At 38.1% G+C, this 51,889-nt stretch overlaps 4 protein-coding genes across 4 annotated transcripts; 2 read left to right on the forward strand and 2 right to left on the reverse strand.

The window, feature by feature from the left end:
- The first annotated feature begins 2,838 nt into the window (after positions 1-2,838).
- Positions 2,839-3,453, forward strand: LOC149821753 (uncharacterized protein At1g08160-like). The gene has a single exon (XM_089981428.1). The coding sequence runs from the start codon at positions 2,839-2,841 to the stop codon at positions 3,451-3,453; it is 615 nt and encodes a 204-aa protein (XP_089837554.1).
- A 6,053-nt stretch (positions 3,454-9,506) lies between these two features.
- On the reverse strand, positions 9,507-14,176 carry LOC149821754 (cyclin-dependent kinases regulatory subunit 2-like). Its single transcript, XM_089980686.1, has 4 exons — positions 14,096-14,176; positions 10,161-10,231; positions 10,017-10,077; positions 9,507-9,946 (listed from the first exon to the last, which is right to left on the reverse strand). Exons 2-4 carry the CDS (start codon positions 10,211-10,213, stop codon positions 9,797-9,799), a joined length of 264 nt encoding a protein of 87 aa, XP_089836812.1. The 5' UTR covers positions 10,214-10,231; positions 14,096-14,176; the 3' UTR covers positions 9,507-9,796.
- Positions 14,177-16,926: 2,750 nt separating this feature from the next.
- LOC149821755 (elongation factor 2-like) lies at positions 16,927-19,519 on the reverse strand. Its single transcript, XM_089980995.1, has 2 exons — positions 19,492-19,519; positions 16,927-19,367 (listed from the first exon to the last, which is right to left on the reverse strand). The coding sequence occupies exons 1-2, from the start codon at positions 19,517-19,519 to the stop codon at positions 16,927-16,929; spliced, it is 2,469 nt and encodes an 822-aa protein (XP_089837121.1).
- A 13,676-nt stretch (positions 19,520-33,195) lies between these two features.
- LOC149821756 (uncharacterized) lies at positions 33,196-42,688 on the forward strand. The gene is made up of 18 exons (XM_089980875.1): positions 33,196-34,535; positions 34,642-34,710; positions 34,806-35,007; positions 35,144-35,240; positions 36,933-37,028; positions 37,143-37,224; positions 37,316-37,375; positions 37,482-37,534; positions 37,632-37,798; positions 38,571-38,781; positions 39,024-39,081; positions 39,192-39,248; positions 39,357-39,602; positions 40,069-40,133; positions 40,267-40,323; positions 40,416-40,509; positions 42,036-42,176; positions 42,286-42,688. The coding sequence occupies exons 1-18, from the start codon at positions 33,480-33,482 to the stop codon at positions 42,409-42,411; spliced, it is 2,937 nt and encodes a 978-aa protein (XP_089837001.1). The 5' UTR covers positions 33,196-33,479; the 3' UTR covers positions 42,412-42,688.
- The last annotated feature ends 9,201 nt before the right edge of the window (positions 42,689-51,889 follow it).

Consider the following 51,889-nt stretch of genomic DNA (forward strand, 5'->3'; position numbering starts at 1 on the left):
TGAACAAGTTCCTGTCGTTTGCCACATGAACAGTGCTTCCAGTATCCAGGTACCAGTCCTTATTTACAGCCACCATAAAGGTTTCAGAGATTACAGCAACAAGCCTCTCCTCTGACTCATTTGGCTTAGGACCAGTCCTCTTCCGTTCTCTGCATTCTCTAGCAAAATGGCCAAACTTGCCACAAACATAGCAACTAATTTTCTTTTTATCAGTTGACTTTTTTCCTTTCACAAAATTCTTTTTGATTTTCTGGGTTTTCATGATTTTGCCACCCTTGTTACTAACAAAATTCACTTTAGGATAACCTTCTTTAGGACTCGAATTCTTATTGTCACGAAGACGAGTCTCTTCCTCAATTCGGATGTCCTTAAGAAGGCCATCTAAAGTGATTTTCTCATTTTTATGTTTTAGGTGATTCCTATATTCTTTCCAGGAATCCGGCAGCTTTCCAATGATGACAGCAACTTGGAAGTCATCATCAAGATACATACCTTCTCCTTTGATCTTATAGGCCAGTATTTGCATCTCATGAATTTGAGCAAGTATAGGCTTATCATCAACAATAGAAAAATTAACATACTGATCTACTATAAACCTTTTGTTACCAGCATCTTCTGCATTGTACTTGATCTCGAGAGCATTCCACAACTCTCCAGCCGACTCCAATGGTGAATACAGGTCAAAGAGTGAATCGGCTAAAGTGTTCAGGATATGCCCTTTGCATCTGTAGTTGTCAGTATGCCACTTCTCTCGCTCTTTCTTCTGTTCTTCTGTCTCAACTTCTCCAGCAACGACAGTGGGACAGGGCTTTTTGAGGACATAGTCGATATGCAGCTCAGACAGCAAGAACGATACCTTTGCTTGCCACCGCTTGAAGTTTGACCCATCAAATCGATCGAGTTTTTCAAGGTCACGGCTAAGCAGATTGATGGAGTTGGATGTCGAACCAGAGGCCATAATGAAGTTCTAAAATTATTATTCCAACCTTGTGAAAATGGATTTCAGAAAAGAGAATTCAAGCCTAGAGGCACGTTCTTAAGATCGCTATCTTTAGAACTTCAATCGCCCCACTCCGAAAATTCCGAAGATGCGAAAAAGGGTTTTGTTACGACTGAGTTCCCAGGATACAACTAGGCTTGAACCTCAAGAGAGTCACTGTTTCGCAAGAACAGATGACCTCTCCCACACATGAACTCAGCAAGCCAAACCGAGAAGAAAGAAAGGAGAAAACTGGAGAGTCAGAAATTCTGATGATATTCAAAAAGACGAAAATAGAAGAATTTATAGACTTTTAGAGAGGCCAAAACGTTTTGCGATAAATGAGATTAAAGGCCATAAATCTGACAGTTTGAAAATAGGACAAAAGGTACCTGAACGGTCACCCACCTTTGACTGTCAATCAAAGGCCTCCAAAACCGTCCAACAGTCACAAAGCGCCTTAAACTCAATATAAATGCTATTAAACCTTTCAAACGGCCAGATGTCTCAAAACCGAAAAATCAAAATGGATATTTGCGCCTCATATGCACCTCGCACCGCTGCGAGCGTGCGAAGTGCAAAGTGCGCCATCAAAACGCCACATTGCGCCTCAAGCGCCCTTGCGCACGCACGAGTGTGCGCGAACGGTGCATCCGTTGCTGCACGACAACGTCCGCAATCCACCTAAATACTCAAGGCTTACCAAATTAAAGAATAGATTACAAACTCTCTATTTAAACCTCTTGAAAAACTTTTCTCTCTTAGATATGGGACTAAACTTTTTTCCAAAACACTTTTGGTAGTAACCATTAATAATTTAAAACTTTCCTAACATCCTTTTGTATCCAAAGAAAGCAATGGCAGATGGTATGGAGATGGTGGATCACGTCTGTTTGGTGGTGCCTTTGGAAGGGGCACAACTCAAGGATCTTTAGAGATACATCAACTACATTGTTGGCAATCCATTTCAAAGCCATGAATGACATTCGGGCCTTTGCTTCCATCAAGTTGCCTAACGACGACCTTGTTGGATCAACAATGCCATTTCTAGCTCAACAAAATTAACCAGGTCGATTGAATGAATCTCTGTTTCTCTTTGAATTGATGTCTTATCATCCTCATTTCACTCAATGAAATTTTACGTTTTCCTTCAAACAAAAAAACACCACTCCGGTGGTTACTCATGTGTCAAGCTGAAGGCCCAGGATTGAATCCCAGTGGGACATGGGGGCTGCCTTAGTTTTATCACGGATGGGGGCAAAAGGTTGGATGGTTGTGTCCTCAACTCGGAGTTTTACCTCTCAGCAAGGCGGGCCCCATTAAGTGACCCAGTTCCCGATGAATGTTCCTTCGGCATAAAAAAAGTCACATACAACACTTTGAAGTCTCAAACTATATTGGGGAGCTACAAGGCTGCTACGATTACGCACTGCACTATACCTTTTAGTTGCAGAACTATGCCAAGAGGATACATTAGTGGGCCTTACACAACATGTGATCTGTCTACCTTTTAAATCCCCAGCGTCACATTCCCAAAAAATTGCCTCGAACATGAAGCAAAGAATAAAAAAAAGGCAAGCCAGCAGGTGAAAAGCAGGGCAAGGCCTTTTTTGGTCATGAGCAAAACTAGATGGGATTGCTTAGACTGCAATTAATTCTAGACAAAAGAGCAAAGAAAAGACACAAACATCTTCAAAAGCCACCCCTTCACATTATTGTTTGCTTCACATACCAAGCCAAGTCTTGTGGGCAAAGAATATTTTTACAAAAGCAGAAGCAATAAGGCCATCTCTAAGACCCTTGTGCATATTACTACCATTGAGACAGGCAATTGGCGACAACACTGGACTAGCACTGAGATGGCAGGTGGAGTAGCAGACAATAAGGGCGCACCCACCCCGCATCGACATGGCCGAGTTGTGAGGTGCATTGCTCTCTCTGTCTTGGCCATCATAGTGCTAGCAGGACTAGTTGTGTTGATCATATGGCTGGTTCTGCAACCCTCCAAGGTAACATACACACTGGAGAATGTGTACGTATCAAATTTCAGCTTGTCAAGCCAAAAGATGAATGCCACATTTGTTTTAGACATAAAAGCGAGGAATACTAACAAGAGAATTGCGATCGAATACAACTCGATCGATGTATCGGTGTGGTATGATGATCAGAGTATTGCTTTTGGTAGCATATCCGCGTTTACTCAGCCGCGCCGTAACATTACAAAGCTGGATGCAGTTGCAGTGGCTCATACAATGCCACTTCAATCCAAGTCATGGAATGATATGAGACAACAGACCAGCTCCAAGCATGAACTCAATGATGTACAAGTGAGACTAATGTCTGAAATCCATTTCAAAGTCAAGCACTGGAAGTCAAAGAGGTATTCCTTGAAAGTGTTATGTTGGATCAATGCACTACCACTAGGCTCTTCATCAAGAGGCATTGATAGCACTGACTGTGATGTTGAGGTCTAGAGTTATGGATCAATGGTTGTGGAATGTTTGATCTGGGTTTTCTTTCTTTGTTTGTTAGGATAATGAGGGGAGTGGTTGTGTGGTAAATCATAAGAGGGTGTTCTTTTGTTTTTTTTTTATTATAATTGGTTATTGTACGTATGCATTTGAATGGTATTTGAGATCGTGGTTCTGTTTGGCTGGAACTTGTAAAACAGCATGTTTGTGGGTTTTCTCTTGTACTTTCACCATGTGGGAAAACAAAGAAACGGTTTGTTTCCATCATGAAGAAAATCTAGATCGGCATACTGTCTTCAACTAAATTATAAGGTTTGATTGTCCCAAACTAATTGACTATTCATACCATGATATCATGATTTATGATCAGCATTGAAATGGCACTATTAGCATTAGCCCTTTCCAGGTTGGAGGTTTTCTTAACTGGTGCAATTCTACTTTTCAGAAAATGACCATACGATCCTTGTAAAATGGTGCAATTTTTTAAATGCCTCATAATTTTCCAAAATCACTCTCATGCTCAAAATTTTGATTCTTGACTTTTTAAAGACATTTTTACCCTTTTGCTTTAGTGAATTTGCGGATGTTCGCACGATATATACGTACGTCATGTGAAGCACACATCTCAATAACAAGGAGATTCACATGAACATTTTGCAGACCTGACAAAATCCACATAAAGTATTTGCGAGCCTTTGTAACTTTAATCCCAACACAAGAGATTCGCATTTGAAATACGTGGATCTTCTGAGATTCACAACCATGGTGCAAACCTTCTAGAATTTAAAAGTTTGAGTTTGGCAAGTTCCTCCCTACATTTGTGTTTGTCTTGACATTCGTAGAGTCATTATGCGACCTTCTATAACTAAAACACATATAAAGTCAAGATGTAGGTCCCCAAATGTGTATCCTAACTTTCACAAACATGTGTTGCAAACTTTCTTAACTTTATTTTTTTCTGATTTGTATATAGTCATTGGTTGTTCTTTTTTTTTTCCTTAGAACCCTGACCCCTTTTTCTTTAGAACCATAGCTCTTTTCCCTTTCTAATTGCGGTGATTCATATATAATTCATCTTGCAACATTTCGGCAAGGTTATGACATTTTTTGTTAACTTTCTCATCTTTTTGTTCTTAAAAACTTTGGATGAAAAAAAGTTACATATCTTTTCTTGCATTCTTAATGTTTTTTTTTAGATATATAATATATTTCTTGGCTTTTAGTATTTGTGTTTGGTTATTGCCATTGGTGAATTATGTTTATTTGCTTGTATTTTATTTAATGTTTAGCACCATATTGTACATTTAGGGTTATCTAAGTTTAGGTATATATATATATATATATATATAGTCTTGTAATAATTATGTTTGGTTATTGTCGTGAATGATTTATGTTTGTCTGTTTATCTTTTATTTAATATTTGATAATTTTGTTTTGAAGTAATGGAATTAGAGTTGACTATGCACAAACATTTAATTGGGGTAATGAGGTTAAGGATGAAGTGACTGCATGTCAGTGTGTGAAACAACAATTGTGATTGGTGAAGGCTATATCGATGACCTTTTCTTACATGTTATTTTTATTTGATACATGATATGTTGTGTGGTTGGTGTAGGCAGTTAATGCTAGTCTCAGAAAGGGTTAAAGTACACTACTATCTCAATCTCAATAGTAATTTTTATTAGAGATCTATAAAAAAATTATAATTTTAAAAAATTTATAACTTTGATGTATCATAAAACCAATATGTCGAAGAGTATCTAAGCTTCTAGTGTGGATATTTTGTAGACATATGAAGTCAATAAAGATTGATAATCATTTTGGATGTTGATGCTATTATGTAGTAGTGATGTTTACTTAATTGTTTTGATCGTATAACATGACAAAGTTAAACAAAAAAGAGTCAGTTGATTTATCTCAAGAAATATCTGTTGGGGGCAATCATGAGGTGAACATCAGCTCTCCTAAACAATTGACAATACTAATGTTTGTAACATGCACACAGAGAGCATGTAGTTTCTCCAATCAATTAGTGATATAAATGTTGCTCATGCAGGCAATAAACAACTTACACTAACAATTAATGTTGTACATGGTCATAAGATGTGTGCAAAGAATATGCAGCTACGTCAGCAAACCATTGCTATTGACGTTCACTGCAATAATGCGGATAACATTCAACATTCCAAGGAAATGACATAATTGTGTTAGTTGTTGGGTTGTATAATATATGCTTAAGATGTAGGTGCTATTTGTATGGTTAATCATGAAATTTGAAATGGATTACTGCTGCATAATGCAAACAAATGAAAAGTTAAATATGATGTTTTGTGGTTTAGTTTATGCATCCGAGCAATCAATTAATTGTAACAACGATCATATAATCAATGGATACTTGGATGATGACGATGATTATACTATGTTGGATGAGGGTGACTCTGAAAGTATAAGAGAAGACCAAGGCACAAATGACATGGGACAATCAATGACGTATGCAAATGATGCATAAATAATAATTAAAAAGTTGAACTCTTGGTATGTTGTATAAGTTATATAAACATTTATTGGGTAGTGTATTTTTTTACTAATAATCTATGGTTGAATAAGTTCTCGTTCAATGAAAAATAATTGAAAATCATTGAATTAGTGACATCTTAATTGAGTGATGAGTTGCCTAATGAAAAACTCAATGATTAAGAATCTTTTCATTGACTAACAACATACTCAAATGACAGAAACATTTAGTGAATTAATAGAGTATTATCTTTAAAACAACAAAAAAATTAATTTAGTCCCCCATGGTGGACCATATAATAAGACTGGTTATAACAGGCAATATATACTGCAATAGTTAAGCTCTAATAGATGATTGTGAAAAGCCCGTGCTTGCTCTTTGGCAGTGTTTGTGACTTCACAAGGTTGGAGGTTCAAACCCTTCTTTTAACCTACATGTCTCATGATCGGGTAACCCAATCAAATTCAAGTTGTAGAAACCCAAAAGTTTCAACAATTAAACTTTTTTTTTTTTGGTAAAACCATTTCTCGGTTTCAGACAGGAGTCAAGATATGCCAACCGGGTCATTAGTTAGCAGTGACATGGGGTCTGTGTCAACCCATGTGACCCATGAGGGTGATGTCATGCACATGTTTCTTTAAGAGGGAATGAATCCTCCTTACAACACTATTACTTTATTAGCAAAAGTCTTGAACTTTATCATTGTAATTTGATCGGTAGTCCTCTTGCAAAAAAAAAAAAAACACCCTCCTTCTATTTAATATGCTTGTTACTTCCCAGCAACAGTAAGAAATGCTACAATGACCTACTACATGCTCTAGTGCCAAGCAGCTTTACACGTTTGAAGGCTTTAGTGCGTTGATTTAACCCTTCAACCTTTGCACCCACTCACATTCTGTTAAAGCTTTTCCTCTCCCTAACCAGAGAGCTTTTCTTTCATTTATAACTCGAAAAAACCGCACCCGGTACCAAGACCTAACTGTGCTGGCTCAGCTGTCATACCTACGGTCATCATGCTGGTGGTGTAAAACTTTGAGGCTAGAACTTCTGTCCCTGGATTCTATACTAGGTGTTAGCTTGCTAAGAAAAAAGATGCTAATGAGAATCGAACTTTGACCACCCGTCTAACAGCCAAGGCCTCACCGCATTACACCAACCCCTTTGGAGCAGCCTACTAGAAAATTGGTGCTTCAGTCATGATTCATGAAGCAAGAGACGTGCACCTCAAGTATCGAATTCTCAACGTTCATTAGCTTAAACGCCTTAAGCTGACCCATCTAGCCAGGTGTGCAGAACTCATTTTCCCCCTTAATACTTGCGAAAGAGAAATATTGATTTCAAATTTGTGGAATGATAGCCATTAGAAAAACTAGAATAATTTGTTGTCATAATGGATGTGTTCGATATATACCATGTGGGTAGGTATATTCGATGATGCGAGAAATCATGAAAGTAGAAAAAGAGTTGGTGGCGCAAGCATATACTTTAGTAGATCCTCTCATAAATCACTTTTAGTTAGGGGTGTCAAAGGTTCGGGTTTACCCAGACTCGACCCCAACTAAACCCTATAAGATCCAGGTATAGTGATAAATAATAATACCGATTTAGACCCAGGTCCGGACCCGAAGGTCCTATTATATACATGGACCCAGGTATAGTTTGTGAAATTTAATACCAAACCCGGTTAAGACCTGCAATTTTTCAATGTAAAAATGATAAAAAGATATGGTTTTATTGGGTCTGGCTCATGTAGCTTTTATCAGGTCCGGGTATGGTTTTTATTATAGTGGACCCGATTAGACCCAGATCTGAACCCGATATCATACCCAAAAACTGGGTCCAAGTCTGGTACCACCTGGGTCCAAACCAAACCTGACCCTTTGACACCCTTACTTTTGGTACTCAAAAAGCACCACCCTTACCTAGCTAGTCTTCTTTGCCTTTAGTTACACCTCCCACGTTCACTATATATATATATATATATATATATATATATATATATATATATATATATATATATATATATATATATATATATATATATATATATATATATATCCTATGTCACTACCTATAAACACCTGGCCGGACTCTGCCTCAGCCCACCTTGGCTGTGGGCCAACACCATGTGACCATATAAGGCTCCTCAGCCAGTCCGGTTCAGCGTGCCCGGACTGGCTTCGGGTGGCTCCATGCGGTTCCACGTGATCTTCGTCGCCATCTTTATGTGATAATGTCTTGCATTTTACCACCAATCGGGAGTTTCTTGGCGAATCCGGCGATCAAGTGGGCAATGGAGTAGCCTCACTATAAGGTTGGTGGTTCATTCCACAGGGCAACTTAGATCCTTTGGCATCCTTTGTTTAGTGTTGTGTCCTGGGAGCCATAGCTCTGTCTCCCTTGGGTCTTCGATCTTGTTAACTACTGGGATTATTCTTGCCATACTTGCATTATCCAAAATTGTTTGTGAACCCAAATGAAGAGAGCAATTAGCTGTGTATCTGAAAATGTTTTCAGATCTTGATTCTAACTGAACCATGAGAGTTACGTTGGTGGTTGCCAATTTTGATGCCTATGATACCATTATTGGACCTGAGTAGGATTTCTTTGTCATCCTCTTGGTGGGGAAGGGGGGAATTGAAGAACGAGAATTAAAGAGATGGCAACTAATTTAACATACAAGGTATAAATAAAGGAGGGGCAGCGTCCTAGCCTAGGAATTTTATGCAGCTGAGCTGACACGGTGACTGTAGGTATGGCAGGCTGAGCCAGTGCGACCAGGTCTTTTTTGTGCTGAGTGCAGTTTATTCAGGTTTTAAATCCGAAAAAGATATGAATAATGGTTGTTAGTCTGTAATTATCACATTGGTTACTGAGATTACAGATTTTAGAGTGACGTAATGAATGATGTAAGCTACATGTGCTTGGGTATAAAGTCTAGACTGAAGCTGTCCTAGACTGATGACTGATAACCCCAGCTTTCTTCGTCAAAAAAACAAACTCATATTCTGTGGGGTGGGTAACAATAATCTAATGGCCAGCCAGAAGGCTTCTGGGTGTACACAGTATTCAAGTGAGATCCATGAACGGCTCTGGGTCAGACTTGGTCCAGTTAAATCCAAACCAAGTTTGGGTGTAGGCAAGGCATATACCATTTTTACTTAAAAAACCAAAGATATCAAAATTACACATCTAGTCAGACTTGACTGTAATGATATCAGGTTTTTCAACGGGACAAAATGATCTCATGTCTCATAGAACGGCTCCTTATGACACATTAACATGGCGCCATTGTAAGTTGAATGTAGGCCGCACCAAGTGATCCCATTGGCAAGGTTGCACTCTGAAATTCCAAAGATGGAACACTGGTTGGGCTACTACTTTGTAATCAGTTTATTTTAAATTCATACTACTTTGTAATCAGTTAATCAGCTATGAATGACAAGGATTGATGCATATTAACCCAGCACATCTTACTAAAGGACTTGAATTTAACTCCATGGAGAGAGAGAGAGAGAGAGAGAGAGAGAGAGCAAACTTGTGGCAATTCAAGGCAAGGCCGGCAGCCTTCATAGCAATACATTGCAGAATCAAACCACATTGAAATGGAGCTAATCTCAGAGACATACTTGTAATGAAAGTAGAAAACAAACATTGTTTCAATGTCTCTGGCCAACGAAAACAACAAACACAGTCACAATTGTCTTCAATATAACAAGTCTATCCTACTCACAACCATTGAAATCCCACATCGCTTCACAATCTCCATCCAGAAAGATAGAGAAGGGGGACAGCAAAAGAACAGCATATTCAAAAGAAAAGCCAGAGCAGTCACTGTTTACCAGCTGGTTGTACTAGCTGTTGGTTTTCCTGTTGATAATTCAAAGGCCTCCTGAAGAGCATGATGTGTGGTTCAGGACGATGGATTGCATAGTGCACCCACCCACGTGACTGCTGCACTCCAATTGCTCTCCATTCATTCTACAAGAACACCACATTCAACAAAACTGATCCAGGCAATTGTGATTTTTTTTCACTACACGCAACTTACCTCTGAGAGAAGCCTGTTCTTTGGAAGCAATTTGGCAACTTCTGAAGGAAGAACGACATGCCTACAAACACCCAAGCAAGAATCTAAGGCAAAGCAAGAAATACAAACTGATGTGAAAAGGTGAAAAATGGAAGGAAGCAAGACCTGTACTCATAAGTGTCATCAAAGTATTTCTCAGAATACTGAATCTGGCCCATCCTGTTTTTGTTCTTTACCTGCCATGTGTAGCTCTTAAGATCATTACTACCACGATAGATTTTTTAGAGAAAGGACAAATAACATAAAAGGGGATTTCGAGAATGGAAAAATATAGCAGTCCGCAAAGGATGGTCTTCAGATAAGGTAATCCCTCTCAGTCTCAGATATCTTGGCATGCCAAAGAATGGTAACATACAAGTATTGAGTGGTTAACCCATGCAATTTGACAGTCTTTTACCTCCCAATAAATTGGATTTATCATGCTTTTTAACTCAAGTTGCAACATGTTAAATGTTCAGGCAGAAAAAATGAGCTGATCCTAACTCTAATTTTATCTCATTTATTTGCAAATGTCAGGGACAAGAAACTAGACAATTTCAGATAAGATGCATGGGAGGTACCATGCCAACTTTTGTCCAACTAAATTCTAAATAGACAAAGAATCAAAACCAACCCTGAACCTCAGGAAGAGACATTCATTGTATGGTTCTCTCCTTCCAAATATCTACCTAATTAAAAAAAATCACAAATTTCAGCATTGTTAATCCCATTGTCTGAGGCAAATATATCATTTCTGTTGGTATGCTGTCCTGCTAATAAGCTAATTGCAAGAAGTCTGAAAAGGGTAAACAGCAAAGAAACTTGGATATTTCAAGAACCTAATGTACAGGTTTTACCTTTTAGTACACCACTTGAACTAACTAATGAACTGATAACCACATTGAAAAATATAATAACTTCCAGTTGGAAAGAAGAAGTATTACAAAACATGGCTTATCATCAAGGTGAAGGATATAGATCGTCTTGAAGAACCTTCCTACTGAGTCAAATTCATGTTGACTCAACTGAATGATATATGAATCACATTTTAGGCTAGGTGAAGTTCAATGTCAAACATGTTAATGCATGCACTGATGCATAATTATACTATGATATTTCATTCAGGGGTGTTAAACAAGTAAATAGGGAAAAAACATAACAGTTCAAAAAACAGACAGGAAATAAAAAAATCAGTGAAAATTACCACAAAAATATATAATTCCCCATGGAAAAGAGCGTTCTCATGCCCAAAGATGATGGTTGACATTTCATTACATGAAACGTAAGTAACTAACCAACAACATTATAGAGATTACTACTAGAAAATTAAGAGTTCTCCATGAGAGGATCATGGACAGATAGGGTACTAACAAAATAAAATGGAAAGCCTTCCATTTCATTTTGAGTGAAACTGAAGAGGTTAATAAAATGTCCAATATGATTTAACCTATGTCACATGGGTGCGGTGCGGGTGCGACACGGGTGCGGCGCAATTTCAAAAATTTCGGACATGGGCACTCTGCTATATATAATTATATATATTTTTAAAAAAAATGCACAGTGTGCACACAGCACAGTCTGTGACTGTGCACTGTGGCACAGTTATATATATATATATATATATATATATATATAATCAAAAATTTTTAGTTTTTTACCCTAAAAATGGATGAATATAGATAGACTCGGTCAACATTGACCGAGTCCAAAACGTGGACGGACTCAGCCCCGGTGCATTGACCGAGTCCGACTCTTCGTTGACCTTGTCTGCCCCGTGTCCGAAGCCGCACCCGTGTCAGGGCGTGTCAACGCAGGTGCGTCGACCCCCTAGCCGAGTCCGTGTGACATAGGATTTAACTGTCTCTGTACAAATCATCATTATTATTAAGCCTTATTCCAACAACCTGAAGCCATCAAACTGCCTCTGTAAATGATCGCCTCAAATATCAATTTGGGAACCTATTTTGGAGTTAACATATAAACAGTAGCACTGCAACAAACTTTAAGCTTTGTTCAACATAAGGAGTATCTTTTGGGATCCCAACAGGGTCATGTACCATCGTAAGATTTCCCAAAAAGTGTCATCTCTGAAATCAAAGATGCAAAATCTTCAAACCACCATTACTAAACAACCCTATAACTCTTGTTAATAGTGAAAACACTCACTGGACTGTGTAGGATTGACAATCATCCGAAAATATTCACATACATTTCTTAACATCACCAAGACAGATACTTTTCATCATTTGCACCAAAATTCTGCCAAATTTTCACATTGATTTGTCTCTTTCCATATTCATGCAGTAGAACTTCATCTGAAATACTCTTAAGGCAAAGCGAAGTGACACTCCATGAAACCCATGACGCAAGGTATAGGGATCGAAGCAGCGTGGCTAAGCCTCACAGATAACTAAACAAATGTTACTAAAATAGCAAAAATATTCTAGAAAGCAAGCACTATGCAGGCAAAATGGTAACGTCTAATCACTCTGAAAATAATTGAAATAGGAAATTTACAATTTGATATCTACAAAGAGTTGAAACATAGACAGTAAGGTTGTGTTTGGAACTTTGTATAACAAGGTGAAAGCCCACTAATGATTATTTTCACCAAGGAATTATTTTTTTGTTTGGTGAAATGAAAAAGGAGAATGTAGAAATGTCAACTTGCTTACTTCTCCAGAAAAGGAGGCAACCATAACCTTTTATAACTCCCCAGGTGGTAACAAGAATTCCAAGGATTCCAAAGAACCATGGTCTCATGTTTTCTCTTTCCAATCCTCACTAAAGATGATATCATGATACCTATTCACAATATAAACTCTCTAGTCAACCCCACATACACACGAATGATAAAATGAAATGGTCATATATATAAGGAGTCCAGGAACATTTGTGTAGAATTGCAAAATTCATGCATATGCAAGAAATCTAGATTATTCATCTCAGTTATTTGGTTGTTTTTTCCAAGAAAATACCACATAACCATTCAATGGCACCATGTTGCCTCAAATAGGGAGTTTTCGCTGAACATTTGGATGGTGCCTGCTTCCCACAATGTAAACAAAATCAGGGAAGTGGGGTATCACATCAATAGATATCCAAATGAAGTACATGCAAGTTTCCAGAAGCAACATCTGTTAAAAACAAAGAAGGCCATATTCTTGTTTCTGAATCAGCGTTGAAACTTTTGACAAATGACACAAACTTCATTCAAAATGAATAAAGGTGACAATGAATGCAGGCAAAAATACCAAAAAATTCAGTGGTTCCAAGTAAACATCAGTTCCATAGAAAGTCGAAACCCTCAATTTTCACGTTCTATAAGCAAATTTTCAGGGGAAAACATTGACTCCTCTACTAGAAGAAAAATACCCAATGGGTTTTCATCATTCATATATAATGAGCGAGAACACTAACCATGAACTCATTTCAACTGTACCCAAGTTTCACAGGAATGAGATTTTAAGCCTCAGGATTCATAAACACCATGGAAGAGGGTTTCAAGGAGAAGCAAGGAATAAGGGTGTTAGTATTCTATTTCATATGTGAAATTGGTCAATCAAGGCTGTTCCGTAGAATATCAACCCACAATAAGCCATAGAGGAAGCAAAACCACACTCTGCAATTGGAAAACCCGAACCCAAAGCATCAATCACTACCAACTACAAACATCCAGATTCCATCAATGCACCTATGCACTTCATCTACAATACCCGCACCAAACAAAGCTAATCAAAAAATGAGGAAAACCACCACTCCATTTATTAAAGAAAAAAAAGAAGGAACTAAACTCAAATCTATCTTCGATCTTTCCTTTAGCCTAACCGACTATGCCAATAAATCGCCCGCCAGTAGGAGAGAGAGAGAGAGAGAGAGAGAGAGAGACTCAAAGAAGGCAAATAAAAAAAAACCCAAATTATCGAAATCTTCATCACAATACGCACGAAACCGCCCAAAGAGGAATAGAAAATTGCAGGAAACAAATCAAAAGAAAAAGAAATCCAGATCATTAATCAATGAAAAAATCAAACAGAAATGGAAACGGGACCAGATCTTACCTCGAGAGAGAGAGAGAGAGAGACCGAAACTTGAAACCCTAGAATGGAGGGACGGGGCAAAGAGGGAGAGAGCCTTTTTCCTCCTCTTTTTCCTTCTACCGATTTTCCGTCGGAGCGGCTGGTTTTTTATTACTGTTGGTTTATTACTTCGCCCTTGTAACTTTCATAAATTACAAGAATTTAAATTTTGGAACCGTTTAAAGATTTGTGCAAATTGGACATTGAATCTTTTCAAAATTTGAACTTAGCGGACAGCCTCCGGTGTTCGGTCCATATTGGGTTTTGACTTATTTGACTGATCCGCATCCCTGCGGGTTTGTCCCACTCTGAATGTGGATTCTGATCACTTTCAGATCCGGGTAGGATTCAGATCAGCATTTTAAGTCGGATCTAGAGTTGATCCGAATCAAAATCCGACCAGAATGCATTTTTTGCGTGCAAATAGCTTGTTTTGTTTTGTTTTTTTGGATCCAGTACTACCACATATGTTTCGGATTCAATATAATCTCCTCGGATCTGGGTCCAGATCTACTATTTGGATTTTGGATTCAGATTAGGATCTAGCAGTATCCAGCCCAAATCTGACACGTTTGCACCCTTACCAGAACCGCTTACATTAGGAAATTCTGCTTTCCGTGGAAATCATGCTCTCAGAATCTCTTTTTACTACCTGTTTGCGTGAAAGTGTGCTAATGAAAGGGTCCTTTTCCTTGGAAAAGGGTGAAATGTATAAGGGGCCCACATTGCACAGTGCCTCGTAACGAAACAGTGTAGGAGCTTTCTATGCTGAAAATGCCCAAGGCCAACCCATTAGGGGGCGTTTGCATGCCGTAGAAAGCTGAGGCTTTCCATGGAAATGTTCAAAGCAAGAGATGTTCTCACAAGTCCCCGCTGTGACAATGCAAACATGGGGCTTTCTTTCCTCACAGAAAGAGAGATGATCTATGGTGAGTATGTTGCCATGGAGCCTCCTTCTGCCAGATGCAAACGGACCCTTCAAACTCCCTGCTCAGCCACCCTTCACAGCAGGGATTGTCAGAGTTTTCATCTCCATGGTAACATTCCACGGAAACGTCACAAGGAGAGCTCACCTTCCAATCCAAAGGGCCCTCAATTCCCTGGGAAGGCAACTTTTCTGTCAAACAGGATTTTGAATCTCATGCAAATGAGAGAATAAATCTCATTTGGGCAGCTAACTAAACATGTGGTTTGCAATATCATGCAAATAAGAAAAGAAATAAGTGAATCTCAAGGTGGAATATGTGACTTGAAATCATAGGACTTCAAATCACATTTGATTGATTGATTTCAGTTCACATGAGATGCAATCTAACATACCCTTTAATGTAGTTGGTGGATTCCCAATACTGGATGGGATCTTTGTCTAGAATCTCTAGATAGTAGATACTAATCTGCGTCCATATACGGATCCTAATTCCTAAATAAGATTGGTCTAGCCTAGAACCAGACCAAGGAGGAAGTAGAAAAGTTTAGAATAAAGGTCGGGCCACACTTGATCTAATAATGGATTCAAATAGAGATGACAGTGGACCGGGGTGGGGGACAAAGTCTCCACCCCCGCCCCGTCTCAAAATCCAGACCTCCATCCCTGCTTCCATCCCTGTTTTTTGTCCTCCATCCCCGGTCAAAACGGGGCGGGACTCCGTTTCCCCTCGGTCCATTGCCATCGCTTAGAAGGATTGGGGACGGGACGGGACGGGGCGGGGTGGGACAAGGCAGGGTGGGAGAAAGCGCAAGTCCATCCCCGCATGTGTTTTGATTTTAACCTTAATCTCTACCTCCATCCCTGATCCAAACGGTGCGAGGCGGGGCAGGGCCCCGGGTTTTGCCCCCTGTCCACTGTCATCCCTAGATTCAAATTTTGAATACAACATAATTCCTCCTGGGGGAGTCGTGGGTCATATTATGATATTGGATCCGTTCAAAATGGTCAAGTCATTCTTCATATGAAATATGTGACCCGACCATATTCATTCAAAATTCAGTCCATCTTCCAATATATACTACTCAGATCCAACAGTACCTGGGCTGGAACTCCAATTGATTTTCGCCTCCTTATGATCAAGGCTTGGTCGGGTAGAGCTCAGATCTGAAACAAGGCCAGGATTATTTCCTAGATATGGAGGGTCCAAGATCTAGATATAAGCTACAATCGTAGAACAATTAAACACAGGTTTTCACCATAATATTATGTTTCATTGCAATACAAGAAGCAACTGCTGCATTTTGTGTCAACAACCGTTAGTGTATCAACTAACATATGCATATCAAGTCCACACTTTGAAGTGGGTCAAAGAAGAAGCAACTGCTACAATCTTCTTTGATGCCTTTGATTCTTGTTGCAGCGCACTTGTACCATTCTGAAAGCAAGAAACAAACTTGTAATGTTCCCTTGGTACAAGCTCTCTGCAACTAGTTGGCATCACAACAATATAACCTTACAATTATAAGGAGTTGGCATCACAAAAATGTCTAAGCATACAAGCAAGCAAAACCAACAGGCCAAAACTTGCTGAACCATTCTGTAACTCCACCAATTGGATAGGATTTCCCTCCTATGAAGATGCACAAGCACCAACAGAACCAGAGAGTGCCAAACAATTAAGATGAATCAGTCAAAAAATTAAATACTAATAGTAACTTGAGCATATAATCCAGGGAAAATTTCTAGAAGTGGGGAACAAAAATCCACCTCATACGCTCTTAAAGCAGAAAAATAGAAAAAACTATAGGCCTTGAAAAGGAGATGCACCTGGTAGGCATCTCACACTGGCCGCTTCTTCAGGTAAAAAATGACCAGTTTAAAGCATTTATAGCTTGTCCTCATACTCGGACAAAGGAGTCATCTGCTCCTTGAGACCTTTCCTCTTGCGAATGTCGATGACCAGCTGCCCAGCCTGTGACCCAGACTCCAGTGGGTCCGAGTTCATCATATCCCAGTGGTCGAACACGCACTGTGGGAAAGCCTGACCAGAGGTTGCAGCACGCAAAGTGCTCGAGAATCCAAACGATTCAATGACAGGTAAGTAAGCCTTGATATTGTATAGTGGTGTACCAGGCCTCTGCATTTCCTCAAAGACATGTCCACGCTTCTGATTCAGAACACCATAAATACCACCAAGAGCTTGCTCAGGTGCTTGGATTTCAACAAGGTAGACAGGCTCCAAAAGCCTTGGTTTAGCAGTCAGCTGTGCGGCATATATGACCCTTCTAGCAGTTGGAATAACCTGGCCACCACCTCTATGAATTGCATCAGCATGAAGAACAACATCACACACCTCAAAGCATATCGCACGCATGTTTTCATCAGCCAAGGCACCTTCCTTTGATGCCCATTGAAATCCAGCCACAACAGAGTCCTTGATTTCATTCAAGTACTGAACACCTTTACACATATCCACCACCATATTGGGACCAGTAGTCTCCGGCCCAAAACACCAAATCTTCTTAGCAAGATCCTTGTCCCATCCAAATTCCTCTGACAGTATTTTTCCCCGCACCTTGGGATCATCCCTGGGACCTATACGACCCTCGTCAATAGCCTCAGCCAATCCATCCTCCATCGGCCTTGCTTCCATGTACAGCCGGTTGTGCTTGTTTGGAGACTTGCTCATGACTGTACGGCAAGATTTCTCCAACACCGTCTCCCTGAATGAAACAACAGGATCGGAAACCACAATCTCAGCTCCACCCATGAAATCCTCCTGCAAATCCTTGAGGCAGATTTCCAGGTGCAATTCTCCAGCACCAGCAATGATATGCTCACCAGATTCTTCAATCATACAGAGAACCATAGGGTCTGACTTGGCTAGCCGCTTCAGACCTTCAACAAGCTTGGGAAGATCAGAGGCAACTTTGCATTGAACAGCAACACGAACGACAGGTGAAACAGAAAACTTCATGGCCCTGATCGGATGTGCATCCACTTCCTTCTCATTCGTCAGGGTTGCATTTTTGGTGATGAACTGATCCAAACCAACCATAGCAACTGTATTACCACATGGAACATCCTCAACTGACTCTTGCTTTTTCCCCATCCAAATAACAGTCCTCTGGACACTCTTCACGTAGAGGTCCTTCTTCTGCCCTGGAACATAATTTGGTCCCATAATTCTGACCTTCAAGCCAGTAGACACTTTACCAGAGAATACACGCCCAAATGCGAAAAAACGACCCTTGTCAGATGCTGGAATCATCTTTGAGACATAAAGCATCAGTGGTCCTTCAGAGTCACAATTCCTGATGGCATTAGCATACGGATCATCAAGAGGACCTTCGTATAAGTTCTCCACACGGTATTTTTGTGCCTTAGCTGGTGATGGGAGATGGAATACCATCATTTCCAAAAGGGCATCGCTAGCAGGAAGCCATGTCTGCATGACACGCTTCATCAGAGCCTTGCCCACCAGATCTTTTTCCTCAGCTTTCATGGTGACACCAAGCTTCTGCAACATTGGCCACAACTTGTCCTTTTGATCATTCATACAAGTGTTTATGATTTGTTTGATAGGTTCATAACAGAACTGAACAAATCCTCTCTTGCACGTGGGAGAACCAGTAGTCTTAGTGGTCCATTTCTTTGTAGCAGGATCAAAGTAATTTTCACCCCATAGCCTTTCCATCATCTTTGCTTCATCTACTCCAAACTTGGCTGCATACATTTTCGCAAAGTTTGTCAGAGTGAATGCCCAACCATGCAGCCCAGCAGAGAATGCTACAGTTCCTTTCTCTGGGTAGACCTGGACGTCACCAAGCAGCGCATCTTCATATGTAGCCATAATCACATTGGCATTCTCAATCACACGCTGAAATGTCTGATAAGCTTCCTCCCCTTCAACCTGCAGCTCAAGGAAACACCGGTCCATCTTGTTGACAGTAAGCACAGGCCTGATCCTCTCTCCCAGAGCTTGACGAAGAACAGTTTCTGTTTGGACACAGACACCTTCAACGCAATCTACCACAACCAGTGCACCATCTGTAATACGTAGAGCTGCAGTAACCTCCGAAGAAAAATCAACATGCCCAGGGGAATCAATCAGGTTGATTAGATACTCGTTTCCAGACCTCTCCCCCTTGAAGTTCTTTAACGACTCATCAGTCATCTCATAGTAAAGTGAAATCCCAGTTGACTTGATGGTAATACCACGCTCTGCCTCATCCTGGCGAGTGTCAGTCATACGAACATCTCCAGCAACTTCTTGAGCAATAATTCCTGCTGCTGCTACAAGAGAATCTGTCAGAGTGGACTTTCCTGCAAGTGTTTTGAAAAACAAAATACAAAGTGATCAGGTGAAAAACAAAATACAAAGTGATCAGGAACTAAATTTTTATTTCACAATTGGGCGGGGAGAGAATCATTAAGTTTTATTACATACCATGATCAACATGTGCAATAACAGACATGTTACGGATATTATGTTTAAGATCCATGATCCTACGGAGCTCCTCTACTGTAAACTTCACCTGCAAAGATCAAACACAGTTTTAACCTGTCACATTGGTGCGGGTGCGGGTGCGGGTGCGGGTGTGGGGTGCGGGGGTGCGGCAAAATATATATATAAGGGGGGTCGGGGTGCGCCGCAGCCCATTTCATAGGGCAATTTTTTTTAATTTAAAAATAGACCAAAATGACCCTGGGTGCATTGACCGCACCCGGGGTTGGGTTGACCGCACCGGGGCCGCACCCACACCTATGTCGCATCTCGTCGACGCGGGTGCGGCACCTGTCTGGCCCAAACCATGTGACATATAGGGCAAAAAAAAATTCTTGGCAATTTTTTTTAAGTCCAAAAATTGAACCAAAATGACCTTGGGTGCATTGACCGCACCCGAGTAGCGTCGACGCAGGTGCGGCACCCTGCTAGCAGAATCCCTGTGACATAGGTTTTAACCATAGATGTGTGTTGAATGAAGCCAATAAATGCTGCAAATGATGGCTCTACAAGCTCATACCATTTTGGCTACTGTAGAAGAGGTCGCAAGACCGACAGATCTATTCCTGCAGCAAAGGAAAATATCAATTTGGGCTAAGAAAAACGGAAATTAGGTCAAATGCTTGTAAATAATTTCTCGTGTGCATCAACAAACATCACATGTCACTAAATCCTTAGAAAGTGTTACCAGAGGGGTCAGCAAGAAACAGTCAAATAGCAGACATTCAACATAAGACCCAAAGAATAATTATAAAAAAAGGAATAAAAAGATCAAATATTCACATGGCAGAAAAGACTAATCTTAAGGAATTTTGCAGCTCTTTCCTGCTCAATAGAATGACACCTTCATTCAGGATCATGAAGAAAAATATGATCCACGCTGATTGATAGTGAGATGACTTTTTGAGAAAATTATTGGTTCCATATGAAGTCTGTCAGGTCAGCGTAACATTCGTTCCAACAATGAACACTTGCTAGATTCACTTGGATATCAGTAAGTATCCTAATCTGCACCAGCACATAACTTACAAAAAAAATTCCCAGGTATCACTAATTTGATGGATTTGCACTGAGCAGGTAATCTAGTGTTGCCACTTGGTCTCAGCTCAGTGACCAGCTCTTTTAGCACTGGACACAGGCAAACCAAGATCAAGCCTGTCATTAAGTTCAGGTTCATAACCAGGCACAAGCAATTCACTATGTATTATAATATAATGTGCTTTCAAAAGTTTTTCTCTTAGGAGTTTGGTTTTCAACTTTATCTCACAGAAGCCTTGCAAAATTTTGAAAGTTATAGTTTTTTCTCAAGAAAATATCGGCATATGTAAAGAATATATAAAAACTAAATAAATATATCGAAGTACTACAGCTGTTGCTTTTATCACGTTAATATCATGATAAAACAGGACATCTTATGAAATGGAAGATATTTTGAAAATATCACTTTTTTGGGGTATCATATTTGCCTTTGAAAATATCACAATACGTCATTATTTGTGACCAGTGTCTTTAAATCCTCAAGGCATGGGCCTCTTTATTGGAAATGAGGCCCATGCCTCTTACAAAAGAGTTTCACGTGTTGTTTTTTTGAAATATGGGTTGCCCCGGCTTCAGTTGGCACTTAAATCCATTTGAATGGGAAATTTTCTATTTATTGTAGCGTTAAAAAGTGAATGATATAAATGATAAATGCAATGTAATTTTGGGCATTACTTGCTTAAGAGATATAAAAGGTAGAAAACTAAAAGCATGGCTCCTATTTGCTAGGGAAGAATACAAAAAGAAAAAAAATCAATGTTTTCATCATTAATCTGTTCCATTTTAATATTAGATGTAGTTTTTAATTTAAGTTTTTCATTTTCAATCTAATATTCTTTATATCACAAAGCCATAAACTAGAAGCTTACTATTGAAGTACCTTTTAGTATATATATGAGAAGCTTGTATCATCAAACACCTAAAAAGTCCGAAGCAAATTGAACGCTTTTTGTGCTGAAGGCGATTTAGTAGCCGTCCAGAACTGCCACTAAATCATTTTTTTTTTTGGATTTTTTTTACACAACCTCGTTCTACCCTTCACCCGTTTGATGATACAGGTTTTCAATATTTATATTTATATCAATATTGTTAAAGTGCGTCTCGCCACAAGGCGAGGGCCTTTTGGCCTTGAGGCGCACATATAAAGCCTAAGCTTACTAAGGTGCACACCTCAAGCTGAGGTGTGCGCCTCATTTTTTATGAGTCAAATGGGGTCAAATCCCTCATTTAACCCAAAAAAAGGGGAGGACCGACTAATTAGGGCCTCCCCCTCTCGTCTCTCACTCTCATCTCTTGCTCTCTCTCTCTCTTCTCTCGTTGTCTCCCTCTCTCTCTACCGAAAGGAGGAGGAGGAAGAAGAAAAAGGTGGTGTCGCCCTCCTTCACTCGGTAAGTGTCCCTCTCGCTCTCCTTCTCTCTTTGTCTCTCCCCCTCTCATTGTCTCCCTCTCTCTCATTGTCTCTCTCTCTCTCTCTTTGTCTCCGTCTCACCCTCTCGCTCTCGCTCTCCCTCTCTCTATCTATCTCACCCTCTCTTGATCTCCCTCTCTCTGTCTTCGATCACGGATCTTCTTGGGAGCGACAAGGTTCATGTACCAATGTAGTCATTACATTTTCTCTTTGGTGCATATTGTTTGAGTATGTTGATTATGATAATTACTAGTGATTGAAGCCACTTCTATGATCAAATGATCTCTTGTATGATATTTGTTGACTAAATCTTATATTGCATTTCTTTTATTTATTAATTTTATTTGTATTTTAAGATAATTTTTAAAGGATTTTTTTAAGTGTTTTTTTAATTTGAGGCTCACGCTTTATGCCGCGCTTCAGTTTTTGGTGGAGTGCTAGGCTATGCCTCTATGCTTTTCACAGCACACACACACACACACACATATATATATATATATATAAATATATATGTGTGTGTGTGTGTGTGTGTGTGTGTGTGTGCTTAACTTATGCCTTGATATATATTGAGGCTTATGCCTCACTCAAAATTTTCAAAATCGCCTCAATGCCCCTCTCGCCTTTAAAAACCTTGTTTGTGACGTAGCTAAAAACCACTCTCTACAAATAAATAAACTATAACAAGCTAAGGCAAGTCGAGCTTGACCATGACATTCTTAGCAGAATCAGAGCATCCTAATGTGTTGTTCAGTTCAACTACAACATAGCTTCCTAAATCGATAACTGACCAACTGTCTTAAATTTTGAGTGCATGAAAAGAAATATGACCAAGTAAATATAGAAGGCGAACCACATCATGGAAAGAAACAAGATGTGAGCACATTGATCGTCAATTTTACATTGCAAAACAACTAGTCAAACTTCAAATCTCATGTGTAATAAGCCATCAATCAAGAACCTTTCATCCCTACCAACAGATCTTTTGGATACGACAGGCAATCGACTAACAATCAATTTCATGTCTACCAAATTTAACAAAACAAAGACACGATCGGTCCCCGAATCCTTTTCATGTTAGAATCAAATAACCAGTTTGATTTCTAACAAACATAAATAAGAGAAAGCCAATCGCAACACCTAATGGAAAATTCCGAGCACGGCGAAAGCGATCAGATTTACATCTCTACGAATCAAAATATGCAGGAGGAAGATATATTAAGCCTCATTCAACTGAAAAAAAAACACAACAAATCTACAGATTCATTACGTTCCTGTGAAACCAAAATAAGCACCAAAACTAGAAATTGAGAGAAAGGAAGAAGAAGGTTCATGGAATATAAAAGAGCTACGTCGGCTTTATGTATCGAACTACGAATCTGTAGCAGGAAAACGAGTGAATCGAATCCGGAAACGAGAGGAGGAGTAGAGAAATCGTACCTCGAGAGTCAAGAGAGAGCTTAAAAGAAACAAGAAGACGAGAGGCACTTCTCCAAAACCCTATAATCCTTGGATGAGGAAGACACCGTCTGCCTGTCTTATAGGCTCGGATTTTCGATCGCTCGGTGCTTTCCGAATTTTAGGTCACAAAGATACGTAGATACGAGGATACGTGACACGGTTTCGATTTTTTGAAATAGGGCATTTTTATGTAGCTACGCTGCACGATGCAGCACCGCTGTGCTGCCACTGATAGTGTGTCGGCGATGCATGATGCAGCGTCGCTGCATATTATGTGAAAACTTTTTGAAAACTTGGGGACGTGGACACAGTTTTTTTATTAGTAAAAATTAATTTTGTTACTATTAAATTAATTAAAATAATATCTGTACGTATCAGTGCCTCTGACGTAGCACGAGCCTGATACGTTTGTGACCCTGGAAAGACTAAACGGATTTGGGTCAGATATCCGATAGAATCTGTCCATTTAGTTGGATTTGGTAAGACCTACTGATCACGTTTGTTTGATTAATTTGGGCTCTGATTTTATTGTTTACATCTTAATCCTTATCCAATTCTGATTCTGAATCCAAATTCAAATTACATACGGATCCAATACATGTAAAATATCTGATTAGATTATATATCTTATCAGTTTCAGGTTAGCCCTACACTTAAGTACATTGGATCTAGTTTGGATTCAAATTTGAATAAGAACTTATTACCAATATTTGAATATAAATTTGGATATGTAATCCTTTCTGAAATTGATGAGCTTGTGCCCTTAGCCCCTTACGTAAAGTTTGTTGATGTTGAATACTAACCACACATATCTTAAGTGGGGGTGACTCCCCGGGGGTGAGGGGAAGCCCTCTGAGTTTTATGCTGTCAGGGCGGCGACCGGAAGTACGGCAGGCAAAGCCAGCGCGACTAGGTCTATGATCTTGGGGTGGTTTTTATGAGAAAAAAAATACACATATCTTCCTTAATGGATTAGTGATACTTGTGAAATAATGAAGCTAAGGATAGGCAGGTTCCCACTAAGGGTGGACATCATATGGGGTACCTGATTCCTGAGACAGCTTGACTTTGGGCAGCTGCAGCATCTCAAAGCCTGATAATTGTGAGGCCTAACTACACCCACCTGGGTCGCCCATGTGGCAGCGGGCCTTGGGAGAAGGTGCTGATTCTTTCGTCTCCGGTTCGACTCACATCACGAGTGTGGGTGCCTTTAACCGGTGGGTTTTGTAAGGGCTTGAGTGTCGATTTACTTAGCAGGGGACGAGCCCGTTAAGTGACTCGGTGCTTGTCTTGTCGTCGAAAAAGAAAAAAAAATTGCGACACCTAACTCAGCCTGATTAATAAAGGGGTTTGGTTGAGGTAGAAGTAAGAAACGCTTCAATGGAGCTTGACCCCATCTGGCTTGGTAACATTTGGTTTTCAAAGGATCCAACTCGAGTGGATCCAAACCCAGCTATTGTTTCTAAATGGGAAAAAATACACTTAAATAGGGTATTATGCTAAAAAAAATCCACTCAATTGTGATGCCTTTCTAGTAAATTTGTTCAATAACTCAGTACCAAGCTTACACATTAAAAACATCTACATTCAACTCCACTAAGGTTGTGTTTGGGAGGAGGTATTTGGAGGGTTATGAATGGAGTCTAAGAAAATTAAATTATAGGAATTCATGAGAATTGATTTTGAGGAAAATCGTGAATTCTTTTTCGTTTGGAAGCACGAGAAAATTAAGGAAGTTGTGGCATTTTGTGTTTATGTGGACACGTTAGAGTGCCTCAAGGCGCCAGCCTAAGGCGTGATATTAATAATAATAATAATAAGAAGAAGAAGAAGAATAAAATAATGATAATAATAAGTATTTTTTATTTATTTATAATTTTAGATTTTTTTTAAGTTTTCAAAAAAAAAATAGGCTTATGCTTTACTCCTTGAGGCTTACATCTCGTCTCAGATTTTGGTAGAGCTAGCGCCTCGCTTCGCCTCAACGCTTTTCACAACATTGCATGACACCTTTTTCATAAAGGCACATCCATGCTACAATCGTTTTTGAATGAAGAGTTGTAAATACCTCGTCATTCAGAAAAAAAGTTGAAACTAATGAAATTAAGGATTTAGGAGCTCCTGATTCCTAACGATTATTACGAACTCCCTCAAATTCATTCTCCCAAACAGCAAGCAAACACGTTGTGAATGCCTAACTGCCTGTGACTGCTTTGGACGTCCTGTCATTCTCTCCGATGCCATCTTCCCAAACACAACCCAAGTGACGTTGAATTCCCAATGACATAATTTGATATTGTGGATATGTTCAACATGGATGATTTATTACGAGACATTCCTTGAATCTTTCTTTTTGATAAAAAGTAGTGTTTAGTAGGCAAATTCCAAACATTTATGGTCAGTGATCCAAATGTCGATCCTCACTGACCAGAAAATGTCTGGTTGGCCGCTGGCTGGTGGCTACTTAATCCCGGCTATTCTCAGGCCATCCTTTTTTATTATTATTATTAATTTTATTTAAAAAACAATAATTCTTGAAGGTTTTGTCATTCAAAAATATATTGTCAAAACTAAGTTTTTGGCAAACCAAGTTGGTCAAAAACTTGGTTGTAATGCAAAACCAGGTTCTTATAAAACCGCTTTGTCTCTTGTCGTAAGTTTTTTTTTTATTTGTACATGACTAAGTTTTTTTTTTTTTTTATTTATAACCTGAAGAAACTGCACCTGACAGAAAGACCTGATTGTGTTGGCTCAGCCTGCCATACCTAAGGTCATCATGCCAACAACGTAAAACTTCATGGCTAGCTAGGACTCCTTCTCTTGATTTTTTTATTATTATTAATTTTATTAAAAAAAAAACAAATTCTTGAAGGTTTTGTCATTCAAACTTATATTGTCAAAACTAAGTTTTTGGCAAACCAAGTTTGTCAAAAACTTGGTTTTAATGCAAAACCAGGTTCTTATAAAACCTGGTTTTGTCCCTTGTCGTCCATACCTAAGTCATTTGTACATGCAAATGACTGTAAGTTTTTTTTTTTTAATTTATAACCTGAATAAACCGCACCCGACACGAAGACCTGATAGCGTTGGCTCAGCCTGCTATACCTACGCTCGTCATGCCAGCAGTGTAAAACTCCGAGGCTAGGACCCCTGCCCCTGTGACTTATGCCAGCATTGGCTTGCGCAGAGGAGCGAAACACATGAGAATCGAATCTTGACCGTCCGTCTAGCAGTCAAGGCCCCACCCCACTATGCCAACCCCCTCTTGGGGCTATCTGTAAGTTTCAAACAATCTTGTCCCATTCTTTATTCATTAAAAAGCTTTGGTGTGATTAACAGGTCACCTTGCTTGACTTAAGTCAATTGCATCTTGTACTTTTGAATTATGAAGTTCATAGAGAAAAGTTTTGTTGTATTATCTATCTATCGTTGAATTGATATATATTCCTATATGAGGATAACAATCGTATAGCTAAAAAGTGTATGACTATTGGGGCTTAACATGTGACATTTTTATGAAACAAATTAGCATGGAATAATAAATTATCAAAATAATTGCAAGAATAATGGATATATGTGACAAAAAATGAAGTTCATGCTAATGCCTAGAATGGAAGAACATATGATACCAAGAACAATAGGTACAGTAATGGATCATATATTGAGTCCAATGACTCTTACCTTAGTTCCAACCTTGAAAACTTGGCAATTACTTCACCTCTCTAAATATGGATATGCAAACTATCAAGGGTCGGTTTTGAAACTAAATCGCTAACCCTAAATAATATGCAATGTTTTCCCTTCTCTAAACAAAAAAGTTCATGAACTCACCCAATAATATCTTTTAGATAAATATATTTGAGCAAAGCCAAACAAGTTAATGTGCAAAGACCTCTCTTAAATTATTCCAATAATCTTATTTGAAAGCCATGAAGGGTGATTATCACTTCGCAAATTAGGTATATCACTTGCAGGGTTTTAGGTAGTTGTATCTATGACATTGTCTCGTGCCATGCTAGCCTTGTTATGTCATTTGGATATGGTTATTGCTAACATCTACTGGATACGAGTTGTCATTAGATCTGGTAAATGAGCTGAGCTTGTAGGGTTCGAGCTGAGCTCATTCTTGTGGAGAGCGGAGCTCACAATGTGCTTGAGGTAAACGAGTTGAGCTTGAGTTGGATTGTTTATAGAAAAAATACATTGTTTCAAAACTATAATTAATAGAATTACAAAAAAATGCATTGTTTGATAGCTAGAAGTAATAAGATGTCTCTAAGCATATGGCTTGCAAACCAAATATGTCAATCATGTGTTTGTGCTATATTATATGATGAAAAATATATGTAAGGTATGTTCACGTTACCTAATGAGTTTATACCAGCTAAGCCAAGCCGAACATCTATTATTCTTGTTCAGCTTAGCCAGCCTAATTACAAGTTTGAATGAGCTCTCTGCAAGCTGAGCCATGAGTGACTAAGTTTGTTTCCCAGCTCTAGTCATCTCATCACCACTCATGAGGAACTTCTCCAATGAAGTATGTAAAAATTTGCACACACACACACACACACACACACACACACACACACATATATATATATAGGAAACATATTTTGCTGGTTTGATATTCAGATAAAAAAGGTTACATTAATTGAAAGGAAACACTTTTTTCAAATAAATAACTTTATGAAGCTATCAAAGTTACCTTTTTTGACCTAAAAAAAGAAACATTGTCATTATTTTAAAGGTGTTTTAGTTATTTTTATAAGGTTTAATCCATCTAATGTTAAAATCAACTAGTTTAGTGTTAGATTAACCCATATATATATATATATATATATATATATATATATATATATAGAGAGAGAGAGAGAGAGAGGGGGAGGGAGAACTAATTAAAAGAAACCAATCTATATTCATTATAAGTTTCTATTTCAGGTAGTTGGTTTTATAAAACAATCATTTTTATGCTTCAGTTACTGATCCATGGAACTAATTAAACGAAAACCAATCTATTATTCATTATAATTTTGCATTTTAGGCTGTTGGTTTATAAAACAATAATTTCTACACCACTTTCCACTTTGCTTGCACCATTAACTCAATGAAGCTAACCAGTAACCTCTCCATTAAACCTGTGCTTTGGGAACTTTAACTATGCTTGTGCTACTCCTTTGGTAGGAGATTTATCAGACCAGGTCCTCAGGATTTTGGTTAGTGGTTTGCCCTGAAGAAGGTTTGGTGAAATAAATGTCACATATGCTTGTTATATGATATTCAAATAAATTATTATGTTTTTTTTTTATGACAAGGAACCCTCATAGAGAATCAGGTCACTTAATGGGCCCGATCTCCTGTGAGGTAAATCTCAGGTGAGGTCACCTACACCCAATTCCTTTACATTGCCCACCAGTGAAGGGCACCTATGCACCTAGTAGGAGTCGAACCTAGGATGAAGGGGTCATCATCTTCTCCCGGCCTACTGCGACTCAACGGTCCGGGTGGGTGTACACAAACGATTGTCCAAGGTCCGCTTGGACAACTAGATCCAAGTCCAATAAGCACCTTGGCAACCACCGGTGGGTCATCATGGGTCAATAAAGCTTCCCTAGGTCAGGTGCACTTTTTTAGGTGGGTTTGGGTTGGGCCTGATGCGTACCCCTAACCCATCAATGGAAACCCCTATCACCTCTATGGATACTTTCATTTATGCCCGTGTCATGTTCCCTCATATGTTGTTCCTAATAGCTTGTTTTGATGGCTGGTTTAAGATTGGACAAAACAACAGAACACAAGTTATGTTTGTTATATAATAATTGTACTACCTCCATCATTTGTTTCAACTGAACAAAAAGTTGTGTTCCTTATGTATAGAATTTGATTTTTAGGTGCGGACAATTTGAACCCATATATATGGATATGGGTTAGATAACTTTGTTTTGGATCGTACAACTCATTTCGTATGGGATGTAAAAACAAAAAAATATTTAAAATTTGAGTAATTTAAGAAAAAGTAAGAAATGATACTTTTTATATATAAACGCTTTAATCAATGTCATATTGGATCTAAAAGCAAAAAAAATATTTAAAAATTTGAGTAATTTAAGAAAAATTAAGAATTGATACCTTTTATATAAATGCTTTAATCAATGTCATATTGGATCTAATTATGAAAGTTTATTAAAAAATTGTAGATTTTAGCCCAAAGTATGGATTTCAAACTGGATCTAAGTATGAAAAAATATTTAGTTTTTTAATAATTTGAAAAAATAAGAATTTATATTTTTTATATACAAATGTAAAAATCATAAATAAATCATAAATCCCTAAAATACAAGAAAATAAATAATAAATAACCCATAAATAAACCAAAAAGCTGTAAACTGCAAGAAAATAAACAATAAATCAAAGAAACCATAAAATTAAATATAAAAAGCTTTAATTCAAACTCTAGTCAAAGAAGATTAGTGAAAACAACCCTAATCAAATACAAGAAGAACCTTATTAACGACATTTGATTCAAAACTCTAATTGAAGAAAAAAAAACTAATCAAGTCAATGGAAAGCCTTAATAAAATTAAATAATAAAAAACTTAATTAAAGATATTTTATTCAAATCCCTAATCAATGAAAATAAAAAGAAAACCCCTAATAAATGAAAATAAATTAATTAATAAAAAACAAAAGTCCTAATTAACCATATTTGATTCAAAGCCCTAATCAATAGAAATAAAAGAAAAGCCTCTAATCAATAAAAAAACTAATAAAAATTCAAAGAGAAAACAAAAACCCCAATTAAAGATATTTGATTCAAAGGCCTAATCAATGAAAAAACTAATAAAATTTAAAAAAAAATCAGAAAAGAAGAACAAAGAAGAGAGAGAGAGAGAGAGGAGCAAAGAAGGTGAAGAGAGTGAAACTAACAAGAAGGGGTATATATATATATATATATATATATATATATATATATATATATATATATATATATATATATATATATATATATATATATATATAGAGAGAGAGAGAGAGAGAGAGAGAGAGAGAGAGGGGGTCTTGCTGCACACACACAAGGAGGTTCGGGATTAGACCCCCTCCGCCCAAGTTTTTTCTTTCTTTTATAATCAGTGTCCCCTCTTTCCCGTTCTCATCATAACAGGGGCCAGAAGGGAAAACGGTATTTCATTGTTCCATATACACGGTGGGCACGCATTGCACGCCTCCGCTAGATATGTCCAGCGTTTGATCGCCGCGGCATTTCGCACGTCCGCAATGTCCCCCAGGATGCACAATCTAACACCCCCTAAAAGAACAATACACAAAATGATGTTTCTTGTGCAGGGCTGATAAACAAGCTGAGCATGAGCTGTTCGGGCTCTGGTCGTTAAAGGTACACCTTTTCTCAGGCTCGGCTCATGAGCTCAACACGATTTGAGCTGAGCTTGAGCTGGCTTGTTTTATCAAAAAATTGTTTTATGTGTTTTTTTAAAGCTTGGTAATATATAAAATCTATACAATAATACATATAATATATGTATAAAACATATATAATATGCATATTATGTACACAATATATAGATTATGTGTATAATATATAATATGTAACTATACGATCCGAGTTTGCCATTTTCGTGCTCAGCTCATTTACCTAAACCAGCTGGTTCGTCTCACCAAGCTCAATCTGCGTTGAGCCGAGCTCACGAGCCAAGCGAGCTGCTCGTCTCTTTTCCCAACCCTAATACTATGTCCTTTTGGGTGTATCATAGCCCAAGGTAGCTCAACTAAGACCAAGACTTGTGCTCCTAGATTACTGGAAGACCAATTGGTATGGGAATTGGACTCCGGGGAAAAAATCTCTGAATTTGGATTGGAGACCAACATCACCCGATTATAGTTTTTTAATGTGAGAAATATTGTACCTTACAAGATACAATATTTGGTTCATTGGGTATGGATCAAGATTCTTATGCCAGTCATAGTTAGGGTTACCCAGTAAAAGAGCTCTTGGGTTCACTTGGATCCGACTAGTTGGCTGTCCGCTTGCACGATACCTAACCGGGCACAAGCGAATCGGATCAAAGGATCCCTAGACACTAATTCATCGAACACACCTCGACATCAACCGATGAACCCATAAACGGATCACGGTCCATGACCTACAAGGCACGAGACAACCATCCCAAATCCCAAGTCATGTCCAATTAGACTAATTTCAAAGACAGTTTACAGACCAGACATCGCCGCGCCCGACAAGGATAGGCCTCAGCTTTTCGATCCTGAATTCAGGTCCAACTCCACCTAGATCCGATCCACACCCATTAAACCCTAAAAGTTGGACTCATATCCACTAAACCCTTAGTAACCATAAAACCCTAATGGGCATGGTAACAACCCTAAAACCCTAGTGCCCTAATAAATGAATGCCAAAGCCACGTCATCCACATGACCATATATATATATATATATATATATATATATGACCAATGATTATCCCCAACCAAATCCGGACCCGTATTGGTTGGAAGTTGGGTCCAGGTCGGTAATCACGGATCACGTCAGCCCAGGGGAGATTGCCCAACCCTCAAACTTTCGGAAAAGGGAAGCCCTCACCCTCCTTCCCCACGTCGGCAAAACCCCTAACGCCCTATAAATAATATTTTCGATAAGCGCACAAATATTTTAGACAATTTCATAATGCCCCTCAAATTTTCAGTTATGCACATTTTACACGGAGAAACTGCCCCCCCCCCTATAGTTACAAATCTTGTAAGATTTATGAAAATCGAAAATCAAAAGTTAAAAGTTAAAAGTCACAAATTATCATGATATTTGTGTCAAAAATATAAATATCATGTTTTAAATGCAATATTTATGTTTTTTATCGGCTATTTATAGTAGAAAACAATATTTTTTACATATATTTATTTATTTATTTATTTATCAAAAATTATTTTTTTTATTGCCAAGATTTTGCCAAAATGCAAGATTTACAAAAAAAAAAATTTATTTTTTTTGCAAGTTTTTAGCTACCAAGATTTTGTCATTTCTTTTACTTTTGTCACTATGTTGCCCCTAGGATCCACATGAGGTGACACTCATGAGATTTGAACCTAGACGAGTTATGGTATTTAGGTTTGCTTGTTTGTCGGAGCAGGCAAGTTGTGTAAATCAAAATCGCAGAGTGCCCAAATGAGAAATCGATTCTCATTTGTCGTCAAAAATACTGTCAGGATATTTTTCAAAGGAAGAAAGTTTGACATTTACAAAATATCACCTATTTTGAAAATACAATGCTTTTATTGTACTATTAGTGTGGTAATAACACGTGATAAAAAAAAAATTTGCTTTTATGTTTTAAAATTTTACACCTTTGTATTTTATATAGTTTGGATTTTTATATATTGATAATTCCCTTGATTTCCTCATAAAACAAAAAAAAAATTGAAAAACTAGTTTTTTAATTGGGGAAGGAGATTTATGATGTTCTTTTATTAAACAAATTAATAATGAGGGCATTTGATTCATTTTCTTTGACTAAATAAAGTGTCAACTCTACAGTTTTACGATCAAATTTCTTTATTCTTTATGTTTTGAAGACTGTCTTTATAAAACATAAAATAAGAAAAGTGGTTGAAAGTAATAACCGAAACATTGGGCGTCTCTTCGTAAACATCTTATACTTAAGTCCGGTTTTACGTAAATTATTCTAAATATTTATTCCTACCCTTCTCTCCCCCTTCTTTTTCCCCTTATCGCTCTCTCTCACACACACGGAAACGAAACATCCTCTACGCCTCTTGGTCTCCTTCCCGAACCATCCGACGAATCTCGGTCGTCGCCGGTGAATCTGACGCTGAAATACCCCGCGGTTTGGCAGTTTTCCGGCAGATCGAGGCGGTTTCGGTGAGCCCTCGCGTCGATTGGAGCCCGTCGCTTCGCTTATCCTTCAATGAATTGATGGATTATGGTCGACGCTTCCGCTGATTCGGACTCGTCGGATTGGAGGTTTTAGGGTTTCCGGCATAGAATGCCGGAGGGGGTTCTCTGCGGAGAGTCGGGGTCCGGAGATCTGCCCAAGACGTATATCTTGGGGCTCATGAGCCCCAGGATCGGGCACAAGCGCGAGTTCGAGTTCGCGGCGAAGGTTCAGTTGGAGCTCAACGGGTCGTTGGGGGAGCGGAGGTCCCGGGCGAAAGAGGCCGGCCCTCCTCCTGCGGCGGCCGGCGAGGAGAATCCGGGCGCTGAGCAAGCCAAGCGCGATCCTTCTCCTGCTCCAGATGCAGCGCCCAAGATTGATCCTTCTCCTGCTTCAGATGCAGCTTCCAAGATTGATCCTTCTCCTGCTCCAGATGTGGCACCCGTTCCGGTGGAGCCTGTGGAGAAGGCACCTGAGATAATGAAGGTTGTCCATGTCGACAATGAGGCTGGCACGGAGAAGCACGAGAAGACGCCACTTTCTAGGCCATGGGTGTCGCTTAGGAGGATTACCAGATCGGAATTAAAGAGGTTGAATGTCATTCAAGAGGCCCCTGGATCAAACAACGGCGAGCATCCTTTGACCCAGCAACTCATGGCTTCCGAACCCATCCGTGTTTTCAAGAGGAGGCGTCTGAATGGCGACGCCAATGCCCTAAACCGGCGGTCCAGTGGTGATGGGGTTGCCAAGCAGGGATGGACGGATGATGATGAGAATGCCAAGAAAGGAAAGACGGGTGTGGAGGAAGATCCTTCTTCTGTCCTGGTAGCGAGTGTGGACCAGGGGAATTCGGCTTCGGTTGAATCAGTCGAAGGCTTGGATTCGAAAGAATCAACACGCCACAAAGTGGAAGAGGAATCAGGATTAATAATTGCAGCGAGGTCATCTCCAGAGGTCGTTTGTGCTAGGGATCAGGAGGAGTCTGGTTCATCTACCGGCAATGCGGGGATCAATCATGCCAATCTACCTGATGATTCAAAGAAGCTGGAATCAAAGATGTCAAAGAAGATTGCCTTGACCAAGTTCCCAACAACAATCAAGGAGTTGCTTGCAACTGGTGTACTTGAGGGATGCAAAGTACGCTATCTAAGCCGTTCTTTAGGGAAGGTATTAATTCTGAATTCAATGGCTTAATTTCTATATATTGTCAGCTTCGATCACGTTTTTGATGTAGTCCTGCATGCTTTTGACATATGCTGTTGTAAATTGTTAGGATGGACTTAGTGGCGTAATAAAAGATGGAATGATTCTATGTTTCTGTTCATCCTGCAAAGGCAAAAAAGTGAGCGTATGATTGCTGTTATGTATGTTATGTGCTAAGATTATTTGAAGAAAACTCTGGTTTGATGTGAAATGGATAAATTTTTCAATTTGCAGTCTGTTACGCCTGTTCAATTTGAGCAGCATGCTGGTAGTCATAATAAACGTGCAATTGACTATATTTACTTGGAGAATGGGAGGTCAATACGTGATGTATTGAGATCATGTGTCGGAAGTCCACTAGAAATGTTCAAGGAGAGGATGCAAACTGAAATATGTTTGTCAACAAAAAAAGGAGTCACTCGTGAGCCCTGCAAAGGTAATAAGCTATTCAACAATCTCTGTTTTGTGCGTGGCTTTTGACATATGGAGAATTTTGTGAATATGTTGTTATGCCTGATGTCATTGTATAACCTGTAATTTTGCTCGATTTAATTATTCTGATTGTCATTTAGGATTAGTTGATGCCACAAGCCATGGAAGATTACGCCAGTTTTGCAAGAAGCCCTCGGCACCTCAGCAAACCCCTGCAAAGCAAACCCATAGTGCAAGGTGAAGAAATATTAATTCATCCATCTACTTGAACTATTTTATGTACATATGACAAACTTTTAGCCGTGTATGCAAATATATTTAGTTAGTGTTTGGTGTTTCTTTTCTCGGTTGATGAGTTATGGATATCCTTATGAACAAGTTGTTTAAGTTCATTTACCCATATGTTATCTGGACGCTGGTACAGTGTGTTGGTGTTGAACACGAATACGAGTGTTGGACACATTGAACACAAGTGAGCAAGAGGGAAACAACATGGGACAAGAGTGAGTAAGAGAAGGAAGGTCACCAATTCTCAAATAGAAGATAGAACAACCCCCTTGTCATGACATGAAACAATATATGAGAGCAAGAGATTTGGAGGATGGGGGAAAAGCTATACCGAAGCCCAAAAACAAAAGAAAAAGAATTGAGTGATAATAAATAAAAAGGGGTAATTGGTAAAATTTTCTTGAAGTTCAGATGGAAATTTTCTAGACTCTTCTGAAAAATGAAACTCAAAAGACTATTTGGTGCTAGAGGGCATCACGGTTCACTATACAGTTGATACTTGAAGAAACAAAAGGTAGTTTGTAAAATATAAAAAATGCTTCTTTGTTGTTTACTGTCTAAACACCACACTTGAATTGTCCAGTACTTGACACACCATGTCCAGCATGTCAAATAGTAGTGGACAGTCTAAAGCTTGAGATAGTCATCTATAAGGCTATAAGCTGTGTGAACAAGTGTTGGTGTTGGACAAGGTTGGACACAGACACACTGAACCTCTAGATGTGTCCAGGTAATATGATTTTTTCATACAGGAAAATTCAAAATAACAATGTGGAACCAAAAGTACTATCTACAAACAGTTTTCTCTCAAGCTCAAGTTCTATAAATCTGAGCTTCCAGTTTTTTTTTTGTTCCTTTCATTATGTAAGAATACTCTGTATACTTCCTTTTTCATTTGGGTTCTGAACTTGTGTACTATTTCCTTGTAAATGAGTTGATCTCATTGTGATAGATGCACAACATTTTCTTTGACTGAGACAGTATGCCACTTTGTCAATTTACCTTTTTCACATTGGTTGGACCATTCAAATGCCCAGGCCTTTGTTGTTTCTTTTTTTATCTTAGGCAGTCTGCAACACTGCCACTTGTATTAGATCTTGGAACATGAATCTGGTATATCCTGGATTTCACAAAATACTGAGAGACGTCCTCTCTATGCTAAACTCTGGCTTCTTTTTTTATGGAAGAAAAGGGATTTTTTGCATATGAAATGAGACACATTTTAATGCTTTTGAGAGTTGGGTGGCCTGGAGTAAGAAACTAATTTGGTAGAAGCCTAAAGATGTTGGAGGTACCATCATTGTCAATTTGACCATAAATCAATATCACAAGTACAATGTTATGAGTTTGCATATGGATAGACGGTTCTTCTTTGCTCTTTTTTCCTTTATGCTATTTTATCTGGACACTGACATGAGTGTTGGTATCATAAGTACAATCCTCTGTCTATGTTGTGTCTGAGCTATAAAATTTCATAGGGCAACTGTTTTCTGAATTCTGTTAGATGCTTCAGGTTTGAAATCTAGATGGCGAAACATGCTAATTTTTGTTATTATCTCTTCATTTGTGCTTCTACTGCAATGGATCCATTTGCATAACATGTGGAAGCTGTCTTTTGATTATGTCCTTATGCACATGCAGATTGCCAAAATCAGCTGTTACTTCCAAATCCTCCAGTACCATCTCCAGTTATAAGGTGTCAAAAAATAAAAGTGTACAGGCTAAGCTGACCAAGAAGTTTGTGCCCTTACCTTATTTTACAGCATTTTTTCTCCTATTCATGCCGGTCCTTCTGTGTTTCTTGTTGTTTGAATCATATTGATCTGATGAGGGTGACTATTTTGTTTGCAGGGACTTGGGCCTGCATAAGTTGGTGTTTATGTCAAAGGGCCTACCTGATGGAACTGAAGTGGCATATTATTCCCGTGGTCAGGTTGTTCAATACTAAATACTGAGCTTATAAAGTAATTTTACTCGCTGTTTGATATCCTTTTAACTTGGCCATTCCTTTCATTTCCCCACAGAAATTACTTAAAGGATATAAACAAGGATATGGCATATTCTGTTATTGCTGCAAAACTGAGGTGCATGATATATTCTACTGCCGTATCTTTTCATCTATGTACATACACATATATTCACCCAGACACTTGTCCCAGTTAGATTAAGCTTCAAGTGTTCAATTTTCAGGTCAGCCCCTCACAGTTTGAAGCTCATGCTGGCTGGGCATCACGTCGTAAACCGTGAGCGATCCAGGATATATTTATTTTGTTTTGGATGTTTATTATATGACATATTGACATGTGATTCTTATGCATCTAAGATGTTGTGTCATTCCAGATACGTACACATCTACACCTCAGATGGAGTTTCCCTTCATGAGTTGGCCATGTCATTGTCAAAGGGTCGTAAGCTTTCCGCTAGTGATAATGATGACCTTTGCACCATTTGTGGAGATGGTGGAGACCTTCTGCTTTGTGATGGATGTCCAAGGGCCTTTCATACAGGTGAATAATGAATTCTCTTTTATGTTACTGCATAATTCTGGTTTGTGTTTCCTTTTCTGTGGTATTGTAATTTCAGTCCTTATGTGGTGTGGATATTTATTCTCTTTTTTTACTGCATAACGTTGGTTTGTGGTTCTTTTTGTCTGTGAATTTGGTGCCTGTGTGGTATGAATATTTTTCCTCCTTCGTTTAAACCAAATGACTTGTTCTAAAATGAAATTTAATGCCACGACTAACAACTGTCTATACGAATTTTGAATATAAGCCTAATTACCCTATCTTTTTAATTTCATTTGAAATTTCGGCTGGAATCTTTGTACGTTTTAACTGATTGCCTGTTATGGAATTGTTGAGACTAAGATTGATGTGATTTCAATAGGATCGCAAATTTCTGTATTTTGGTAACGACATTAAACAACAAAAGTTAGAAAAAGTCATGCCTTGGTTTGAATCCACTATGATTCAGTTAGCAAGAGCTTATAGTGTGGGTAGGGGAGGAGAGCTTGGTAATCATCACAGCATTGCATTCCTTGGGCTAGGCCATTTGGCAAGAAAATTTCTTTTAAAGATGTGCAACCAATGTTTTTTTTGTTTTTGGTTTCTTGAAGCTCGCATGACACTGGTTACTTGTCATATCTTGTGATGATTACTTAGTGCTAATCACTTGGAAAGTCTCTGTTTTTTTCGCTGCACATGTTAGATGTTCTATGAGCTTCTTGTTTTGTTAGTTTCTGCTCTTGTTGAAACTCGATCGCTTTGATGTTGATTTCAGAATGTGTTGATCTCTTGTGCATCCCCCGTGGTAATTGGTATTGTTCATATTGCCAACGTAATTTCGAACAAGAGCGGATTGCAGCTCACAGCAAAGATGCATTAGCTGCTGGGAGAGTTCCAGGGATGGAGCCTTTGGAGAACCTGCGTAATCGTTGTACTCGTGTTGTCAAGAAACCACAAGTTGAAATTGGTGGTTGTGTGTTATGTAGGTCAGTATGCAAATATGATTTCATCCATATATCTTTCTCCAAGATTTTGATTATTATGGCAGTCATTTCTTTTATTCTACTTTTATTGTAGGCAACTTTTTAGGAAAAAAGTGAGTGCATTTATATAGGGTGTTGTATTTTCAATTTTCTGTTTATATTTGTTGGCTTGCATATTTGATATTCAATGCACAGTTGATGTTCTGTTTTTCTGGTTTACTTATTTGTGGTGCTGCTGGATTCAGGGGTCATGATTTTAGCAAATCAGGATTTGGTCCTCGAACTGTTATGCTTTGTGATCAAGTATGCTGCAATTTTTTTTCACATTCTATTTGCATCTCTTTTTAAGTGTTAACTAGGCCTAGTTCAGTTGTCATTGATCTTAGCTAAGTCATGCACTTTGTTTTGTACAGTGTGAGAGAGAGTTTCATGTTGGTTGTCTGAGGGATCATGGACTTGGTGATCTGAAGGTATGGGTTTACTGGAGCGATTTTCTGTTTATAAGTGCTTTTTGGAAAATACGAACTTTTGACATCCAGTGGCTCTTCTTGCATGTTCATTTTTGTTTTTTTAAATAGGAATTGCCAAAAGAGAAGTGGTTCTGCTGCATGGATTGCAGTAGGATTCATACGTCTTTGCAGAAGCTAATTCTCCGTGGGGCTGAGAAGCTTCCTCCTTCTCTTTCAAATGTGATTAAGAAAAAACTTGAAGAGAAGGACGTGGATAGTGATCTTGATCCTGATATAAGTTGGCGGCTTCTTAGTGGAAAAAATGGCTCCCCTGATAGTAGATTATTACTATCCAAAGCTGTTGCTATTTTCCAAGTAAGTATCTTATCTATCAGTCTTTCAAATTTGTATATTCTTGGCTTCCTAGTTTCATGTGCCTTGGTGCTAGTTTGGAATCACTACATGCTGCAATCAAAGGGTCCTGGCTTCATCGCCAAAAATATGTGATATTGTTACTTGAAAAGCCTTTGCCCTGCTTTATGTAGTAAAAAAAAAGTGAGGCAATGGAAGTAGGATTTCATCTTTCCCATTTTATTTGAAAGAAATGCCACAAATTAGGAAAGTGAACATCTATTACAAAAAGAAATGTAGAGAAAGTGGGGAAAAATGACGAGAAAAAATGAAAGCAAGCATAAGTAAGATACACAGAGCAAAGGAATTGTTATTTTGAAAAAAAAGTAGGAATTCTTAATTTTCAACGACTCTTGCATTTGTTTTTCCTGATGAGGAGTACTTATCTTTTTATGGTTTAATGTCCCTACTCTGTATCCTTCTTTTTCAGGATTGCTTTGATCCTATAATTGACGCAGCATCAGGTCGGGACCTGATCCCACCAATGGTCTATGGGTGAGTATTTATGTCTTTATTGATCGTCTTGCAAGGCTACGGCTGCCCTCTTTTAACTGTTTCCATTCTACTATTTGATTTCCAAGCAAAAGCTTGCAACTGAAACTGATCTATGGTCTTTCAACTTCTGTAGAAGGAACATAAGAGGTCAAGAATTTGGCGGGATCTATTGTACGGTATTGACAGTAAAGTATGGAAAGTTCAGTTAATATGGAACATTTATCTAGTAGTTCTCTCGATTTAAGAGTTTCCTGACAATTGCTGCCATTTTTGTTCATGCAGCTCAACTGTCGTATCAGCAGGAATTCTCAGAATATTTGGGAAAGAAGTTGCAGAGCTCCCATTAGTTGCAACGAGTAGTGGAAATCAAGGAAAGGTGCGATAGCAATCCAGCTTCTCTCCTGCATTTTGTGCATGTCTGTACAGTCAATGGAATTGTTCAGCTTTTATCCTACCGACACTTCAATAATTTCTTGAAGTTCTCAAACTGTCAAATTGCTGATATTGAGATATAGAAGCCTGAAATATTTTAAGATAATAATGCCAAAACCGTTAGACCATCCTTTCCATCCTTATGGTGGCATATTTATACTTTCATTGATTGTATCCTAGCATTTTACTCTAGATGCATCCTAGGTTCTTTGGAATTAGTGCCTCTTTAGTGGTCATTTTTACAGCTTGTTTAGTTGGTGATTGCTTTGAACAGATCAATGGATATGGTTGGTTTGCTTTCAGTATCTGCCAGACAAGTCTAATATTTATCTGAAATTGCTGGTGAAAAAAGATCAAAATACACATGCTTTGAATGCTTCATGGTTTTTAATTGTATACTGCATTTTAACTTTGAACAAAAGAAAGGAACTTCAACTTTTCTAAGAAATTCTCCAATACGCTGAAAATAGCAACTTTTATAAGAGTTTCTTTATAGTTTGAAAACATCATGTTAACTTTGAACCATCTAATTAGATAGATATCATGAGCTTCAACACATTCAAACATTTTATACTTGAATTGTAGCTATCTCAAACCATTTCTTTCTTTATTCTGATTCATATGTTCTCGCTTGTAAAGTTAACAGGATAGAATTTTTAGAAGTTAATTATAGGCTATCTTCAAATCACTTTAACAGTAGCCACATTTGATTCGTGCTATAATATGGAAATTTATGTCTTGTGCTTCTCTCTTTGTGATGCATGGTAATTGATGAATGAATTGTATCAGTTCTTAAAAAAGAAAAGTCGCATCAGTTCCATGCTTCAGGCTGTCCATCACATTAAGATTGCTTCACCTGGTGCAAGGAAGCATGACATGCTTCACTCCTTACATTGTATTTCTTCTCAAAACTGATGTTTTCTATATAACTTGTGTTCCCCCCCCAAGGACTATAATTTGCTCACCGTTTGAACTAAGGCAAGAAAAGTCGCATCAGTTCCATGCTTCAGGCTGTCCATCACATTAAGATTGCTTCACCTGGTGCAAGGAAGCATGACATGCTTGCTTCACTCCTTACATTGTATTTCTTCTCAAAACTGATGTTTTCTATATAACTTGTGTCCCCCCCCCCCCCCCCCCCCCCAAGGACTATAATTTGCTCACCGTTTGAACTAAGGCATACTTAACCAACTTTGTTGAAACCTAACCTTATACGTTTCCCATATCAGTTGTATTACTTATTCTGGGTTAGGGGGTTAATGCATCACAATTGTATGTTGTTTCGTCATGGGTTTCATGCATTCTCTCCCACTCTAGTTTACTAGGTGTAGCTTGAGTTCATGTCCAATAAAAATAGTATACAATCTGGTGATGAGTTTAGGACTTGTGGCTTCTTGCTTCATGCCAATGTGGGATCCAAGTTGATATTGCTGGTGCAACTATGATTTTATCACTATGTTTTCCTTACAGGGTTATTTCCAATCATTATTCTCGTGCATAGAGAGATTTCTTGGATTTTTAGAAGTAAAGGATCTTGTGCTCCCGGCTGCTGATGAAGCCGAGTCTATATGGACTAAAAGATTTGGTTTCTCAAAGATGAGCCATGATCAGGTGCCTTTTTTTCCTGCTAATTTATATACAAGCATTTAGAAAGCATGCGTTTGCTTTCATTTTCTTTGAGTGTGGGCTACTAAAAGGTTATAGACATAAACTTCTGCAGGTTTCTAAATACACAAGGGACATTCAGATGATGACTTTTCAAGGCACATCAATGCTGCAGAAATCGGTTCCCAAGTGTCGTTTGATTAACCGCACGGCGAATGCTAGCCTGACCAAAGCTAGCTGACATGAAATTTTGCGTCCATACGGGGGAAGCTTCTTTTTGTTCTGGAAATGAGGCGCTCGAACCTGTGGATGTGGGGCATGCATATTTTTTTTGTACAGGAAAGTTGCGTCTCCTGCCGTTGGTTTTTCTGGCTTGTGTGTTATTCTTGTATAGAAATGGGAAAGTAGTTCAATTCTTGGAAGAGGGCAGGAATTTGAAGGTGGATGCTTATTTATGCAGTTGTATACAATTTTATGCTGTTTTCACTTTTTTGAGGAATATGAAAAAGAATTTTTGAGTGTTTTTTCTTTTGCTTGAGAGAGAGAGAGAGAGAGAGAGAGAGAGAGAGAGAGTTTGGACCGTCTTTTGGAGGGTGGTGGCCTCCTAGAAAGGGGCAAGTTTATGCTTTTTACAATGGGTCATGCTTTGGGAACACTGATCCCATCATTTGAAATAGGATGAGTTTCATCATACATTCAATCTTAGCCAACCAACCGAACCATCTAGCCGTGGATTGGATGGACGGCTAGGATTGAATGTACGACGGAACCCATCTTATTACAAATGATGGGATCCTTGTTCCCAAAGCATGACCTATTGTACTGATTGGAGTGGGACCCACATTTTTCCTGGGGATCTCTTCCGAGTACTGGTGCACAACAAAAGCGATAAGTACGTACCGCGGGCACAAGTTTAAAAAAGATTCATATGGGTTTTAGCAAAGAGACAGAATCAGCTTGGTCTTCAGTCAGTGGCCTAGTTACTTCTCGGGCCTGGAAGGACTCGACTCCCAGAAAGACAAATAGCTTGCGTCAACATCCTTTTACCCTTAAAACTTAACCCTGACGTGTTGCCACCCGTGTGGCCAGCAGGGAGAGTGTGCTGAGATGAAGGTACTGGTTGAAACCAGCTGGCCCACGGGTGTGTGTACGTGGCTTTAAGAAGTGAGCCACGTAAGGCAGGCCTCACCTAGGGTTTTTCTTGTTTGATCGAGGGTTTCTCGTCATAAAGAAAAATGACGTGTTGCCCTGTGTTAGATGAGAAGTTGGTTTCCCAGAATCTACCCTAAGAGTAAGAGAAAGGCTTCATCAAACTCACAGTCAGCAGAAAGGAAAACCTTATGTTGACTTACCAAGTCAACCAAACATTTTACCTACTTACCAACCGGAGGGCAGCCAATATGCAATCAGAAATGGATTTTTTCCCTTGGATTATCCAAAAAAAATGTATTGAATGTGTGAATTAAAGACCTATACAAATGATTCCATTGCCCATTTATGGGGCGGATGGAAAAGGAAAAGCCAATTGTTGGTAATGAGCTTTAGAAATTTTCTTGAACCTGATTTAGGAGACGTTTGCCCATGATAGGGGTTGGGGGTAGCCATGAACTGAGTCCCATTTATATGCATGTACCTGCTTATAACATTTTAAAAGCAAAAAAATGACTGTCCTAAATGACAAAAATAACATATTTCTTGAAATGTCCTACAATTTTGAAAATTTACCAAGAGAACCTCTTAAAGTTCACACGTTCTTTGGGTATTACAAACTCTCACTAAAAAGTAGATTCACACTTCTTTTTTTGCGTACCTCACGAAATCTACATGATTATATCTGCGAACTTTTTATAACTAGAACCTGTCGAAACTTTACAAATATCCTACTAAATTTGCATATATAGTATAAAGTTTGCATAACTAAATTTGTGAACTTTATGTAAGTGAAACTTGTAGAAACTTCATAAATATTTCACTAAATTCACATACATATTATGAAGTTTGAATAACTAAATCAGTTAACTTAAGCACGTTGTAACTTCACAAATATTCTATTAAATTTTTATAATCATATATGTGAACTTCTTGTAACTGAAATTTGTAGAAACTTTAAAAATACTCTACTAAATTTATACATATAGTGCGAAGTTCACATAGCTAAATCTGAGAACTTCCTGTTAGGTTTAATATCCTGACCTTTTCAGACGTATAAAATATATATATTGTGAGTTATTTATGAGCTTTTCTGGTTATGAATGTCTTATATGCGATAAATATTTGTTTCTCATGATTTTTTATCTCAAACCAATTGAAATTCAGGTTTGGATCGGCCTCGTTTGGATTCGGAGGCATAATCATTATTTTTTAAAAAGATGATGGGCTTTTTGGGTAAAGGACATGCCTAGTATTCCTAACAAAGAGTTATGGTACTATTGTCCTAAGGATAAAAAAATATGAAAAGGATATTGATTTTATAAGTAATGGCAGTTTGTAATTAAGTTTGCTAAAAAAGGCAAAATTAAAAGTTTGATTTTATTAAGGTAAATAGGTAATTTCAGTAAGGTCAACTGCCATTAACAAGGGACAACTCAACCCACACCGACTTAGTGTGTTTTAACTTATATAAGGGTTTCATTAAAGTCAACTTAATAACTGATTATGCATAAACCTTTCTTCTTTCTATCATTTTGCACTTTACTACCAAACTGCAAACTCATATTCGCCCTTACTCCCTCTTACTCACCTCTATCTTCTTCTCGTCTTAAGCCTTTATTAAGATTGTTGTAAGAACTAGTTGAATCCACTTTTGGAGGAGCTTTAGTACCTTGGGGAGTTCCTTCGAAGTTGGGACTCAACTGAGATAGTTGTTGGATTATATTTTTGGTGTTAGGTATAGTGCCCTACCCCCATGACCTCTAAGAAATATGTAGCATGTAGATGAATTTGTAAACATGCGTTTTTAGGAAACTATGTTAGGAAAAGAGGTTTTTGGAGAAATTGCATATTTTATGTTTAACATGACTTGAAATGTAGTGAGTGAGCCATTGTTTTTTATGAAGATTTTTGTTGTTGAACTATTTTTGAATGGATGAAGGGTTGTGGGTTCTATATGCATGTTGAAATCACATAGGTTTGCATGCTACTTTGCACACTGAAATGTTTGTATGCTTCATACGCATTTATAAACAAGGTTCTATGTTTTTACCTGTCGAAAATGAAGTTTTCAAACTGTTTTATTTTCTGTTCGAACACAGGAGTTGATCCTTGTTATAGCCTCCATTTGGGTGACCTATTTTGAAGCATAGGAGTCGACTTCTGCTAAGCAAAAGTTGACCCCTCTGCTTATCATAGGGTATGGAAGCCAGCCCGAAGGTCAACCCTCATTTTCAAAAAGTCGACCCTTGCAGTGTAGGGTCAACCCCAACAACTGAGGAGTCAACTCTTGGAAACAAAGAGCCGACCTTTATAAATAGAGAGTCAACCCCTTCATTGCAAAAGTCGACCCCTGTGAGCACAAAATCACTCTTGCATGTATGGAGTCGACCCCAAAACATTAAGAGTCGCCTCTTGAGTTTCTCAAATGGGTTTTCTTGGTATTTTTTAGTTCGAGCTTGGGCTGTTAAGCCTAGAAAATTGTCATGTATAAATGATTTGTGAGGTTATCATATGAACAAGAAATGAATAATTAAGAACAAATTTCACTAAAAGATCGGTTTTTGCTTACCAAAATGTGTGGCTTGAGCATGCTTGTAAAAAATGGACGAGCATTAACATCTTGTAGCAAAGCATTTAACGCTAGTTGGGATTAGGGGTCCGGGACTCCAATACTCGAGGTAGAGGTGGAGTTGTTGCAGTATGCATAGTAGTATACTAAGTTAACTTTAGAAAAAGGATAAGGTTTCTGTATTCTGGGTTTCGAAGAAAAGAACGTCTTGACAAAGGGTCCTGAAATCTGGTATCTTGGTATTTTTCAAAGGTTAAAAGACATAAAGAAATGGTTGAATGAACACTCTTGGACAGGCCGAAGATGTCCATAGGAGACAGGGAAGTAGTACTCCTTGGATATAAAGTAGAATCATAACAAAAAAATGTATATTAAGCATCTCATATAAAGCAATAGGATGTAACTGAAAAATTTAATAAAATATTGATGCATGTAGGTCAACATGGCATGAGTTTATGAGCTTGATGCGTAAGGAACTTGAGGGTCGACTCTTATGTTGGAGGTGTCGACTCCTTTTTGATCTATTGAGATTAAACCTATCTTTGAGGGTCGACTCCTAGGATTGCAAGGTCGACAACTCTTAAGTTCCTTATATACGTGTGTGCTCTTTGGTATGTGAATCGATCCCAATTTGGGACGAGTTGATTTCTTTGAATTCTTCTCTTGAGTATGACTCATACTCATTGGAGATCATGTGAGTGACGTAATATACGAGATAAAGTTTTATTTCACACATGTTTTTACTAAAATATTTTTAGGAGCAAAACCGAAGGCGAAATAGGGCACGACAGACAACGCAGGCTCATGGACCTTGACAGATGAACTCATGAACTTCCTTCTAGGGAACCTTTTAGGATTTTGGGTTTTGTTGTAATTATGAACTATATGGTGTAAACTTCACATTTTATTGTAAATGAATATTGATATTTTTATCCAAGTATTGAAACCCATTTCCTTTCTTGATCGTGGGATGATTATTTAAATGGTATTTCATCAAGGTTTTTCTTAAATCTATTTAAAATAATAATAATATATAATGCTCTCGTGGTTGTCCAGGTGTCACATAGGGATGCACACGAGCCGAGTTTGAGCCAATCTTGGGCTAGCTTGGCTTGGCTAGAGAAGAAATTTTAGTTATTCAAGCTCGGCTCAAGCTCAAGCCGAGCTTGAATACCTTTTGCTGGAAAACAGCTCGAGATAAATACCTTTATTTTTTTTTAGTTTTTGAAAATCATGTCAAAAGCCATTTTGAAAGTAGGGAAAACAATGAGATTTGAACTTACACCACATCCATGAACGACCAACAACCTACCCATTAAGGTAGGAAATTTCTTTATAACCATATTATGAACAAAATAATGCACATATAAAGTCTAATTTCTTTATATACCGATATGAGTCAAGCTTAATCGGGCTTACCAAGCTTATTTGAGTTGGACTGGTTGTTCAAGCTTGGCTCATTTACGTGTATCGAGCTTGTTTAATCTTGTCTCATTTATTTTTTTGAATGAGTTTGAACTGAGCTTAAACGGGTCAAGCCCGAGTCAAGCCTAAGATAACTCGACTCGTTGTGCATCCCTACTTTTCATAACTGAAATATGTTGTAAATTCACAAATATTTCACTAAATTCACATATATAGTAAGAAGTTTGCATAACCATATTTGCGAACTTCGAGTAATTGAAAGCTATGGAAACTTCACAAACTAACTTTGCATATATAGTTAAAATAACTCTCTCTCTCTCTCTCTCTCTCTCTCTCTCTCTCTCTCTCTCTATATATATATATATATATATATATATATATATATATATATATATATATATATATATATATATATATATATATATATATATATATATATGGTGAGACAAGGTTGTTTTCAATTAGAGTTAGGTTATGTCAAGGGTCTACTTTAAGTCTATACATTTTAGCTTTATATATGGATGAAATAACGTATTGTATTCAAGTAGAAGTCTTTTGGTGTATGCTCTTTGCAAATGACATGGTATTGGTTAGTCAAGACAAAAACGATACAGAAAAGCAACTGGAACTTTGGATAAGCATGAAAGAGCTTATCCTTGCCGGTGCTTCATTGGGCAAAGTTTCCTGATTCCATTGGGAACTTGAAGAACCTTCACCACCCATCTTTAAACGATTGCAAATTGTTTGAAGAGCTACCATATTCCATTGGAGATCTGAAATCGTGCTCATCCTTGACAGCACGTCAATAACACAATTGCCAAATTCAGTAGGACGCTTATCGAACCTCTCTCTATCTTTAAAATCGTGCAGTATCGATAATTGACAAGCTTGTATCAAGATGTTGATAGCGGATCTTGAATTTCCATTGGTGTTAAGTTTGCCAGTTTATTCCAGACTTCCTCACGAGTCAAGGACCTGAGTTTTTTGGCATCATCTAAATTGTGGATTCATTTTTGTGGGCACGTTAAGGAGAATGTCCACTGAAGACCTGAAAGAAGATAGAGGTGACATAAAAGATTGTAAGTAATTGAAGTTTTAGCTTTAGATAGACAGGAATGGAGAAATAAGGTTAGTAAAGACGAACTCTTATAGTTGGGATAAGACTTGGTGATGATGGTTAGTGAGTGCATCTTTCGTTGTCAGAGTCACTGAATATGAGAACTGAAATATGATAACTAGAAATATGGGCATTTCCAACACTTTTCTTGCAAATCCAACCATGTGGATGTGCTTGGCATGGTGAATTTGTTAGGAATCCAATCATGTGGATGCTTGAATATTTATGAAGATTATGAGCCATTGATTTTAAAGCCTTAAAAAAATGCATCAAAACCAGATGATTCAAGTGCTAATTCTTATAAAATCAAGCATGTAGATCACATTCGTATGGTTGGATTCAACAGAAAAAAACAAAAAACCCATAAAAATCGCGGTTCACACGTTAGTTCTCATATTCTAGTCTCTGTCATGCTTATATTGTTGTACAGGACATATTTGAACCTTAGCATTCATAGAAATCCGACTCATGGCAAGCCAACGATGCATTGAGCGAGTTTCTAGGAGTCCAGCTTCTTTTCTGAGGTTCCAATTTTCCAGATATTATGGGCACGTTTGTTTGGCACATATTGAGAATCATTCTCTCAGCCAAATGAGAGAATGATTCTCATTTGGCTCATTTTCTCACATCAGAGCCAGTTTTTTTCTCATTTTGCACCAGAATCGGAATCGCATGATTCAGAATCATGCGATTCAAAATCACATGTATTGGAATTGTCTCTGGTGGGCAAAGCAAACGTGCCGCATTCTTTTGCTGCGGGGCTTATAGAATGTCATGTAATTGGCTTGTGTCAGATAACAATCAATTTGTGGGTTATGGATTTGGAAGGAAAAGGTGAAGTAAAAATTGAGATGAACTTTTTATTCTTTTACAGTGACCATCTCTATCAGGAATTAACGTTAAAACTCACAACTGTATAAAGAAAAGATTTTCCAAGTGTGTGGCCATTGAAAACAAAGGTTACCTTTGTTGACATGATAAAATACATACTTGCAGAGAGATGCCAGTCATCTTGATATCGATTCAGTAGGCCACATAGAACCAAGCTTTGGAAGATTAACCACATAAAACATGTTTTAGACAGTATGCCTTCTTTTTCTTTCTTTTTTTTCCTTGTCAATCATGAATATGAAGTTTTCTTTACAAAATGAGAAAAGAAAACCATAACAATAAATTGAAACACGAAATGTATCACTACAATATCTGTAATAAGATCGCCAAAAAAGAAGGTACCATGTTTTTGGAAATTATTTTTAAGTCTAAATTTTTAGGTTCACAAATGTTTAAAAAAAAATGCTTATTTTTTAAATCTACTTTACATAAAACCATTTTAGCCATTTGCCTTTTTTCCAGAATTTCTTGAACCTTTTCAAATTTTCATTTTTCAGTTCGCAAGACTTTCAAAGACGAAACAATTTTATTCAAATTCTCTCAAGGAAAACCATCTCAGATACTGCCGTAAGACCATTACCTATGACCATGATTGAAGTCCCTTTTTCTCAAGGAACCCATCCTTCAACTTGCAAATATAATAAAATTATAGGCAATAAGATTGAATGGTATTAGTTCTTGTTTAAAGCACTTAGAACTGTACAAAACAAATTACCAAATGAGTGCGTATATGTATGAGAGAGAGAGAGAGATCTTGAATCTGTAATTAATTACACATAAGGTCACATATCAGAACAAAAAATTACACAAAAGGTCAACCACAATTTAGAGGCGTAGCAGAGTAGGTTTGCAAAACTGGTCAGATTTCACAGGATGCCGGGGCACACATGTATCAGCAATTTGCACATTCTTGGCTTAAACCTGTTCTCACCTTGGGCTTGGGCTTGGGCACAAACCTTACGATGGCTAGTCATCTTGGCACGCTGAGCTTTAACGCTGAACAAACTTGGTAATAATGTAAAACACCTTGAAAGGTAAGTTGGCCACCACAAAGAGCATGTGCCCCGGAGTTGTTGAGTAATAAAACATTTTTTTTCTTCTCATTTTGGAGTAAAGTGTAAGTTTTACACTTTTTCTCTCTCTAAGTTTTGTTGAACATTTATGAACTCCTGCCAAGTCAAAGACTTTAAATGGTAGTACCAACCCTACCAGATAGGCAATAAGCATAGGCGTGTTTACTTTATAATCTCTCTCTCAACCACATCTATGAGTTACTTTATAACATTGCATTAGCTTTTAGCAGTAAGGGGTGAAAATGAATCAGATCCAAATTGGACCATACCATATTCGATTCTGAATCCAAAATGACAGAGTAAAACCTGAATTCAAAAGCACATCCAAGGAGGTAAGATTGAAGCGGGATGTAACATATATGTAATTAAATTGGATCGGGTGAAAAAAAATATAAAAGTAAACCTCCTAAGTGCAAAGAAATGCAGCCAGATTGGATTTTATGCAAATCCAAGTTAGAACTCACAAAATAATGATTTGAATTGGATCCGAACCCAATAATAATATGTTGTGGCAAATCTGAATCCCATCCCAATGCAAATTTAAATCTTACTTTGAAGATCGGAACTTGGGAATGACGTCAAATTTAGACCCTTTACTCAAAAAAAAAGACGTCAAATTGGGAGCTAGGTATGAGTTTGGTACGAACCACTATATATATATATATATATATATATGACAAATAAACATATTAGGTCCCATTTTTTTCGATGAAAAAACATGTTTTTATGAATCGGGAAAAACTGGTACCTTCATAGCCATTGATTTTGGATCACTGGAAAACCCTGTATACAGGTCAGATTAAGGTGATTAAAAAACAGGTTCCGACTAAACAAAACCTATAAATCACATCTATGTTAGATGTGATGTGATAAAAAATGCAAAAAACAATAATGATTTTTGATGGGGCAAAACGAGGTGGACAGAAGAAGCGCATGACTTATATATATATATATATATATATATATATATATATATATATATATATATATATATATATATATAAGAACTGAACATATTAGGTCCCATTTTTCATTATCCCCAATTCTGCCCCATAGTTTTGAAGTATTTTATGATAGATTTGAACGGTTCGACGTGTGTAGCATGCCCAATTTAGTGAGAATAAACTCTTGGATCATGTTTTTTCATCCAAAAACATGATTTTATGAGCCTCAAAAAACTGGTACCTTCATGGCCATTGATTTTAGATCACCTGAAAAAACTGTATACATGTCAGATTCTGGTGATCCAAAAGCCAATTCGCACTAACCGAAGCCTATAGATCACATCTATGGTGGTAGATGTAAGAACAAAAAACCTAAAAATGACCTTTTTTGAGGGGGCAGAATGAGGTGGGCATTCTTTGCTCGGCCCCTGTTGTTGATGCTGCATCCATGGATTACCGGGCAAGGGCACATATGGGCATTTTGATCTTTGAGGTTGCAAGATTGATAAGCCATCCAAATTATCGTCTTCGTTTCCACGAAAAAAAGA

This window comes from Nuphar pumila, chromosome 11 (assembly GCF_984573655.1).
Source record: "Nuphar pumila chromosome 11, dmNupPumi1.hap1.1, whole genome shotgun sequence".
NCBI lineage: Eukaryota > Viridiplantae > Streptophyta > Magnoliopsida > Nymphaeales > Nymphaeaceae > Nuphar > Nuphar pumila.

What these genes read in the sequence shown, in the direction of transcription:
- LOC149821755 (XM_089980995.1), bottom strand. Translation starts at nt 19,519, where the DNA reads ATGTCTGTTATTGCACATGTTGATCATG. An exon ending in TATTGCACATGTTGATCATG is followed by an intron (nt 19,368 to 19,491) that starts GTATGTAATAAA and finishes AAACACTTGCAG; the next exon opens with GAAAGTCCACTCTGACAGAT.
- LOC149821753 (XM_089981428.1), top strand. Translation starts at nt 2,839, where the DNA reads ATGGCAGGTGGAGTAGCAGACAATAAGGGCGCACCCACCCCGCATCGA.
- LOC149821756 (XM_089980875.1), top strand. Translation starts at nt 33,480, where the DNA reads ATGCCGGAGGGGGTTCTCTGCGGAGAGTCGGGGTCCGGAGATCTGCCC. An exon ending in GTTATTGCTGCAAAACTGAG is followed by an intron (nt 37,376 to 37,481) that starts GTGCATGATATA and finishes TTCAATTTTCAG; the next exon opens with GTCAGCCCCTCACAGTTTGA. An exon ending in TCCAAGGGCCTTTCATACAG is followed by an intron (nt 37,799 to 38,570) that starts GTGAATAATGAA and finishes TGTTGATTTCAG; the next exon opens with AATGTGTTGATCTCTTGTGC.
- LOC149821754 (XM_089980686.1), bottom strand. Translation starts at nt 10,213, where the DNA reads ATGGGCCAGATTCAGTATTCTGAGAAATACTTTGATGACACTTATGAG. An exon ending in GATGACACTTATGAGTACAG is followed by an intron (nt 10,078 to 10,160) that starts GTCTTGCTTCCT and finishes GGGTGTTTGTAG; the next exon opens with GCATGTCGTTCTTCCTTCAG. An exon ending in AGAACAGGCTTCTCTCAGAG is followed by an intron (nt 9,947 to 10,016) that starts GTAAGTTGCGTG and finishes GTGTTCTTGTAG; the next exon opens with AATGAATGGAGAGCAATTGG.